At 38.5% G+C, this 72,089-nt stretch overlaps 3 protein-coding genes across 5 annotated transcripts; 1 reads left to right on the plus strand and 2 right to left on the minus strand.

Annotated features, from left to right (window-relative positions):
* The first annotated feature begins 5,416 nt into the window (after positions 1–5,416).
* Positions 5,417–10,744, plus strand: LOC114290659 (ninja-family protein AFP3). Its single transcript, XM_028234605.2, has 2 exons — positions 5,417–6,860; positions 10,219–10,744. The coding sequence occupies exons 1-2, from the start codon at positions 6,191–6,193 to the stop codon at positions 10,590–10,592; spliced, it is 1,044 nt and encodes a 347-aa protein (XP_028090406.2). The 5' UTR covers positions 5,417–6,190; the 3' UTR covers positions 10,593–10,744.
* Positions 10,745–13,019: 2,275 nt separating this feature from the next.
* Positions 13,020–16,912, minus strand: LOC114290661 (LRR receptor-like serine/threonine-protein kinase RPK2). Its single transcript, XM_028234606.2, has one exon. It carries the CDS (start codon positions 16,663–16,665, stop codon positions 13,264–13,266), a length of 3,402 nt encoding a protein of 1,133 aa, XP_028090407.2. The 5' UTR covers positions 16,666–16,912; the 3' UTR covers positions 13,020–13,263.
* Positions 16,913–25,873: 8,961 nt separating this feature from the next.
* On the minus strand, positions 25,874–29,427 carry LOC114290648 (uncharacterized). 3 transcript variants are annotated; one of them, XM_082898400.1, is made up of 6 exons: positions 29,258–29,380; positions 29,040–29,106; positions 28,301–28,381; positions 27,734–27,850; positions 26,917–27,604; positions 25,874–26,463 (listed from the first exon to the last, which is right to left on the minus strand). In XM_082898400.1, exons 4-6 carry the CDS (start codon positions 27,801–27,803, stop codon positions 26,304–26,306), a joined length of 918 nt encoding a protein of 305 aa, XP_082754526.1. In that variant the 5' UTR covers positions 27,804–27,850; positions 28,301–28,381; positions 29,040–29,106; positions 29,258–29,380; the 3' UTR covers positions 25,874–26,303. The 3 variants fall into 3 exon arrangements, with proteins under 3 accessions (XP_082754526.1, XP_028090390.2, XP_028090391.2); XM_028234589.2 differs by having other exon boundaries at positions 26,917–27,850; positions 29,258–29,427; XM_028234590.2 differs by having other exon boundaries at positions 26,917–27,850; positions 29,229–29,361.
* Between the last annotated feature and the right edge of the window lie 42,662 nt (positions 29,428–72,089).

Here is a 72,089-nt window from a genome sequence, read left to right on the forward strand (position 1 = left end):
CACGTGTTGTCATTCAAAAATTATGTCCCCACAGTGATGATGAAACAGATTGTAACATATTAAAAAAATTTGACAGATATGATTTGAATAGATCGAGGTTTAGTGTATTTCAATCACAAAAATTTAAATTTCAATTGATAAAATATATATATATATATAATGACTTTTCACAAATAAAAATATAAATTGATAGAAAAATTAGGGTTGTAAAATTCAACAAATGGGAGAAAATAAGTTTGAATTTCAACCCTTAAAAAAAATGAGAACAAAAATCTTTACAGATAAAGAAAGATAAGACAAAAATTTTAACACAAATAGAAATTTTAACAGGTAAGAAAAAATAAGACTAGAATTTCAATAGATAGACAAAATAAATTGAATAAATAGAACAAAAAATTGAACAAGTAGGTATAAATTTAAATAGATAATTAACAAAAAATCAACAGATAAAAAAAGTTAACAAATAAATTAAAAGGTAAAATTAAAAATAAAATATCTTCTAGAATCAAAGAAATGACTTTTTATCAAACTATTTTATAAATAAAGATTTTTTACTAATACAAAATATTCATTAAACTTAATGGCTTATAATTTTTTCAATAATTTTTTCAAAATTTTTATAAAAAAACATAAAAGAAAAATAAAAAAGTTCGGTACACGCGCTTGGCGCGAAGCTAGATTGGTGGCAAAACGCTGTAGATACGTATGACGCGATGGGGTTTCTCATTTATAGCCGGACACGTCGCCTTCGGCAAGTTGGTGCTTGCTTAGCTGTTGATCTGCAACCACGTTGAGACACGTGTATCCAACAACTACTTTAATACGCGTGGCAGTTACCCAGATGACCCGTACCCGTTTGAAAAAAAAAGTGCAAGTTGATCCTCTTGGGGTCCAGCCCTGATCTCAGATCCTTGATTTTTTTTGTTTTCTTATTACTTTGCTTTGTTGTTTGGGAGATTCCTCTTGGCCCAACTTGACATTAAAATAGTCTTAAAAAACATACCACTTTGTTTAATTAAACTATACAATACTGATTAATCTAACTTTGGTTAGGGTCAAAAGAAATCTAAATTATCTCATCTAGATACAAATATAAAATCCTTATACCTTAGAGCCAGTTGTGGTGGGGAAAATTTTAATGGGTGTATCTAGATTTTCTTGGGAGTTGGTTAAGAAAATGTAAAGTATGATTACTTTGTTTTAAACTTTAAAGAGTATATAGTCAATCTTAAACTTTTAATATTATATTAATTTTTTTAAAATTTTAATTTACATAATATTTTTATCATTTTTTATTAATAATATATAAATTATATAGATAAAAAATTAAGTGCGTGTTGATTTCCGATCACTTAACTAAACAGAGAACTTAGCTATAGAGCACGAGGCAAAATAAATTAAGTCAATCATTTGCCTACAAGAAGATGAAAATATCGCGGCAGTTCGTCCACTCAGGAGACAATCAAGTCAGTCAAACAATCTCTCAAACATATCACACAAGTACTCAATGCATAAGTCAAAGCATACATTAGACTCATAGTAAGGATGGCAATTTGAACCCGGCCCGACGGGGACCCGATCCCCCGACCCCGATGAGAATGGTTTTTTCCCGAAAAATACCCCCGTGGGGACGGGGATGGTATTCAAAATTAAAACCCCGATCAGTTTCGGGCCGGGGACGGTGATCAGTGTTCAAGCCCCGGCCCGGCCCCGGCCCCGGCCCCAAATTTTTCTCGAAGCAAAATTACCATTTTACCCTATATATATATATATATATATAAATCAACTTCTTCACACACACAGAAGCCTCACACTCACTCATACTCATCTGTCTGCCTCTCATCTGTCTCTCTCTCTCCCTCTCTTTAAAACCGTCGGCCGATCTCCATCTCCCACCGCCGATCTCCCTCCTCCCACCGCCGATCTCCACCCTCCCTACGACTCTCTCTCTTCTCCCTTACAAACCCACTTCTCTCTCTCTCTCTCTCTCTTCCCTCTACTATCTCTTCCGACGCCATTGTCCGACGTCGACTCGATCCTCCGATCTGAGACTGAGATCCGCCATCGTCCCTCGCTAGATCTTCGCCGTTGCAGATTAACTCCAGGGATTACAGATCAATCGAGCATGGTGCAGATTTACCAGATCTAGTTTCTCTCTCTCTCTCTCTCTCTCCTCCCCTCTGATCTGTGTCTTATGTTATCATTTTATTTTTGTTTTGTGTGTAGTTGATCTGTTAATGTTGAAATGGTTAATGATTTGTTGATCTGTTAAAGAAATCTGTGTTAATGATCTATGTTGTTGTTAAAGAGATCTGTGTAGTTGATTTGTTGATGGTTTTGTTCTTGTCTCAATAGGGATGATCTTTGTGGTTTATACAATAGATTGAAAATGATCTGCTTTGAAGAGATCTGTTTTGATCTATTTGATGATCTATGGTTTTGATCTATTTGATGATAGATCAATATCAGTTGATCTATACAATAGTTTGAAATTTTTAATGATGATGATGATGATAGATTACTGAATACAACCGATTGAAATTATTTTTTTTGTTTTTGTGTTAAAAAAAAATAAAAAATGAACAGGTCGGGGATTTTCGGGGTCGGGGAAACCCGATCCCCGAACGGGGGCTGGGACGGGGGGCTGATGGGGTCCCCGTCGGGGATCGGGACCGAGGACGGGGAATTTCTCACTATCGGGGATCGGGGATGGGGAGTGTGGTCCCCGGCCCCGCCCCGTCCCGTTGCCATTCCTAACTCATAGGATGCCTTATTTTATAATGATTAATGTACAACTTCTCTTAAAAGTCTTAATTCATGAGACTCTATCATTTATAAGGAAAACATCTATCACAATTCACACTATAAAAATTAAAATGAATTTCCTCGAGAATCTCATTTTTAACCAAATAAATAGTTTGATGTCATCTAAGACTCTTGAATATTTCAAATTTATATATGATCACATCATATCTTAGCGGCTTGGTCCATCACATGACACCTAAACTAACAACCTTAACCACATTGACAATCCAAAAAATATGTTTCCACAAATAATATTGTCAGTTAATAACATTCACACTCTACTATTGGTCTACGATTGGCCTCAAGTATTTTATTCGCGAAAGAATAAAAAACAAAAAGAGAAAAACGTGAAAGACTTATGCCGTGTTTGATTGGAAGATTTTGGGAGAGATTTGGAAAAGAAAAGAGAAAAGGTGTGTGAAACTATGTGAAATTTAGACATATTTTATTCTCATTTCATTTATTTTTCATTTCTCTTTCTAAATCTCTGTTCAAATCTTCTAATTAAACACAACATTAAAGTGTAACGTAAATATCACAATTCAATAAATAAATAAATAAAATGTTGGGTGGAAAAGGTTTGATTTTGGATTATTGGCTTTACAGTGGCAAAAGTTGGAGCGTAGAGGTGGAAAATGACTATGGTAGGAATAAGGGTGGCAAGGAAAATGGTTGGGGTTATTGAGGTCCCGTTTGGGGTTAACGTTTTTATTTTTATTTTAGTTAAAATAGTTAAAAAATTAAAATATCTAATCACATCATTTTTTTAAAAAATATTTACACTTTTTTTTTTAAATTAAAAAATTAAAATAATTAATTTTCAAACCAACCATGAAGGGCTATTTTGAGAAGATGGTTATAATCAATTTTTTTTTGTTAAAAACTATTATAACCTACTTCTCAAAAGACCCCGAATTGATGGCACGAGTGGAGTAGAAGTGGTTATAATAAAGGATTGTTTGGGATGTCCTAAATAAGTGTACTTTTTGACTTTTTGAATTAAAAAGCTGAGAAAAAAAATATGATTGTTTGAGTTAACTTTTTGATTTTTTATAAAAAAATGTGTATTAAAAAATTGTATAAATTAGTGTGTAGAAAAAAATTAGGATTGGGAGTTGTGCAGCCGTAATTTTTGACTTTTGATGAATAGCGATAATTTTTTAACTTTTTGAATAACTTTTTAATTTTTTTGACTTTTTTTAACTTGTCAAACTTTAGTCTAAAAGGATTGTGGCATTTTGAGGAAAGAAGAGAGGTGTTAAGAGAGGGGAGGGGAAATAGAGTCATGGGGTTAAATAATAAAGTGCGAAATAATGTGTGTAAAAAAATTCAATGAATTACCCTTGGGTTGTGTTTGGGGTCAAATTGATCCATGCCGCATGGCATTTTAAATTGGATTAATGTGGGAAATGGTAAATAATTTAGGGATAAAGAGGATAATCTACCTTTAAGGATTAAATTGAAAAAAAATTATAATTTAATAGGTGAAAGCATAATTTATCTTTAAAAAAAATAATATAAAAGATTTTAAAAATTCTACTAAAATTTTTATCATTTCTATCATGGGTGTGTGAAGCTCATTATGTGAATATCACGTGAATCTCACACTCATATAAAATATTTAATAATAATTTTAATATAATTTTTGTGATGTTTTATATTTTTGTTAAAAAAAACGCCCTCCAATCCCAAATGACATGCGGCTACATAATGCATGCGAGGATGCGGGATTTTGAAGTTATCATCGCACTTTAAACTACTAAGATGCCATTACTGGTGGGTGTCAATCTCTCCTAGCGAGTAGCGATACGAACCACACGCCATGAGAGCCTTTCGCGTAGCTGAATCTGAACGACAAAAAATTATTAAAGCCCCATGTGGGAACATGTTAATTTAGGTCAAGTTTCACCTATTGTAAACAAATTAAAAAGTTAAAAAATTATTTAAAAAGTTAATATTATTTATTAAAAGTCAACAACTACGACTGCATAATTTTTAATCTTAATTTTTTTTATAAATCAATTTTTATAATTTTTTATTACATATTTTTTTATAAAAAGTCAAAAAATTAATTTAAACATCCATGTTTTCTTCCTCAATTTTTTAGTCTAAAAAGACAAAAAGTACACTTATTTAGGACATTTCAAACAACCTTTTAGTAACTTTTTGTTTATTTTGTTAAAATATGAGTTAAAAAAAATTAATATATTTGAGATGACTTTTTGACAAAAAGATGTGCAAAAAGTAAAGAAAAAAGAGAATCTTTGACTTTTTGATATGAATTGTTGACTTTTTAACTAATTTTAATAACTTTTTGACTTTTTGATTAAAAAGTTCGGTTGCCAAACGAGGCTTAAGTGGTGTTTTAAAAAGCCGATAAAAAGTTAAATATTTTATTTTTTTAATTTATTTTACCTTTTTATAAATAAAAAATATGAAAAGTAATGTAATTTAAAATAGATAAAATTTTAAAAGTTGACTTTTTTTTTTTTTTTTTTTCTACTTCCCAAAAAGACCCCTAAATGATCTTGGAGCGTCGTATTTATACGTTTTATTAATCATTATACATTATATTTCTCAAATTTTCTAATTATTTAATATTGGATTTTATTTTTTTACCAATTACAATATTCTTTATTCACCACGTGGTCGTGTGAGAAACACCCAATAATTACTCATGACGAGACAGAGACGCGAACTATCGTATGGCGTGGCTCCACAGGCGAGCCTGTCAGCCACGTGTTGAAATTCAGTTCCACCACGGTCCTCTGTTCTGGAAGACAGCTAATGTAATTAGAACTTTTAGAGAGAGAAAGAGAAAAAGAGAGAGACAGAGAGATCGCGGCTTTACGATGCCGAGATTTTGTAGCCACTTGGCAGGTTAGTCCAGTTCCACGTACTACGATCGACACGTGTGATGTCGAAAACCCAAACATTTATTTGACACCTTTCGCAGAGGACGGAGACGCTTGTTTGGCGTCGCCTCAAAACCAGGTTATCATAACCACGTGGTCTGTGTGTGCTCTCTTTTTTTACTCGACGTGTCGTCTACATGCTCGTTTTCGTTTCCATTATGATGGGTATTTTCGTCATTTCAGTCTCATGGAAATTAAAATCTTCTCTCTTTCCACTTCCTTTTCCTCTTTCTCCTCTCTCCATCTCTCTTCTCTCTCTCTCCCGTTTTTCCTGTCATGGCCGCCGGCGATATTTTCCGGGAAAACAGCAGAAAAATCAGAGGTTGTGATTCGTGGAAACGATGTCAATTTCGTTAAATTCTGTAAATATCGTTAAACCCTTCAATTTTGCTGAGAAAATCTACTTGTTAATTGAAACAACCCATCTGGGTAATCTCTGATTTTAAACCATCGTTCATCGTTGTATTGAAATGGGTGAAGCTCAAAATAATCATATAACCCCGCAGAAGAACGGTCACCCGAGAGATCTAATGCAAAGATTTAGACCCGGGAATTATTTTCCGAGAAAATTAACAGCAGATGAGGAGGAAGAGGAGGAAGAGGAAGAGATAGAGCTGAGTCTTGGGCTTTCGTTGAATGGTCGATTTGGGATTGACCCAAAGAGGGCAAATACGATGCTGACTCGTTCATCTTCCATATCAGACTTCATGTTGACCACCACCACCGCCGCCGCCGCCGACCACAACAACACGAAGGCGGCGCGTGTGGCAGAAGGGATGGCGTATGCGCCGCTGATAAGGACGTGTTCGCTTCCTACGGAGACAGAAGAGGAGTGGAGGAAGAGGAAGGAGATTCAGTCGATGAGGCGTATGGAGGCGAAGAGGAAGCGATTGGAGAAGATGAAGAATGTGAGAACTACGGTGGTGAGAGATCAGGTGGGAATAATGATCAGTGGTGTGGAAGCCAATGGTGAAGAAGAGAACGTTGTTAGTCAAGGCCCAGTGGCCGTGAAGGGTTCAACAAGAGGCGGCGGAGCGGACGGGTTGCCACCACAGCCGTCGTCGCAGGGTTCAATTGGGTCCAGAGGGAGTGGGTCTTCTGGGATTTCAGAATCTGAGACTCAACCGACCCATCCGCAAGGTACTGCATTTTTAAATTTTTTTTTTCTTCTTTATCTTTCTTCGTATCACAACATATATGAACTAATTACCGGTTTTAAATACGAGGTAATTGCTGGATTTAAACCTTAGAATGAAGAAGAAATCAAATTTGTTTGTCCCTCAAAATCATGACTAGGATTTGACCGACTGAGACAAACCCAGTTGGTCGTGAGTTTATATTACAATGATTTTTTTTGTTTACTTGGGCCTCGGTTTAGTAATTTTTTAGTTTTTTAGTTAAAATATTTTAGTAATTTTTTAGTTTTTTAGTTAAAATATAAAGAACAAAATTAGTATATTTAGAATGATTTTTTAATTTTTTACGAAAATATGTAAAAAAAATAGAGTGAATTTTTTTTTTTTAATTTTTTGGTACAAGTTATAGGTTGTTTCATTTTTTTAAGCAGACTTGCATGCCAAACTACGCCTTAATAGTCAATAAAATAAAACAAAACACTCCTATTACATCATTCTCTCAATTTTTTTATGTATCTTTTTGTAAAAATCTATTCACAGACGGGGCCTTAAATGCACCTTATCACTTTATATGAGTTTAGATTATGGTGTGAAATGTGTAATTATTCAGTAATTCTAGAAGTAGTTCCGAAGTATCACATAATACTGCTCTCAACAGTCATCCATGTTAGGAGATAAGAGATAACTTGTCATTTGTGAGACTATCAAGTACTAAATTTTGATTTTCAGCTAACCGAGGTCCGACTATTCGATATGTTTCTTGCTGGAAGTACCCTGATCTCATTGATAATGAGTGGGCCATATAATTCAATCGGGTAGGTAGCTGAACCATACCATATAGTTCTAAAAGAATGAAAGTTGCAAGAAAGGCAGCAGCAATATACTAGAAAGAACTTCTTCAATATTGCCCATATGCAATCCTTTGTATAGATGTTGGGACATGTGGACGCTAAGATAGAATAGACTGCTAATAAGGATGATGAGAGGTTATTCCTCTCATAAGGAAAGGATTAAAACCTTGTATTCCCTATGTTAAAAAAGCCTAACTATAGAAGGGTGACCTTTGAGATAGACCCTAAGGAATCGAGGCCCGGAGGCTATATTTTTCTTGTTAGTTCACAAGGATCAAGCACATGTATTCCAAGACTATATAAGCATGTTACATGTACATGAGATGCACCATGTGCTACTTTAGACCTACTAATAATTTTCCTGGTGGAATATGGTACAATTGCTGCTTATTTACTCCTCATCTCTCTAGTTAAACTTTCTATCTAAATTGGTGTAACTTTATGTTTGTGGATCATATTCCTTCTTTCATTATTTTGTGAAATATGGTACAACTGGTTCTTATTTACATTGTTGCCCTTCCATCTTTGTTACTGTATTTTGTTCAGTTAAACCTACTATATTTACCATGTGAACACTGCCTAAGCACAAGATCCAGAGTTTTAATTTTAATTTTTATAGTTATTATTTTTTTTAATAAAAAAATGATGGGGTTTGCGGTAAAAGCTAATATATCAGCGGTAAAAGGAACTTATTCATTCGGAATGTGACCTCAAAGACGGAAAAGGATATGCTTTTGGCAATTAGATATATATGGTTTAGTCCTATGTTACATGGCTAGGATATGAGTATTGATTGTAGGCATCGAACCTCTTAAACCCAATCTTAAGATATATGGACATGTAATTGAAAATTCTGTACATAGACTTGGACACATCCTATACATTTGCATTAATTGCATATTGAATGGCTTATCAAAAAATAAACAAATAACTATGTTGTATATTGTATAATATTGAGACATGCTTTAAATTAAATGGGATCTAGGGGGTTAAAGGGCAATTCTATATCTCATCCATGTAAGACCCTATAATTTTCTTTTACTGTCTAATAAGAAATTCTTCTTCTGGCATCCTTTAGAGAGAGAGAGAGAGAGAGAGAGAGTTCTGATATTTAATTTGGATTTAAGTGTTCAAGTAATCCATATTCTTACCCTCGTTGTTGCTCTATAACCTTTACTACAGATTCTTACCCTCTTTGTTGCTCTATAACCTTTACTTCTTGTTCATTTTTTCCTTATTTTAAATGGTAAATGATTCTTTCAAAAGGTGCCAAAAGGGGCCCAACCTGTTCACATCATGAGTATACAATAGATGGATTTCAAAGAAACACCCATAGAACATCTACAAAAGATAAGTGCCCCATAAATTCAATAAAAGCAAAAGCAGAACTACAATATTTTGCTTCTAATAAAAAAAGAAGCAGTGTAAAAGTGCCATTTTGAGTTTATGAGTCCCCACATATACTTCCTCAAAAGTCCTCTGGTTACACTACTGCTTCCGTAAACTTCACATTAAGCATAAATGAGCAACCATTTTTTTTATATACTTCAAATTCCAGTGAAGGATGGTAGTTTAATTTTTTCCTCTCAATAAGGAACTGTTGAGAATGGGATTCAAAGCTAGGCAATTTCAGTGTAGTGCCTGCTATGAGTGAGCAAGTCTAAAAATTTGTGCAGCTAGATTTCAACAATTATGCCACCGTGCATTGGTACAGGTGGCACTGCTTGAAGATGAGCTTCGATACACAAGTAATAATGGATCCTTTTTTGTATACAAGAAATTGATACTGTTCTAGTGACATTAATTAGTTAGTTAGTTAGTTTATTTATTTATTCGCTTGTTACTCGTTTAAACCAAACTAAATTCTGAACTTAAGAGTAGAGTTGGCCTAGTGAGGTACTACCTTATCGGGTGTGATGTCTACATTAGAGTCTTATTGTTGAGTTATGCAACTTTCCTATCCCTATTCCCCTCCTGTATGTTGTTAAAATAAGAATGCAGGTGCATAATACTTCAGAGTAGTTTAGCCCCACAGTTTTCTTGTGGAGTTGACCATGGTGTGTATAAATAAGGTTTCAATAGGACTATGCTTCCAAAGATAATTTCTTTGGTAAGTAAAGTTTTTTAACATGACTATTAAAGGGGAAATCTAATTACTTGAACTTGAAAAGCATGTCATCAAATCTTGTTAAAACCAACAAATTCATAATATTTTGATTAAATGAAACCAAAGTATTAGGACTGTAGACAGAAAGTTTCTTTTAAGCGAGTAGATATCAACATAATTTCTTCTTGATTACCGTTAAGTTTGTTTGGGATTATATAAAATCGCTTAACAACTCATCTCAAAGAGCTCCATGCCAAATCTTTAACAGGGCAAGGTGTTTTCTCTTTTAGAAGCTCATTATAACACCCAATGAGCCAGTAAAAGATTATTATATGTAATTAATTTTTTTTTTACTTGTACACGACTGTTTGATTTCCTTATCATGTTTTTGTGTCACATCGCAGGGATGAACATATGCACAGAAGATAGAAGCCCCACCAATGACCAGTCTCTGCCAATGCAGAATGAGCAAAAACCAATAGTCACCGCCCCTGGAACAGCAACTGGGAAATCAGTAAAGCTTGTGACGGAGAATAGCAAAGCCATCACGAGGAATATGATGGCGGATATGCCTTGCGTATCGACACGTGGTGTGGGGCCCAACGGGAAAAGAATTGAAGGTTTTCTATACAGGTATAGGAAAGGAGAGGAGGTGAGAATCGTGTGCGTATGCCATGGCAGCTTTCTCACACCGGCCGAGTTTGTGAAGCATGCAGGTGGTGATGATGTGGATCACCCTCTCAAGCATATAGTTGTTAGCCCTTCTCCACTCTTGTAATGGCTAATAATGGCCATGCCAACTCTTTTTAAGAAAATGGTGAGGAACAAACAAGTAGCGCCTTTTGTAATCTTTTCTTCTTTATCTCTTCCAATGTTTGAAAAATTTTCTCATCTTTCAATGGATTGGGAAGCCTTAAGGCATTTACTGAAGCCTTAATGTTGGGAAGGATTAAAAATGGTTATATAGGATAGAAGATATCCTCAGGCATATATGCTAATATAGTATTCTAGTGTGCACCTGGCTTGTTGGGCAGGGAAAATTATTTGGTGGTTTTGAAGTTTTATTGGTTAATATAGTGGGACTTGGTATTTTTTGTCGAGATTATGAGAGACAATATAACAAATGTCATGTGTTGAATGGTGTAAATCAATGTTGGGTATTTGATAGTTTTGGACTGATGTTTTATACTATTCATCACATGATATCTATCATGTTGTCTTTTAAAAAGCATAAAAAAGTATTTTGAATTTTATTATTTTAATCAATAAAAATTAAGTTGGAACATTACATATACTTGTCCTAAGACTTTACCATATAATCATATACTTTTTCCTCGTTGGGGGGTTGTTAGACAGCGTTTGGTAAAAATTAATTGGGTTGTATGAGACTCGTTAGGGTCTATGATTTGCATCTGAGAAGTCATAGGATCAAATTTTGTAGAGCGAATTAATGGTTAAAATTTTCAGTCAATCTTTTCTTGAGGCCACCTTACAATTTAGGCATTCTACCAGGCTGAGAGACTACACCTGAAATTTTTTGGGAAAAGGAAAATGGCGAGAGAATGATCTCATTGAATAATTTATAAGTGAATTATAATTAATAGTGTTTAGATACAGTTTTATATTATAATTTATTTAAAATATACAACTTATTTAGTTCAAAAAAGTTTCTTTAGTTAGAATTCATAATTTTTTAATTTAATTGAAACTGAGATTTTTTGGGGGTCTTAATTATAATTTGAGGGCATTTTGAATATTTGTAAAAAAAATAATAATAATTATATGAATTTATCTAATTAAACAGGTTTAACTTTTCTCATAGACCATGAAAAGTTACATGAGAATTATTTTAATTCTTTTAAATTAATAATTTAAAAAAATTTCGAGTGTACCGTTGTGGATGAAGTTGTATAATGTTCCTTTGGAGCTTTTGACTGAAGAAGGTTTGGGTTGCATTGCTAGCATCATAGGAACTCATCTTTATTTGGATGAGCCTACGTTCAAGAGAAGTAGACTTACGTTGGCGAGAATATGTATTGAAGTGCCAGCCAATAAACAAATCCCTGAGTCTTTTAAAATAAATTTTGGTTATGATGACCCATATGAGATTCAAGTTAAGGTTCCATGGAAGCCTCAAAAGTGTGATGTTTGTAAGACTTTTGGTCATACCACTAATTTGTGCCCTCAGAAGCCAAAGACCTTGAACCCTCCATCTTCCAAACAAGAGTGGAGAGTCAAGGAGACTAACATACAAGTTCCAACTAAGTGGGAAGTGGTGAAAGAAAAAAACGAAGAGGTGGTGGACAAGGTTCAATGACAGTGATAAATAAAGAGGGAGAGACGCAGCGTTTCACCCCATCAACATCTAATGCTTTTGATGTCCTTGAATCATATAATATAGGAGAGTTGGGGAATGGAGAATTAAATCAAGAATAATTGTGTCAAACGAAGAACCTAAAAAGTAGAAGAAGTCCATCTCCAAGTGATCCCATTAATGGAGAGACTACAAAAGAGGATAACAAAAGAAAACTCAAATTGAAACTTCATTACTTGAAGAGTGCTAGAGGAAAATTTTGAACCCTTTGTTGTGTATGTTTTGTTTGTCGTCTATAGGCTTAGTTTGTTTCTTTTGAGGGAGTAATTTGTTTTTTGTTTATGTTTGTTCTCCATACAAAAAATATGTATTGAATTTCATTGTATATCTTTCCTTTTTTGTTATACTATGACTTACTTATCCAAAAAAAAATTTTAAAAATTATAATCATAAATTATCTTCAAAGAGATAAGGTCAAAATGTTTGGCTGATTGAGCTGAGCCAAACCTCTCTCAACAATACAAGTGTTCAATGAGAAACAAGGATGAGAAAAAGAACAATTCTATATGAAGCCACAAGCGATTGATTCTGAACAGTTCATAGGTTGAACTGTTCAGCAACTGTTGTCCCAAACTCCAGTAGTTACAGATACACGAGGTTAACTCAAACCACCCTTAACATTCTTCCATATCCGATCTCAGAAAAACATCATCAAAATTTTCGAACCAATATGCTTCATGCAACATATTTCACCTGTGGAGTATAACCAAGCTGATTCGAAAAAGCAATCAGCAGGATTCCTCAGAAACATTCACATTTTTCGGTTTTATTAAAAACAAGAAATCAAAGTGAGATACACGTGTACAACGTGCACCACAAATACCTGCAATCTTCTGCAGACCTTAACCAGGGGCATGACATTGAAAAATGGGGGAAAAAGTATAATACAATTTACATGTGGATTAACTACAATTCATAACTGAATCTAAGAGTATGATAGCCAGCGCATAGAAGAACCAAGAACACTTCTTTTTTCTTTTTTTTTCTTTCTCAGAGAGTGCAAAGCAGAACTTACAATTGGGCTTTTTACCTTCTACACAAACTATGTCAATCCATTGATGCCTCATCAAAGTACCTAACATGAAGGAGGTTGGAGTTGCTTCAGCCGCCGTACAACTTGCTTCATCGTAGGCCTGGTTGAGAGCGAGTCCACTGTACACACCACAGCCAAATGCAAAACTTCCACCAAATCATCATGTGGGCCTGCGTCCCATAAACCTGCAGTGAAGAACTCCTTGGCACGTCCCTGTCGCAAGAGCATGCACGCCCACGCAACAATATTAAAACCATTGCCAAATGATGAAAATGACGGGTCGAGGGCTTTCTTGTCTGAGATTAACTCAAGCAGCACCACTCCGTAGCTATAAACATCAGCCTTGTCTGAAACACGGCATGTCATTGCGTATTCTGGAGCAACATAGCCAAAAGTTCCGGCCACACCTGTAGTGGCATGTGTTTCTGAAGTACCCAGAAGCCTGGCCAATCCAAAGTCGGATAAATATGCATTGTAGTCATCATCCAATAAGATGTTACTAGGCTTGACATCTCGATGGAGGACACGTGGCACACACTGATCGTGAAGGTAGGCTAGTGCACGAGCTATGTCCAAAGCAATTTTGTGAAGTATCCTCCAATCCACAGCACGTGTGGACCTTTCGTGGATGAACTTTTCCAAATTACCACCAGGCAAATAATTATATATTAGGAACATCTCTGTTTCACTGGCATGGTAACCTATTAAGGTCACAAGATTTTGATGGCGAAGCCTCCCGAGGGTTTTGATTTCTGCATCAAATTGTTGAACCCCTTGGAACCGTCCAACTGCAAGCCGTTTTATTGCCACCAGAACTCCTGGAGAAATCTCAGCCTTGTAGGTCGCCCCGAAACCTCCACTCCCAATGCAGTTGCTTGCATTGAAACTCCCAGTGGCCCGCACAACATCCTCGAAAGTCAATGGAACTCCAATAATATCAGTGAAGATGGTAACTTCTTTTCTGACTGAAGACCCACCAACTCTGGACCTTGGGTTCCACTTTCGAGTGTAAAAGAAGAGGACAAGAAGAGCAAGAAGGACTGACAAAATGGCTGATGCTGAGGTTATGGAAGCAATCTCAATTGAATTGAAACTATTATTTTTCTGGGGTGGGCTTGAAGATGGAGCAGCAGCATAATTTTGTGAATAACCCTGTGGATCTGAAGATGGGGCCGTTGAGGAGTACGGATGGCAAGATCCCAGATAAGGGTTTCCAAGAACACTACTGCATTTCATCAAGTTGCTATTAAATGGCAGTGGCCCAGATAAGTTATTGAAGGACACATTGAACATTGAGAGTGTAGTCACATTTGCCAAACTTGAGGGAATCCGCCCCGAGAGCTTATTGTTGTTGAGTAGAAGAACAGTCAGGTTCTTCAAATTCACAAGATCTTTTGGAATCCCACCAGAGAGAGAATTTAATGAAAGTTCAAGCACTTGTAGAGAATTCAACTGGCCCAAGCTTGTAGGGATGGATCCGGTGAGGTTATTACCAGCCAAAGAAAGAAACTTGAGACCACTTATCTGGCCCAGGCTGCTTGGAATTGGACCTTCCAACATGTTCCAACTCAAATTAAGGGCAACTAGAGACGCCAAATCCCCAAAACTGGGAGGAATAGTCCCAGTAATTTGATTCCCAGAGGCATCCAAAAGTTTGAGAGATTTGCAAATTGAACCATTCTGAGCTGGAATTTTACCAGAAATTTTGTTGTTGCTGACATTAATAATCACTGAATTCAATACATTGCACTTCTCAAATAGATCTCCAGGAAATGGCCCTGTTAGATTGTTTTCACCAGCAAGAAATGCATAAACAATCAGATCCGCTAATCCGTCAAGTCCAATTGGCATTGACTGCAAAGCACCAGTGAACTTGTTACCACCAAAGTTATGATACACTGCAAGACCACCATCTCCAATAAATGGAAAAACAATTCCAGCCTGTGTTTTATTGGCAAAAAATGACAGGTATGCAGATGGTAAGTCATATGGCTCAAAAGGATATCCACTCAAGGAAGGAATATGGGGGCAAGCACTGTACTTGAATCTAGGAATTGATCCTGACAAGAGATTTCCACTGACATCAAAAACAGTCATACAAGGTACCGGAAGTTTCTCAGTGAGCTCCCCAGTTAGCTTATTCAAGCTCAAATCAAGAATATGCAGATTCTTGCAGCGGCTGAAGTCCTCAGAGATTCCCCCAGTGAAAAGATTCTGGCCAAAGTTCACCATCTCTAAGTTATCGCAAGCACCCCAGTTGCTGGGCAAACTTCCCTCCAAAAGTAACCTTGGTGCCCATATAATCTTGAGCTTTGGAAGTCTCACAATTTCATCCGGAATTCCATCTTCGAAGAAATTAAATTCATCTTTAGGACTAGATTGCCCTAACAACAAATCAGCTTCTGAATAATTAGCCTCTGGAAGAGGATCAAACAAACTTGAGAGTACAAGAACAGATAATTCAGCACAATTTCCAAGGTCACGAGGTATTGGACCACTTAGGCTGTTCCTCGACACATCCAACACTTCAAGCTTAGTCAGCTGACCAAGTTCAACAGGAATAACCTCTTGCAAGAGGTTCGAATACAAGACAAGCGACCGCAACGCCCTACAATTTCCCAAACTACTTGTGATCGCACCAACCAGGAAATTACCAGCAAGCTCCAAATGCTCAAGTGTCGCACAATTGTCCGCAATCTCATTTGGAATTGATCCACTAAGTTGATTAAAAGACAAGTAAAGCCCCCTCAAATCTCTAAAAGCACCAACAAACCCCGGGATCGTCCCATTCACTCGATTCCCAGCTAAATTCAAGACTTGCAGATTCCTACAACTTGACAGTGAATGTGGTATCTCCCCTACAATGTTATTAAACCCCAAATTGAGAACCCTCAAACTACTCGAAGCCCCAAAATGAGATGGCAACGACCCAGTTATCGAATTCCCTTCGAGATCAAGAACTTCCAATTTCTCCATACCCCAAATCAAACCAGGAATTCCACCACTCAATTCATTGAAAGGAAGTGATAAAACCCTAAGTTCAGAAAGGTTCCCAATCACCGGAGAAAGCAAACCCACTAATTTTACATTACTATCAAAACAAGTCCTCCTAATACCAAACCCATAAAGTGGAAATTGAGCAAATTTAGGGCAAGAGGAAGAGCTCGAAATACCTCCACCAGTGATGTTGAGAGCCACAACCCGAGAATTCGAATCGCAAGCCACACCGAACCACGAACAGTGATCAGAACCACTTGAATTCCAGCTCGCGAGCACTCCAGAAGGGTCTGAGACTGAGGCCTTGAGCTGCAAGAGCGCCGATTTGTCGGAATCGGCGCCGGAAACAACGTTGCAGTGAGCTTGAACCAAGACCCAGAAGAGAAGGAACAATTTCAAGGGTTTGTGAAGATGGTACCATTTGATCACAGACCAACCACGACCCATCACTCAAAACCCTAAAAGCGTCAAAGAATAACCCTAGAAAACCCCTCAACCCCTGTCACTCTCTCTCAAATTGTTTAGCGGACAAAAAATGAGGGCTTTTTGGTTCAAAACCCTAACCCTAACCCTAAGTTGGGAGCTCTGTGGGCAGAGGAGAGAGACAGATAGAGAGAGAGAGAGAGAGAGAGAGACTCAACAGTGGGTTCTTTGAGAAAACGCGTTGTTCTTGTATTCATTTCATTCTTTTTTACTAGCCACTTTTTGTTTTTGTTTTTGTTGTAGGGGTGGTGAGCTTCAAAATCTTTTTATTTTTTATTTTTTTTAAAGATTTAAACTTTTGTGTTTAGAGTATGAGTTTAATGTAAAATATAAATCAAATGTAATCATATTTTATTTATTTTTTATTTTTTCTTTCAAAATTTTTATTAAAATTTCTATTTATAAATTGTAATTAAGTTATCATGAAGAGACGCCAGATCGTGATTTTGAAACAATACTCTATATTATTTATTATTTAGCTCTTATCAAGTTGTCTCTAAAAAATTCAACAATAAATATTAAATTTTATTGTTTTAATTAATAAATATCAAGTTAAAATATTTTTAATCTATTGACTATTATAATTAGTCTCATTCTATTTCATTTAGTCTAATGAATTAATTATTACAGTAACTGTTCTAACGAAAAAATCTTCCAATCTGGCTACATTTAGAATCTTGAGAAATCTTTTAAACAAATTGTGTGAATAAGGCCAAGTTTGGGAAGACTAAATAAGTGCACTTTTTGTCTTTTTGGACTAAAAAATTGAGATTGAAAATATGGATGTTTGGGTTAACTTTTTGACTTTTTATGAAAAAATGTGTAATAAAAAATTGTAAAAATTGATTTGTAGAGGAAAATTTGAATTGGGAGTTGTGCAGCCGTAATTATTGACTTTTGGTGAATAGTGTTAACTTTTTAACTTTTTGAGTAACTTTTTGGCTTTTTGGCTTATTTGGGACTTCCCAAACTTAGCCTAAATAAATATAATAAAGAGAAACGTTGAAATATATAAATACAAAAATATAGTCAATAAATAATGAAAAGTAACATTGAAATTATTCTTAGGTCTCGTTTGGGAACCCTCCATTTTAGTCAAAAATCAAAAAGTTAAATTAGTCAAAAAGTCAATAACTTATACCAAAAAGTCAAAAATTCTTTTTTCTCTCTATTTTTTGCACATCTTTTCATAAAAAGTCAAAAAATCATCCCAAACATACTAATTTTTTTTAATTCATATTTTAGCCAGATAACTAAAAAATTATTAAATTAATCTGCTCCCAAACGAGACCTTACAACACTATATAGACATCCCAAGATTAGTAAATAATTTTTCCATGAAAGACTACACTTGTAGGAATCAAAAGTAAGAATGTTAAACACCTTAAATATTTTACCAAAAATTTTATTAAATTTGGAGTGTGGGTTGTGTTATGTTAAAAATTTGATAAAGTATTTTGTATCCTAATTTTGCTGAATCGAAAATCTACGTGGACAGACATCGATGCGACCCACGTGTCAGACATAGAAATTTTTTTCTAGTTAAAAAAAAAAAAACTTTTACCCGTAAAACCCAACCGGTTTGGCCGGTAAGTCTCCTTGGTCTGGGCCTTTGACTGGCTGATGCATTTATAGACCGGAATGGGCCCCACCGTCAGTATATCCCCAAACAAAAAGACAACCCAACAAAAATATATATATACTCCCTCCGTCCCAAAATATTGGTCACTTTTAAGGAATATAACTTTTTTTGGTAATACACTTATTGTATTTGAAAAAAGTTAGTTTTCTAAAATTATCCTTTTGATAGTATATTTTTTGAAAATATCAATGTCATAATTGTACATTTTAAATTGTTTATTAATTTAAAAGAAGGGCAAAATAAAAAATTTACATTATTTTTGTACTTGATTTATAAAGAGAGACTAATATTTTGGAACAATGAAAAATAGAATAAAGGACTAATATTTTGAAACGGAGGGAGTAATTTTTTTATCACATGCTATTAATGTTAGATTAATATAATTTTTTTAAATATAAATTACTTAACAAATCTTGTAAAATAAATTATTCAAATCAAAAAAATAAATCAGTAATGAACCTCCATCGAGCACAATAGTTCTGCTCTTGGCACAATAATAACACTATATTCACATTAATCTCATATATTACTAATTTTCTTGCAATTAATCTTATTAATCAAACAAAACTTTTGAGTAAATTACACTGATTTTCTCTTAAATTTATTAAAAAATATAATAAATCTTACAATTGTAATATAATTATATTGATTCTATTTTAATAATAAACAAATTAAAACAAATGTAATTGATGGAAAGAATTAAACATATATATATTTCAATATAAATATGATTAATAAATTATTGATAAAAATAAAATTAAATATTATGAAAATTAATATTTTAAGAAAATTAAATATAATAATTATTATGTTAAAAATTATGAAATTTATTATATGAAAAATGCTTTAGACCTCTAAATTGTGAGCTCTAACCTGTGGGCCTCACTATACGATTTGATATTTTAACCTTTGTTTTGTTTGTTTATATTTTTTTTTTATGTTGCCACGTCACTAATACTCTTATTAAAGTTTTATTATTAAAGCTCTTAATCACCACGCTTATTATTTATATATATATTTGGTGGGGTTGTGTTTTTGTTTGGGGTGTGCTTATGGTGGGGCCCATTGCCGGTCAATAAATGCAGCAGCCCGTCAAGGGCCCAGCCCAAGGAGACTCTCACCGGCAAAACCGGTTGCTTTTTACTGGCTAAAAGTTATTTGTTTTTATGTCTGACGCGTGTGCCGAGAAGTCCACGATGTGGTCTTTATAGAAAAATTATTAGGCCATTGTCCTAATTTTATATTTATTAATTAAAATAGTGAAATTTAATATATTTTTTTGTTAAGTTTTTAAGAAATAATTTGATGAAAACTTAATAAGTATTGAGTGATAAATGATATAGATTATATAAAATTTTATCAAGTGTCTTATATGGGTATGATTTAAATGATCTAAATAAATATATTTTTTAATTTTTTATGAAAAGATGTGTAAAATATTAGAGATATAATGTGACTTAAAAAAAATTTAAATTTTTATAAGAGATGTCAAATAGTATCTAAGCGTGGATCCACACATTATAGTGGTAAAAAATTTGGGACCACTAATATTTTTCAAAGAGTATTGCTTGAAAATCACCGACTAATCTCTTTGTCTGTGATAAGAGAGATTATTCGATAATTTTGAAGTAATATCCCTCACCATTCATAAAATGACACTTGTTATCTCTCAAAAAATCAACAAAAGAAAATATTAAATCCCTACTCAACGAATCAAATTATATTAAAATTATGTCAAGGCACTACATATATTATTATTTTGAAGGACTTATATGTAGGTCTTAATATGTAAGCTTATTATCTAATAGATCATGTGAGAACTAATGGTATTTTTCATCAAACATTATTAAAAAGTGTAACTAAATGTTAATTTTCAATGATAGTTTAAAAATTCTTATAAAAAGTCACTAATTATAAATTATAGCGACAGTTTAAAAAAATCGTCATAAAAAAAAGTCACTAATTTTTAACTTTCAGTGACAGTTTGAAAAATTCGTCACAGAAAAATATCATTAATTGTAAATTTTAGCAACAATTTATAAAAATCGTAACAAAAGTCAATAATTTTTAATAACATATAAAAAAATATTTCAAAAAAAATATTTTTAACGATAATTTTGCTATAATTTATTTTTAAAAAATTTTGATAAAAATTAAATTAAATTAAATTATTAGCACATTAATAATTTACCCTATTCCGCCATCAAATAATTTTTAAGTGGGCCTACTCTTTAACAGTCCAAATTCTTTCGTAAAAGGTCTGTTTGAGTATATGGTACGTTACATCATTTTCCGTGGACATTCTTCATTTCCAAAGATATATAGAACCCAAATTTGAATATTTATAACAAACTTGTTACATATCTTTGTTGAATTACTAAAACCTTTTCACTTGATTGTGGTCCACACACGTCTGTAGGTGCATACTCATGTGGGAAGGCGCAGTATTAATTTAGACCCTCACAAAATATCACCCTCACAACCCTCACTCATTGGTCCACGTAAGACAAAAAAAAAAAAAAAAAAAAATACAAGCACATTATTGGTCCACATCACTTTGGGGGTGATGGGGATCTCCTCAAAAGAGGGTCCTAAACATTATTGATTTTCAAGTCACATTTTTATAGCTTTATTAAATATTTTTTTAAATTAATTTTATACGTATGTACATATAAACACACATATAAATATTTTAATTAAAATTTTTAAAATATTATTTTTGAAAAAATATTATTTTGTATTGTGCATCGTACGGCTCAACTACTAAATATGTAAGAAAGTTTAATAACATATAACTAGTAGTTGACTTGTGTGATGCACAAGACAATAATTTTTTGTCAAAAATAATTTTTCAAAAGTTTTAATTGAATTATTTATATGTATAATGTATGTTTAAATGTATTAAAGCTCTACATAAATGTCGAGCCTACACCCATATGTATAGTTAATCAAAGCAATTAATAAATTTAATAAAAATATTAAAATTTTGAATAACAACAAATAAAGATGTTTACTGGTCAATTCAAATTGAGTTTACCATCAAGGCGCTAACCAAATTGATCGTATCACATTAGAAAAAAGGCCACTCACTACAAATCAAGAGTATATTTGAATTGATTGTGACCCACCATTCGGATTGGTGCTCAATTCGATTAGCAAGGCACATACGCAACTCAATCTATTTCTCACTTTTTTTCTTATATTTTGATCGAAACAAATCTCAAATTCAAACATGTATAAATGAAGCGAAAGAGATAGATCTGAGAGATTCGAACAATTTTTTGAACATGCAAACAAATTTAAAAAAGAATAGAGAGACTTAAGAGAAGAAAATGCATACAGAGACAGAAAGACTTACAATCACTTAGGTCTAAGCGCCATCATCACAGTCGTCACAAATATGAGAGACTTAAGAGTGGAGCAATAAAAAGAGAGGCATACTATCGCTTAGATCTGAGCACTATCATCGCAATCGTCACAGATCTGCTTAGATCTAAGCACCATCATCACAATTGTCACAAATCTAAGAGACTCAATAGTGGAATGGTAAAGAAAAAGGCTTGTCGTCACTTAGATCTAAGCACCATCATCACAATTGTCACAAATTTGAGAAATTTAAGAGTGGAGTGGTAAAAAGAAAAGCTTACCGTCACTTAGATCCAAGCATCATCATTACATTCATCACAAATCTGAAAAGACTTAATAGTGGAGTGGTAAAGAGAGAGACAGATCTAAGCAACCATCATCACAATCGTCACAAATCTAAGCATCATCGTCATCGTCTCACAGATCTTAGCATCATTATCATTTAGCACCATTTCTATTGGACACAAGAAATTTATAGAAGAAAAAGGGTTTCGAGTAAGAGATTGTGTCATTGTGAGAGAGAGAGAGACAAGAGGGTTAAAGCATGAGAAAGCACCATTGCTAGCAAGAGAGAGAGATTGAGAGGACGGTGTTTTTGGGAAGGACAAGAGAGTGAGAGAGATGAATTGAAGAGGCGAGAGGAGATAAATCTTAGTCTTGAAAATATAAACCTAATTCAATAAGCCAGTCAAGTCCACACGTGGCCAATGTAGCAACATCTATAAATATCTCATTTTGGTTCGGTTTCGTGAGACTATCTTAAACTACACCCGACCGAATTTAATTCGAAACCGTTCGTAGCATGCTTGAATTGGTCAAATTTGAGTAATTTATTTAGATGATTCAGTTATTTGAACACTTCTAACAAGGAGCATGTATATTTCAAAATATGTAGTCAAAGATTTTTTTTAGCAAGAGAGGAGCATATGCTTATATGGAAAATTACAAAAAAAAAAAAAAAAAAAAAAGGGGAAAAAGAAAGAATAAAGAATAATTTCAAATCGGTGGTATGTTCCTTATAATTGCAACATAAATGGAAGGACATGAAATCATTAGTTGAAAAGACCAAAATAACCATTTCATTCTCTTGTCTCCTTGTCAACCTTTATCCACTTACCCTATGCACCTTTGGTGGATGCCACCGGCCACTACGTCAAACTGTCCCTCTGCCATCCCCCACTTTACCATTCATTGGTGCTCAAATAAACCCCCTATCACACTCCTAGAACCACCATCACTTGCCACCATACTATCACCAACTACTACTGAAACCCTCACCCATTATTTCTTCTTCACAATACAACATATAAGAGTTTTAGAAATCAAATATTTTAATCTCTAAAATTGAAAATTTTGTTGCAAAAAATATTTACGGATCAATTTCTATCATCATGAAAATAATCGCTAAAAGATCATCTTGAAAAATCAAAATAAGACTTTTAGCAACAAAATTTTAAAAATGTCACTAATAAATAGACTTTTAAGGACAAAATAATTTACTCTAAAAATGATTTATTTTTTGAGACAAAATTTGATCATAAAAAGATAATAATTCATCACTAATGTACAATTTTTGTTACTAAAAATATAAAGATGACACTTTTTGTAACAAAATTATTTGATTTCTAAAAAATAATTTTGTTCCCAAATTTTGATATCTAAAACTTTAATTTTTTATAATGTCAACTAATAAGTTCACCATCAAAACCCTAGCTCACAACCCAAACCAACCCTTCAACCTACATTACCACAAAACTCCACCACCCACCATCATCTCAGAAATCCCAAGTGCCATTAGACACCACAACCTTAAACAAAATCCTAATGATGTGTTTGGTTTGTGAATTTGGAAAGGAATTTCAAAAGAAAAATAGAAAATGTGTGTAAAATTAAGTAAAATTTATTCATATTTCATCTACTTTTTGCATTTTTCTTTTTAAATCATTTTTCAAATCTCCCAACCAAACACAGGCTTCCTCAAACCTCTCAACTAAATACAGTCTTCCAACCAAACATATAGCATAAAAGAGAGAGAGAAATCCCAAATCTTAGATTTGGATTAGATCTCAAATCTCAAAACCCTAAAATAGATTTAAAAGAAAAAGAGAAAGAAACACGGTTGCTAAGGTTTCGCGATGGTCGTAATTTGGTCGTGATGGTTGCAGAATTGGAATGGTCACAATGGTGGTTGGGATTTCAAAGAGAGTGAAGAAAGCAAAAGAAAGAGGATAGGAGAGGAGAGGCTCTGGCGATGGCAGGCGAAATTGGGAAATGAGAGGAGAGAAGGAAATCAAGAGAACCACTTTTGATAATTTTACATATTTTTGTCATACCGTTAGAAACTTCCATGTATGTTGTAATTTATTTAATTCTCCCATTACATATCAATAATCTATTCCTGTTTCCCTTTTACTGCAAATTTTCCCTGCTTAATCTGGTGCATATCACTTTATCACATTTCTATAAGATATGGTAACTAAAGTATGAAACCAAAAAAGAGAGTTATTATTGGCCTAATCAGGTTAGCTTAGGTGTTTATTATTATTTTATATTAAATTTTTTTAATTCAATTATGACTAGCAGATACATTAGATTTTGTTAAGGTTCCATACCTAATAACAAACTAATACTCCTTATGATAAATAAAAAATATATATATATATATATATACATTTAAAAAAAAAACTAATAATTTAATATTATTTTTCAAAAAAATTGAATTATTTACTGTCCAATTACAATGCACCAACAACAGTTTTGGTGTATCGTTCCTTGAAAAATATAATAAATAATAAATAGATCGTATTGGGTGACAAATAAAATTATCAATTCCAATAAGAAGTAAATATTATTTTTTTATCACATTATATATAGCAAGTAAAAATTACTTCATTTTTCTTCTAGTTTTACACATTACTAATAAATTTTCTTCTCATCCAAATTTAACTGTTAATATTGATTAGTGTATAATATATCAAATAACCACTGGTGCACCGTGAAAAATGGGACCAAGTAGGGTAGAAAAATGATATTATTTCGGATCCAATGTCACTGCTATGCGTGAAGCACAACAGTAACTATTGTGCAATCCGTGAAACTCATTTTAGGTCTTATTTTGATGATTTGAATTGTTCAAATTTTAAAAATATCGAGAACAATATACCTATAAAAAAATCAAATTGATCAGATATTAATAACATCTTTATCAAATAACATTTATATTTAGTTTGATACATATATATTCATTTTTTTATATAAAGCTATGATTTGATAAACAAGTTATTGATATCTGATTAACTTGATTTTTTACAAATATATTGTTCTCGATATTTCCTAAATTTAAACGATTCGGATCATCAAAATAAGATCCGAAACGAGTCCCACATAGGTTACACAACAATCACTGCTGTGCCTTACACACTACACTGGATCCCATTATTTCATGATTAGAAAGAAATTAAAAAAATCAAAAAAAAAAATTGCCAAATCATCGACAACAATCATGTAATGAGGAGCAAATGTTTAAGTTGTTCCATGTGAAGGCAGAATTGCCAAATCACCATCCAAATATTCAATTCAATTTTTGGCTATTCATGGCAAAGGCTAATTCCAAGAACTTGTACATCAAACAGGCTGTTTAGGTCCTTTAAATAAACATATTAATGGCTTATTAATCATATTCTAAAACTTCGACATCAAACAGCCTATATGATCCAACAACATGAGAAAAATTAGCAAAATTTTTGACAGGTTGTGTTAAATAAAAGTATTCCTATATAGATTATTGAAGAAATAATCTTCTTTTATACCAAACATGCCTCTCATATGATTGCATTTTGCACATAGACATGCTTCAAATTGTACAACAAAATCAAAAAGGAAAGAAAAATAATTCTTGCATCTAATTATCCAACTAACATAGATGAGGAGTATATAAGATTCTTTCTATTTTTGGTTTTTTTGGGAGGGTGAAAAGGAATTTTCTCGAAGGAAATGTAAACAGGAAAAAAAAAGAAAAGAAAAATCTATAACATTCATAAGACCTAATCCTACTTTCATTTCCGAAGAACATAAGTAAAACAAATTAAGAAATTAAGCATATTTAGGGTTCTTATATCCAAGAAGAAAAAAGTAAAAAAGGATAAAGGACTGTAGACCATATTATTTGACTGATTAAAAACTCCATCAGAACCATGAATTGCAGATTAAAATGGACAGACGACTAATAAAAATAGCTAGACTAGGCCTGTCAACGGATCGGATTTAGAGCAGATCTAGAAGAATCCAATCCGAATTTAACAGATCCGATAATGGACAATCCGAATCCAAATCCGCCTCATACAGATTCATATAGTCTAGCTACAAACTAAAACCCAACTGCTCAACATCAGATGCACAAACATGCAAAGGAAACTGTATGACCCAACAAATATACAGAAACGGTTAATAATTAGCTTCAAACTCCGAAACTTCTCATTTTTTATTGGACTCATTATGCTTAAAAAAGTGCAATAAACTTGTAGTCATAGGCCCAATTTCAGATCTCCAAATCAGGAGAACAAGTTAGGAGGCATTCACCGTCTCAACAGCCAAGCTAGCAACAAGGGAAGCAAGAGAACCATTTCGTCTCAGCAGGTTTTGGGGGGTTTGCCACCGGGGCTTGTGGCTGCGATTCTGGTTTCTCAGGGGGGTTCGACTGTAAATTTTCAGGAGCAACCTTCACTGAGGGAATTTTTCCAGCTTCACCGGTCAATCTGAAATGAAGACAGAAAGAAAGTATAATGCTTCAGGTAACACCAAGGAACTATACTTCACATAATATTCAGAACCAAGATAATTTTAGATAATAAAAAACAGTTAGATTATGTACTTCAACTTCAAGTGCACAAAAGGTATGAATTCCCTACTAGAGAAAAAGAAAAAAAATTGAAAGACAGAAAGAATGTTTCCACAAGTCTATGGCAAAGGAGACAAGGTACAGAGACATTGTGTTGAGAAAGTGAAAATAAAGTTCATGGGTAGATGAAAACAAACACGTTAGTTTGGCCAAATTCAAATCGTTAGACAATGCTCAAACGAACGGAAGATTAGGAATGTATGACAAAAAGTGCTTAGGAGACATTCATGCAACCATAGTCATTCATGCAACTGTAGGAAATTCACACACAACTGTTTCCACCCAGATGTGTAAGAACGAAACAACTTACACTGGGAATGCAAAAGAACTGCTACTGTTACCACTCTCATCAGAAAGGCGAGGGGTGCTAGCAGAAGTATGTACACCATCAGCAGGAGGCGTTTCTTTACCATCAGACACATTCGAATCGCTTGTTGAAATATGGATCCCCTCAGAAGGAGGCCTGCTTCCCTTACTCTGAGTTTCCTTTGGCATTTCATCTGCTGATGCTTTTACATGAGAGTCCTCCGCATTACTAGCACTCCCGTGATTGTCGGATGCTACTTCATTTACAGTGGGCAGGCTAGATGGTGCATTGTTCAACTCATTGGACTTAGCTTCAGTAACAGGTCGTTGGTTGGATTTAAAGTTGTTAATATCATCAGGCTTGGTTAGTTCTCCAGACTTGTACAACATAATAGCATAATCTCTAGAGAAACTGTTATTCCCCATGTGAATGCTAAACAATGACTCATTTGAAGCAACGCTCCATTCCATAGGTGTGGAAGGTTTGCTAGCGAAAACGGATGACGGAATTCTATTTGGGTCATACTCAGAACCAGCTCGCCCCATCATTTGTGTAGGAGGGGATTGCTTTGGAGATGCACTTAGCGTTCTCCACTCTGGAATCTGAAGGGAATGTTCTGGTGATGATAAGGGTCCTGGTCCAGCCCTTGGCGATGAACTTACCATGCTCCAATCGGGTGTCTGAGACAAACCTTCAGGCAATAAATTAGAATTATCAAGAACTTCCTTTTTGCCATTGTCAGATTCAGTTAAAAGATCAAAAGATGAATCAGATGACGAAGAAGAGGAACGTGACAGTTTTCCTTTAACAACTGGATCACCATTAGCATGAGAAGACTCAGTAGGCACCGTAGAATGCTTAATATTTCCACTCCCAGGTTCTGACTCCATTGCTTGTGTAGTTTAGGACCTATGCCATCTCAACAATAGCAACCGTGCTGCACAGTGGAGGGGAAAAGGCACAAAATTAAATTTACAAGAACACAAAAGAGTCCATAGAAATGGACAAAACAAGGCTGATCACGAGCATTTAAATTAAACATTTAGGATAAATGAAGGACATAAATACTACAAAATAATGTATCTTGAACCTTGCACCAAACTGAGGAAATTGTGAAGTAATTTTACTTTCATAAAATTCCATCAAATGTTTTCAAGTGCTGATGTTTATACAGCTCCTATGGCTATGAGCTCTGAACTCTCTTCTCTAAGACCAGGTTAGATCAAATTTAAAACTTAGCCTAAAAATGTCAAAACGAAAATCCAGGTTGTGAAAGTTATTAAAGAAAATAAATAAACAAATAAACAACGGGAAAAAACAGTTTTTCCTTTGTTTGGGTATTGGCAAGAATGTGACAAGATAACAGAAACAGGTTTAAGAAACTTACTGTACAAATTTGACCTCTTTAAGCATTCCTTTTCAGTTCCATCAATTCTTCTGAAAGCCAAATTGAGCCTTAGGGTACAGCCTGGAAGAGGTTTAAGAAAAAGTTAAAAGGGAGAACTGCTTGCCTAAATGTGAGAGAGAGACGTATTTCAATTTTCTAACAAATTTAACGATGCCCTGAATTAATCAGGCTAAAGTCCTGATGTTGTGCTGGCAGCAAATTCACAATTGCAATAAAAATAATTAGCAAACTATAGCAAGAAATTCCAAGAAATTAATCAGGCTCAATTTTCTTCTCGAGATTGTTGAATTGAAATGGGTTTTGTTGTTGTGTTGTTGTGCAAAAGTTTTGGAAGTAAATGGAATTGTGAAATAAGAAATAATAATCGGTATGTTTTGAGTTCATAGGAGGTGGGATAAAATAAAAACATAAACTTCCATAAAATTCAAAAATTCTAACTTGGTTAAGGGCTTTGCATTTGTAGATGTTCAATGAACCCATTAACCACAATCAATTTAACATGAAATGAAAGCTCTTTTGCTGTTTCTCAGAGCAATTAACCCAAAATTTGCAGCTTTGTATTGGGTTTTTGGGGGTACTATTGAATTTGGATTACGACATGTTCGATTGGGCAACTGGGTTTTCTACAAAGGTTTTTGCACGATTCATGATTATAAATACAGACATTGTAAATTAAAATAAACAAATAAATAAAAAGAGTCGAAGAAATTGAACTTACTTGATTGAATACAAGAAAACCCTAAAGGCCCCAAGGGATTGTTGATGATCAGCAGTTTCTCCTTTGCCTGTATGTCAACCCAAATATAGACTAGAAGAATATGTAAATGTAGAATGATAACAACAAAAACAGAAATTTATAAATAAATAAATAAATAAATAAAATTGTAAAATCCAGATGATAACACACAGGATTAGAGCAAAAGAACGGGACTTTACAGCAATGGACAGGGCAAAGCAGCCGAGGAGGTATTAGGGTTTGATCTGATAATATGTGCTGTGAAAGAGAGGGTCGACCGCCCATTTCGCTGATCACAAAACCCTTTTTTTTTTCCATTGTTTTTTCGTATATATAGTAGTGGCCGTTCGCGCCAGTTAACTACTCCCCCGTTTCAAAATATTTTTTTTTAATTTTTTTTTCAACAACTTGAATTTTTTTCTTTTTTTTTTTTGCTCGAACAGATCAAATGTAAAATGACATCGTTTGGACATATTCAAGTTACACAAATTTGAGTCATCAAGTATTTTTTTTCTTTTTTTATTGTTTCAAAATATGTTCCTTCTTAAAAATTAACAAGAGATTTTTATTGATAAATCCATTTTAGAATTGTTATAACCATTAGGTCCACAAAGGAATATTATAACCTAATTAGTCCCATATATTTTTCTTTTTATTCCATAAGGTCCATTTTACTAATTTTATATTTTTACCTGGACTATTATGCCCTTATATATATATATATACACACACACACTGTGTTAATACATAACACGTTTCCTATTTTTTCGTTGATTCAGTTTTGGAGTTTTGGTGTTTTTGTGTGCTTTGATACGTTACGTACTTGTTGGAGATCAGCCATTGATCGGAGGTGGAGAACGATTACAGAATTTCTTTCTCAAGGATAGTATCATTTTGTTTATGAATGCATGTTCATTTATGTGAAGGATTGCATGCTCTGTTTTTTATTCATGTGCATTTTCTAGAATACATGGGTAATACAAGTGCATGTTTGATGAATGAGGTTCTGATTTTTTTACTAGTAATGCATGTATATTTTTGTTGTTTGAGTTTCGGATATGTAACAGAGATGCATATACAGTTGTTTGAACAAATTGATTGTGGTGGATCATTAGTGAAAATTTGCATATACAGTTATTTTGATTTTTTTTGTTAACCTCATTATTAATCAGTGCTAATATTCACATTATCTATAATGGAAATTTGTCATTTGTTTTATCAATCAGTGTGAATATTCACACATCCATATAATATTGGATAGTGTATATATTTTCACTGTATTCATTGCCACTATGCAAAATGTTAAAGTTCACATCAGACCGTTGTATTCAATCATATAATCACAAGCCACAATGTTTATTTAGATACAAAAATGATGTGAATATTCACTTCTTTGTTTTGTTTCATCTCTGTTTGGTTAGATAATTCAGAATATGTGAACAATGTAAATGTTCACATATCATTGGCTATAATGTGTTTATTCATTTCCTTATTTTTGTATTTTTGCAGCAGATGGATACATTTATGTTGGTGGTGTGCTCATATGGGTGTAGTACTATTGTAATAAATGTGGTGCAAGCCCTGTCTTGTTCACTTTTCGTGGAGTGTGTGTGTGAAAAATGGAGCGCGTTATCTACTGATTGTGTTTCATTGTTCTATCGACTACTTGGGATTAATAGGTGTTGTTTTGGACAGTGATGATGATCTTCAAAGTATGTTCTTACTTGCCAAATCAATAAGAGTTCAACACGCAGAGGTTGTTGTTGGATTGATGTAATGTTGGAATTACATGGTAGTGATAATGATGAAAATGAGAATGTGGGTGATGGTTTTTTTGTTTTTGGAGAGTTTGAGATTTTATGGGTTTTTTTGTTTATGGATTTTTGGTTTTTTGTACTAGAATTTTGTCATATGTATTGCCAATTAATGTTAATATTTACACTTTTATATAATATTAAATGGTGTATATGTTTTTGTTGTGTTCATTACCATTATGCAATATTGATGATATGAATATTCAAGGACCATTTTGTTTTGGACACAAACATGATGTGAATATTCACAATGTAATAAATAAATGTGAAGATTCATATTAATTATGATATGTTTGTTCATGGGTCGTACACCTAATTAATGTATAGTGTGAATATTAGCATTTGTAGTCAACCACAGTTTGATGTGAATATTCACAATGCAATAAATAGACATGAAGATTCACGTTTATTCTAATATGATCATACATATAATTAATGTACAATGTGAATATTAACATCTGTAGTTAACCACAATAAACATAAGACATAATTTGAACATTCACATTTATTGAACATACATTAAGATGTAAACATTCACATAAACTTCAACATAAGAAAACAGATATGAATGTTCACAGTCTATATTGTTTAGCACACGCAACACATCAACACCAAATATACCATCAAAAAACATAGGCATGTGAGAAGTATATCATTGATTTATATATATGCTGTCAAGTGTTTTCAACAGCAAGTTATCAAAGTTACAAAAAAAAAAAAAAAAAAAAAAAAAAAAAAAAAAAAAAACTAGCACTGTATTCTGGTATAGCTAGTGAATAGTGGACAACCCCAACTATCGAACAACGAAGTTTGCCTCAAGTAGTCCAGCTGAAAATCCGAGAACTTGTTGCTTCTCATCGGTTTTACTTAGCCTATAATGTTTGATCAATAATTGACATGTCGAATGTCGATGTGGGTTTTGCTCTCTAGAGGCATACTCTCTTCTTTGACATAATAATCCTCTCTCTTCCTTTTTGTGCAAAATTTAGATGCAACATCTGTTACATGGGCATACACAAATAGTGAGTGTTTGTATGAACATTAAATTTGATTTCAATAGAATTTGTAGGGTAGGCATGTACATTGACATCAGCACATCATTAATCAATGTGGATGTTCACATTCAACGATATTCATATAAGCAAAAGCAACAAAGTGCTATTTAAGTGACAAACATAGCAATGTGAACATTCACATCATTGTAGATGTGAATATTCACATTACTACTAGGGTACAAATAGTAGTGGTCACACCAAATGTTAATATTTAAACATCCATATAATATTAGGTATGTCTATGTGTATAGAAGAGAATGTTAAAGTTCACATCAACATTTGGTTACAACAATTCACAGTATGACAATGATTATATGTACACATTTATAAGCAAATAGCACCAATGTAAATATTCATAGTGGCTATAAACAACCAAACAACATGACAGCATCACCATTCATTACCCACAAACCACATATTTTCAATGTACAGAACTATGATGTGAATAATAAGTGGATAAATATGAATAACATTAACGCTCACAATGTCAAGGTTCACGTCAAAATTGAATTACAAGTAGAAGAAACGTTTTTATTTGGAGATTTGCTTGACACAATGTTCACAATCATGTAACAAATTTATTCAGGACATGTCCTCATGTGAATGTTGGCATTATGCCAACAACAACAATATCCGAAACAACGACAATTTTCTGTTTTCTAGGAAAGCAACAAATTTGGGAGTTTACATAATTTCAATAATACCAACAATAACAAAAAGAGGGAAAATAACAACAAAATCATGAACAATAAGGACCAAAAATAATAATTGTAACATGTGAGAAAGTTTGCATTAGGATCAAAAAAATGTAATTTGATTACACAAAAAAGGAAAAAAAGGTGCTTACATTTAGTCTCCATGTTGAGTTGATACACTCTGATAAATAGAAATCTTCATAGTGTTGTTTATTCTTCGTTGGAGTATGGTTCCAATAGCCGACAACGCTTCGATAACGGTGGAATGGTTGGAGAACGGAAAGACACAAACGGTGGGTCGACCTGCCGCATGTCAACATTGTTGCTAGTGTTTGCATGTGGGCTTTCTTCTTAGACATGATACTTATCTCTTTTTCGCTTTGAGGTTTTGCTTCTGTGCAATATTTGCAAAATAAAGCATAAAAAAAATTAAGGCAAGGCTTATGTGATTAAAATAGTGGCACAAATATAAACATTCACAACATTGGCATAGATGTGAATGTTCACAGTTGTGTGCATGGGTGTGAATGTCTACAGTTATGTGCATGGATGCGAATATCCACATCTGTCCATAGATGTGGATGTTCACTCTGTCAACAAAAACACAATGTGCATTGTGTGTGTGTGTGTAAAAATCAATGTGTGTTTATAGATTGATGAACAACATTCAAGAACATATGGATGTTAACCCAAATAGATTAAAGGATGTTGTAAACATTCACAGTACTAATTTGGCTAACAATACACAGACTTATTACAATCATGTTATGCCAATTTTATAGTACAACCTCAAAATTGAAATATGGTTTCAAACATGAGATAACAAAAGTGATATATTTCTTCTAAATATAGTAGTGAATGTTCACAAAGTGTCTAATTAATTTACACATGTTGTGAATGTTCACAACATAATTATATATCACAATAACATCTGATACAAGGAAATTGGACCATGATTCTTTGTTTTCATGTGAATGTTCACTACGGTTAACAACAACAATTTGATTGGCCAAACATTTTCAATCTATATGAATGTTCACATTTTTCAACAACAACAACAATAACATCTGAAATAATTTGATTGGCCCAACATTTTTTAATTCATGTGAATGTTCACATCTTTCAACAATAGCAACAACAACAACTGAAATAATTTGTGTGTCCAACAATTTTCAATTTCATGTGAATGTTTACATCTTTCAACAACAACAACAATAACATTTAAAATAATCTGATTGGCCCAACATTTCATATGAATGTTCACATCTTTCAACAACAACAACTAAAACAATTTGCTTGCCCAACAATTTTCAATTCCATGTGAATGTTTACATATTTCAACAATAACAACAATAACATCTGAAATAATTTGATTGGCCCAACATCTTTCAATCCATTTGAATGTTCACAGATTTAAACATAATATAATGGTAACTGTAATGTTTTTGGGTGAAAAAACCCATATAATTGGGTATAGGGATTGAGGGTTTAAATTAACGATTAGGGCATGAACAATAACAATTTGAAATTTCATATATTGTATGAATAGAAACAGGGGATATTGGTGAAAGTTCACAATGTTGTTTGTTGATGAAGAGATTTAGGGTTTGCATACAAGAATGATTACATTACTTACATTTTTTGCCCATTTCGGTGATTGCATTGTCACAAATGGTCGTCGATTGTGATTTTGACGAAGATAAAACTTACAGACGTTCAACAATGGTGATTTCTATGATTTCAGCGACTGGCGGTGTAGGGATGACGAAGAAGACAATGCGATGATGCGATAAGGAAAGTCTTCTAGGTGTTGAGACGATATGAAATTCAGTTTTGAATTTTTGGAATAGTGGAGATATTGTACATGATTTTCTGCAAAAAGAGAGGGGAAGAGAGAGATGACTATTTGATTCAAAGATAGGCGCGTGTTTGTTTGGGGCTCTTTCAGTCTTTTAGTATGAAATAGGACCTGATGGAATATTACAAAACACTATGGGTCTAATAGAATAGGACTCTTAGAGAATGAATTTACTAAAAAAGCTCCCATAAAATAATAGTAAATTTTTTATTTCAACTTTTTTTTTAAATTCATTAATTATGTCAATTAATATTCTTAAAAAAGGTCAAAGAGTAATTTTGAAAATTTATATTTTTAAAATATAATACTTGTACTATTAAAAAAAATTAAAATTTTCAAAATGAACTAATATTTTGAGATGGAAGGAGTATGTGGGGCCTTCTTTCCTTTTTTTTTTTTTTCTTTTTTCTCTAATATGTTTTTTAGAATATTTTGGGGAAAAGTATTGCATATCTAAAAAAAATCAGTGTGTTTGGTTTCAATTTTTTAAATTCAGTTTTTTTTTTTTAAATTGAATTTTTTGTTTTTTATATTTTTTTGTTTTTAGTAAATATTTTTAAAATTTTAAATTTTTTTTTTTACTTTTTCAGATGCACTTTACTTAGATGTATCTAAATAGTAACATATTTGTAAAAAAATATTTTTAAAAACTAATAAATACACAAAAATATGAAAAATATACTGAATTTTTATATTTTTTGATATTTAGTGTATTTTTTAAAGATTTTTTTCACAAATATTATATTTTTTAAATGTATTTATGTTAGGTGTGTCTAAAATTTTTTTAAAAATGCTTAAAATATTAAAAAATTTATTGAAAACATTAAAATACGGAAAATAAAAAAATAAATTTTTTTGAAAAATATTTTCTGAAAACCACAACCAAATGCATTTTTTTTACAAAAATTAAAATAAAAAAAAATGAAAAGTACTATAATATTTTCAAATTAATTGGGAACTTTTTGTATTGCAATAGAAATTAAATTACAAATGGTTAAATTTAGAGTTATTTACACCAATACCCAATTAATTATTAATGAATATTAATTTACATTCTGAACTTGCACATTTTGATCCTCTTCAATTATAAAAATCTTACAAATATCCAATTTTAAAGGTGGTCTAGAGGGGGTTTGCGGGGGGTGAAAATTATCTATTTTTATAATTGAATGATTAATATATATGAATTCATTGATGAGAAATGTTAATTAATAGTTAAAGATGTCTTAATATAATTAATCCTTAAATTTACCCATTTGTGCGGGGAGCAAATATTCAGGCAAGCCCGCACTCCTTTCTTCCAAGCTCCGTTTCTGTCCGATCACTTGCGTGCACAACAACAGTGAGCTACCCGGCGGTGTGTGGCCGGAAAACCCCTCTGACGATCAAGTCAGACACACACACAGGGAGAGAGAGAGAGAGAGAGAGAGAGAGAGAGAGAGGATTGAGTTGAGTGTAAGTATTTTTTTACCAAATGTTCGTGTTTTCAGCATGGGGGGCACAGACTTGCTTATATACCTTATGTGCCCCAAATCTACTCCCAGTGATCTCTCGACACGTGGTTCTGCTATCCCATCTGTCAGCACAAATCTTGCTGAACATCACTAACCCGACTACCAGCCCACTCTACTGGGAGCTCGGCAGCCGGGCTGAATCTTCTCGGTTGTCAACGGCCATGCTATGTTCCATGCCCAATTGCTCCAAGAACTGAGATCCTTTCCAGCCATGCTCGGCAGCATTCCGGCGGAGCCGACCTTCAGACTGGTCGTACCGGTCAACCAAAGGCCATCCAGTCGGGCTTCCGGCACAACCTTCTCGACCGGGCTAACGGTGCACGCCTTTGACCAAGCAATGCAAGTTGCGTTATCACCTGCGCAGATCCAAGTGGCTCGGTCCATCTCTGAGCAGCCCCAACTCCGGGCAAATCCAAAGTTATCGCGGCCCAACACACTGTAGACGCGTCCCGCGAGGGGGGCCTTCGCTACTACAGTTCGGACTCTCGATTTTTGTTTGCGGTTCTGAATCTGAACCAAAGAGTCCAAATCTGGCAAATCGTTTTGAGAAAACAGATTTTTGAAAAAGTAGTGCCAAACATGGACTGCTTTGCCAGATACAGAGTCGCCACCTAAATATTTTAAAATGGGAGAATTTAGGAAACCCTGACTCGGTGCCGAAGGCCACATGTCCGTCATCACCGAAGTTGTCTCGGCTCGGGAGCTTGGGTACGATCGGGGAAGGTCAGCTATGAGCACCCCTTTTCGCCCGGTCCGAAGACCGGCCTCTACTAACCGTGATATCTGATTTTGAAAACTTTATGTGTTCTTAAACCAATTGTTAGCCTAGAATTACTATGTTATGTGCACAACAAACAAGTATAGACTAGATTGCCTAATTTAGAAATAAGCATTGCATATCCGTTTGTTTTGGAAAATGTTTCGAATTTTGCTACTCGCAAGTAGGCTAAAGCACGGATTTCAACGAGTTTTTCTAACTCAAGCAACCCAACCTTCACCCACAGGCATTAAAACAGTTTAACACATAAGCATTTAGCCGCATGGCAAGCATACTTTAACATTCACACACATGCGAGGTGCTAAAGCATAAATACTTACATCGTACCCCGTGCCAAAACGATAAACTAGTTAGCAAACATGCGTGATCCTAGCTCATGTTAAAAATGACTAATGCAACACATACAGGATGCAATCGAAGTAGGCTCGGCTAACCTAAGCATAGCATATGAAATGCGATCAATTTGATGCACGTATTCAATTTGGAATTGAAATACAAATGCAGTTAGCATGATGTACCGAGCCCGGTGCATGCAGGACAAATGAATGAATGCACGCATGCATAGCATAAGGTATGCTAATTTGAACATGTCCTATTACTAACCATCAAAGCGGGTAAGTAAAAGGGAAGAAAGAAGTGGGGATTGGAAGACATACACACCACCCACACACGCTTATTACAGATTTGCCCTCACTCGGAGGGACCGAATAAATATTACAAATTAATTAACTACGCAAGCTAATTAAATATTACAAATTGCCTAATCAACTAAGCAAATTAATTAATCTAGGAAAAGCAGTAAACCGCCTCGGGAGGAGAGCTCGATGCAATGCATGCTCGGTCCTGCTCGGAAACGCACCGCCATGCATAGGCTGCTTCTGTTTTCCTTCCTTTACTCCTCTGGAGGTTGTCAAAACCTCAGGACTGCTTCTCTGGACATTGAGGAGTGCCACCGGCTGAATAGAATTGCCACCGGCAGTGTGGTGTAGTCATCGGCACAAGATGAATCCATCGGCTGCTCGTTTACTGCCGGTCGGCAATATATACTGCCGGTCGGCAAGGAATGCCTGCAGAACCTGCAATTGACAGCAACAGAGGGCAAGGCGAAGCATGGCAGCACAATTCAAGGCATATATGCACTAATCATGTCCCTTATCATGGTAATGACTCAAAGGGGCATGTGTCTCGATTCTCGGACCACCAATCACGCATTTCCATGCATGATGGCCCAAGGGATCAAGTATGCAACTTTCATGTCAAATGAAATGCAAACCATACAAACAAACCAAGGCCCAATTCCCATCACCAACTCAAGGAACAAGGCATGCATGCAAGATGCAATGCAACCTAGGCATACAAGCTAAGGATGCAACATGGCATGGCAAGGCACTTATGCAAGCATACAAGCAAACATGTGGCAATGCAAATGGATGAAAAGATGGACTTATACAAGATTTGGGCAGCTCTAATAAGGCCCAAAACAGTGGCCAAAGTGTTATGATGAGAGACCAAATACACATGCACACATACACATGTTGAAAGGCCAACACTTAGGCACAAATTGGACAACTCTCAAACACATTTGAAAGAAGGTAATCATGGACAATTAGCATGCAACATAAGCATTGAAAATCATGTTAAAACATGGAGCCAAACCAAGCAACAAGTCAAGCTAAGCATGCAACAAATGGCCTAAATGCTCAAAGCAAACCAATGGAGTATTGAACTACACTTAGCAAGACCAAACATGGCATGAACTAAATGATTAAAAACAAAGTTTTAGCACCTTAAGACAAGGCCTAAGGATCACTTAGATGGCATCTAAGTGGCTCGAAATCAAAGGCATATGCAATGGCCAAAACATGGAGCATGCAAGACAAGCTTTCAAAGCATTAAAGAGACAACTAAAGCAAGCATACAAGCATACTATAAGGTCTGAAATGACATGGTGGATGGTCCCAAATCACCAAATCAATGCAAAAATGTCATGTTATACACTCACACACTTAAGGCCAACAAGTCAAAATGCAAAGGGGCTATATGATGCATGCCAAATCCGACCCAAACAACCATGGACAGACCTAAAATATGGCAAAATATGCACAAAAGCTTCACAAGACCAAGCCTAAAACATGCTCTAACAAGGGCTAACAACCTAAGGCACATTGAGGCAATAACATGGCATTACATGGTAGGTATGCTAAGCATGCATGGTGTACCAAAGCCAACAAAAATCAGAGGCATAATATGACATATTAAGCACAAAAAAACAGCCAAGGTATGGTTAACATGAAGCCTAGCTAGGTGCTCTCTCAAGAGGCCAAAAATGGTCCATTTTAAGGACAACAAGGAGAGGGGGTGGCCCTCTCCTTTTGGAGACTTCAAGGCACCATCTCCACCACTGAAATCCCTCAAGATTTCAGTGGTGAAGAGGCCCAAACACCAAAGTCTCGAAACTTGCACAAAATAGCACAAAATGAGGCCTTTCAAGGCCTAAGAGGGGTCAAACACCCTCAAACCACAAAACACCCTTAATAAACAATCAAGAGGGTCTAAAAACAGAACTTTTTTGTATTATACACCAAGCTCAAAAACGAATTTAAGACAGGTAAAAATACAATGCAAGATTGGGGTAAAAAGGGGTAAGATTCTCACCCTTGAAGACCTCTTCAACAATGGTGCTCCAATGACCCTCTTTGGCTTGAATCCAATACCAAAACACTAAAACCAGTCCTTTAGAACCTCAGTAGCTATAGGAAGATGAAACACTATGTGTTTGTGTGCAATAGTAAGACACAAACACACTTTAACACACACAAGAGGGAAAAAGAGAGAGATAATGTGTATCAAACCCTAACCCTAGAACTCAAACCCTAAAAATGGCTGTCTAAGCTCTCTAAAATATCTCAAGTGTCTAACCCTTGCAACAAGAGAGAGCCCCTCTCTTTATAGAACTTCTTGTCTTGTAAAGCTTATAAGACAAGCTTCTAAAGAGGGTGATCCCTCCATACACGTGGAGGGGAGCAAAAAGCAAGACAACTGTCTTAAAATATCTGCAAAAGCAGATGCACAGTAGTCGGCCGGCCAAAAATGCCATTTTGGCAAAAAAGAGTGCCGACCGGCACTAAATAGTGCTGACCGGCAACAAATAGTGCCGGCCGGCCATATACATTGCCGGTGGCAGCAAAAACCAGCCGGTGGCCTCTAGCCACTGCCGGTGGTGTGTGGGGATGCCTCACAAGGCATTCCCTGCCCCTCCAAGGCAAAATGCAAGTGTTTGGTGCAAAACCAGACACTAAACGGTTGAGTTCGGAGATCTTGAGGCAAGGCGCGCGAGCCGAGACCTCCGGGAACTCCAAACGAACACAAACATGGATAATCACCGAGTGTTCAAACGGTGACGTCCAAGTCTTGAGGACGGTCAAAAATGGGGTGTCTACACACACCATTGGGCCTCCAATTTGCTCGGCCTCTAACTCGGTCCATACCCAGCTCAGAATTCTCCCTCTCAATTGCCCCTTAATTCCGTCCGCACAAGCGTGACCGGGATTACCATTCTGACCGGGGTAACACTTCCTCGGTCCTCGGTTTGCAATACGGTGACCGGGCTACTTGACATGCCTGTCTTCAAAACTTGCCCGGTCGATGCCTCGATTCAGCATCCTGTCTCTTCAGTACTGACACCGCCGTCAATAGGGACGCGTGTCGTGGGTTGATTGGCCTCGAGCAGCCAAACATCACGTCTGTTCAGATTCAAATTTTTGGCGGTCTTATTCATCTCTATAAACATATTGAACCTTCTTTTATTTCAACCTTACCGACTCTCTCTCCTCCTTGTTGATCCAGAGCTTCTGCCTTCGCTTGCTTGCCATTGCTGAGTTCGTCTTCAAAGAAGAAGACTTTGCCCTCTCCTGGTAAGTTCTCCGAGCCCTTGTTATTACTGTTTTCGTTTCATATTTTTCTTCTTTATAGCACCAAATCCGTAGGTTTAGGGCCTCCCCCACCCAAAACCTTCAATGCCCCTTAGTTTCTTCACTGTTCTTCAATTTCCCTGATGAACAATGAAGATCTGGGGTGGACCGGGCTCCAGATATTCATTAAATCCAAAAAATCACTCAGACCGAGCAAATCTTTAGTTTGTCCCAACCTTAGGAGAAACCGGGGTAGCAAAAAGGGCTTGGCCGCTCGACCAGGCTAATCTCTGGTTCGCTCGGGCGACCGAGCTCCTTGGCTAACATTTACGACCAAGGTGGTTTGGCACAATCTACGGCCGAGCTCAACTCTAGCTCGTTTAGCGCGACCGCGCTCCCACTTACAATTACCCTCCGTTTTCCTGCAGAGTCCAAGGGGACCAAAGACCAATCCTGAGGCTCTCAAGGACCGAGCAACCATTAATTCCCAGCCTGTACCAAACCACCTCAGTCGAGCTAGATTAGTCAGTCAAACATGGGGAAATTCCGCTTCCTTGTGGACACACCTGCTGCCTTGGCTGCCTTCAGGGAAGAATACGGTATCCCGGCAGACGTCCACATAGAGCTCGCCGAGATGGAAACAACCCCTTGGGGCAGGCTTGACCAATGCCCCTTCACCGTGCTGTCAGTAATTGAAGGAGGCCTCCGCTTCCCGGTCAACCCTCTGATGACCGAATTTCTGCGCCGCACCGGGCTAACACCCACCCAGGTTTCGACCAACACCTATCGAATAATCAATGGCGTGCATGAGCTAAACAACCGGCTAGGAACAAACTTAGGTTTAGCCGAGATACTACGACAATACACCCTTGGGCACACCGACGACGGCCTGGCCGATTATTTAAAAATAAGACCGGGCAAAGAGAAGATAGTAACCGGCACCCCGGACAAGGATTTACATGATGACGACTTCTTCTGGGTGTCTGGCAATTATGAAACAGCCAACGTACCGGGCTGGTTCATCAGCAAGAACTTTGGTTCCACATGTAAGCCGCGCTAATTTGCTCGGTTAAGTCCCTGCCTTCAACATTCTGTACTTACTATTTTTCCTATTTCTTTTGCAGCAATTCAAGCCTTGCAATCCAACTACCAATATCCCAACGTTGAAGCCATCCGAACCGTGTTCCATTACAGCCACCGGGATTGTAACGAGTTGCTCGGCTACACTCCAACCTACATATACTTAGCTCCACGCCGGAGCAAAGTTACAGACTTTCTCCGTGCTCCAACACCTCTTCCGGACCTAACTCTACCGGACATGCCACTAATCCGGTTGATCGAAGAACAAAAGATGGCAAAACGAAACCGTATCAAGAAACTCCTAACAGCCACCTCAGCCGAGATACCGAGCATCACCACCCACTCTCCTGCAGCCGGTCAATCCAGCGGCCCTGTGGTTGCCTTGGCGTCTCCAGCCGCCGGACAGGCCAAACAAGAGACTCGCCGGGCTGAAAAAAGACCTCGGGCAGATCCAACTACCGAGCAGGTTGCCGAGCTAACCACCGAGCAACCCACCGATACCGTCGACCCAACACCTCCGTAGCGACCGCAGCTGAAGCACCGGGGTAAAGACATCTCGGCTAATGCTTCAGTCAAGGGCGACAAGGAGCACTTGCTCGCCTTCGACCTTTCAAAAGCCCTTCTGCTGCCGAGCGATGTGGTGGGCAGCGACCACGTCCCTGACACCCGGTTGGTGAAATTAATCGTGAAGTCTATGACCAGGGTAAGAATCTCAATCTTCTACTGAAATTTTACAAGTGTTTGCGCGGTTTCTTGTCTGATCAAACTTTCTTCTTGCAGGCCATCCAGAAGCAACACTTGGTCATGGAGCGAATCCATCGACTTCGGCAGAAGGCGAATGATACTGCCGGCCAAGTGCAAAGCCTTCAAACCGAGTTGGGCCGAGCAAAACCTTCTCTACAAATTGGCAACGCTGACAACAATAGGTTGCTCGGCCAGCTTGATGAAGCCGAGAAGAATAGGGATAAGCTCCAGGCTGAGCTGGATGCGCTCAAGAAGTCAAGGGAGAAGGAGTGCGAGGATGCCAACAACGCCGGCTTCAAGGAAGCCGAGGACAACTATAAGAAGCAGGTTTTCGCTACTCAAGACATTTATTTCAAAGCGGGTTGGAAGTCAGCCTGCGAACATCTCGGTTAAGGTCCTGACACTGATATGTTTGCTGCTCCCCCGGCTGCCTTCCTACTGGTCTACCTCGTGCCCTATGCCAACGACGTCTTCAGGGCGTTGCAAGCTGAGGCCGAGGAAGAGCTTGCCAAAGAAACCGAGGTCAATGCCGAGGAGGAAAGCGGCCAGAAGCAGCCCGGAGAAACTGAGACCGGTGTCCAAGAGCGAACAACGGTCGACCTGGAAGCAGCTGATAACGAATTCTTCAATCTTTCCCCCCTTATGTAGTTTTTTTCTTTTTTGCTTTGCACATGTAACCGGGCTCTCTGCCCCTCCTTTTGTACTTCTTTTTTGCTTTTCATTAATTAACTCATATAACCGGAATAAATCATCTCGGTAGAGTCGAGCAAAACTTCAAGTCTTTCAACCGGAGTGAACATCTCGGTTGAGAATACCCAAGTTGAACAAAACATCAACTTTTCAATCGGACTAATCATCTCGGTTGAGAGTACCTAAGTTGAACAAAACATCAACTTTGCAACCGGACTAATCATCTCGGTTGAGAGTACCTAAGTTGAATAAAACATCAACTCTTTCAACCGGAGTAACATCTCGGTCGAGAATACCTAAGTTGAACAAAACATCAACTCCTTCAACCGGAATGAACATCTCAGTTGAGAATACCTAAGTTGAACAAAACATCAACTCCTTCAACCGGAGTAACATCTCGGTCGAGAATACCTAAGTTGAACAAAACATCAACTCCTTCAACCGGAGTAACATCTCGGTCGAGAATACCTAAGTTGAACAAAACATCAACTCCTTTAACCGGAATGAACATCTCGGTTGAGAATACCTAAGTTGAACAAAACATCAACTCCTTCAACCGGAGTGATCATCTCGGCCGAGAGTACCTAAGTTGAACAAAACATCAACTCCTTCAACCGGAGTGAACATCTCGGTTGAGAATACCTAAGTTGAACAAAATATCAACTCTTTCAACCGGATTAAACATCTCGGTTGAGAATACGCAAAACTCAAAGCAACCAATAAATGCCAAGGCAAAAATGAGTCACTTCTATATATTGACAAAAATGAATATTACATGAAGTGTAAGGCAAAAAAATTTCTTTGCACAAAAAAGAGGGCAAAAGCTAGAAATAATACAACTTAAGATTGGCTGCATTTCATGGCCGGGGTATTCCTCTACCATCCAAGTCTTCCAAGTGATATGCCCCCTTGCCCGCCAGACCAGTTATCTTGTAGGGTCCTTCCCAATTTGCCCCTAGTTTGCCTTCGCCTGGTATCAGGGTATTGCCCATGACCTTCCGCAAGACCCAATCACCCACTTTGAATGGTCTGGGGTGCACGGATTTGTTGTATTTCCTTGAAAACTCTTGTTGGTAGGCGGCCACATGGATAAGAGCCTTTTCCTGGCGTTCTTCCACTAGGTCCAATTCCAAGGCCATGGCTTCAGCGTTCAGCTCGGGCTCAAAACTTTCACTTCTGAGGGTGGGCATACCAACTTCCAAAAAGATGACCGCCTCCATGCCATATGCCAAAGCAAAATGAGTTTCCCCGGTAGATCGCTGCGAGGTTGTTCGGTATGCCCAAAGGACACTGGGGAGTTCCTCAGCCCACTTTCCTTTGGCTTTCTCAAGCCTCTTCTTCAGTCCATCAAGAATGGTCTTGTTCGAAGCCTCGGCTTGACCGTTGGACCGCGGGTAAGCCGGAGTAGAGTTGTAGAATTCGATCTTCAAATCTTCACAAAACCCTCTGAATAGGCGACCGTCAAACTGGGTGTCGTTATCAGAGATCAGAATTTTGGGGATGCCAAACCGCGTGACCACGTTCTGCCAGACAAACCGCTTCACGTCATTCTCCTTGATTGTTGCCAAAGGCTCTGCTTCAACCCATTTGGTGAAGTAGTCTGTGGCCACGATGAAGAACTTCTGGTTGCCTAGTGCTGTTGGGAGCGTCCCCACTATATCTAGCCCCCACATCGCGAAAGGCCAAGGGCTAGTGAGGGGAAGGAGTGCCCTGGCTGGCTGGTGGATTTGGTGGGCAAATTTCTGGCATTTCTCACACTTGCGAATATATTTCTGGGCGTCGGCTTGCAAGCACGGCCACCAGTAGCCTTGCGAAATAGCTCGGTAGGCCAAGGACCTGCCCCCTATATGACTGCCACAAATGCCATCGTGTATCTCGCAAAGGAAGGCTTCCATGCTACTAGGGTGCACACACTTCAGGTAGGGGCCGGTGAAAGACTTCTTGTATAAAGTTCCTGATGGAGAGAGCCAAAACCGGTCAGACTTCACCCGCACTTTATGCGCTTCTTTCTTGTCGGCTGGAAGGGTCCGTTCTCTGAGAAAGAGGATTATGGGGTCCATCCAAGAAGGACCTAGCTCGGCACAGAGTACTTCTGTCTGCCCGGTTTCCTCAATGCTGGGCCTCGGAAGGAATTCAATCAAAAGAGGGTTGGGAGATATGCTGTCCACCATAGAAGCAAGCCTGGCCAACTCATCTGCTTGGCCGTTTTCTTCTCGGCCAATCTGTTGGACCCTGATCGCCTGAAATCGCTTGATGTGGTCTCGGACCAGAGCTTGGTACTTCATCATTCTGTTATCCTTTGCCTCGTAAACCCCAGAAACTTGGTTAACCACAAGCTGAGAATCACTGTAAACCATTAGTTCGGATGCTTGCATCTAAAGCGCGCTCTTGAGACCGGCCAATAGCGCCTCGTACTCGGCTTCATTGTTGGATGCTGGGAAGCCAAGGGTGATAGAATGTTCAATAGTCAGTCCGTTTGGTGAAATCAGGACTATACCCAGCCCGGCACCGTGACGATTCGAGGCTCCATCAACAAAAATTTTCCACATTTCGCTGACAAAGAGCTTCCAACACTCTATGGGTCCTGACAAGCTTGAAGGTTTATGGGATCACGGTTGCTCGGCTGTTCGGCTTCCGGTCCCGGGATGAGTGGTTCCACTTCAGCCCCCCTTGGTGATTCGGCACCGGACTCAGCAAGTTGATCCACAATGCTTAAGTCCGTAGGCGAATCGCCAGGTTGAGGTATTATGCCGGCCGCAGGCTCTAGGCTGAGCGGTTCCATTTCTTCCCTCCGTGGAGATGTGGTATCGGACAAAGCGGGTTGGTCAGTGACAGCCAACTCCGCCATCGCATCACCGGGTTGTAGTACCGTATTAACTGAAGGGGCTTCGGCGGGGCGCGCAAGCTCCGCGTCGCCAATGCCGCCAAGCTGTGGTATTTCGGTCGAGCTTGCATTCATTTCTTCATCTGCCACGACAATATCGACCGGGCATGCCAGATGAGTTCCATGTGAGAATTCAGCAACGAAATCGGCCAGAGTCTAGGCTTTTATGGCTGTGCGCGGCTGGAATTTCACATCAAACTGTCCCAATTCGACCGCCCACTTTAGAATCCGATCGGAGAAGTCTGCCCGTTCGAACAAAGCTTTGAGAGGGAACTCGGTCAAAACGATGATGGTATGGGCATGGAAATAGTGTGCCAACTTCCTTGAAGCCATCATCAATGCTAACGCAAGTTTTTCCAGCGACAAGTACCTCGACTCTGCCGGTAGCAAGGTTTTACTGACGTAGAAGATGGGTAGATGTTTGATTCCTTCCGACCGGACAAGCACTGCACTGACTGCATGCTGCGATACGGCCAAATAAAGGTAAAGTTCTTCTCTGGGTTTCGGTGTGACCAACAACGACGCGGAAGACAAATACTCCTTGAGCTCGGCCAAAGCCCGGTCACACTCTTCATCCCATGAGAACTTTGATTTCAAGGCTTGAAAAAAAGGGCGACAGCGATCTGATGACCGGCTTATAAATCGGTTAAGCACGGCGGCCATTCCGGCCAGATGCTGCACATCCTTAGCCGAGCTAGGCTATTTTAGCTCTTGCACAGCTCAGATTTGTGTAGGGTCTGCTTCGATACCTCGGTTCGTGACTAGGAAACCCAAAAAATTTTCGGATCCCACGCCGAAGGCACACTTAAACGCATTCAGGCGTAGCTTGTGCTTTTTGAGAATGGCGAATACTTCGGCCAAATCGGACAAATGGTCTGCTTGATGCCGGCTCTTAACCACCATATCGTTAATATAAGCCTTCATTGTCCGGCCTAGTAGAGGAGCGAACATCTTGGTCACCATTCTTTGAAAAGTTACCCTGGCGTTCTTCAAACCAAAAGGCATGACTCGGTAACAGAACAGTCCCCTTGGTGTAGTAAACGAGGTGGTCTCTCGGTTGGGCCCATGCATGGCAATTTGATGGTAGCCGCGGTAGGCGTCCAAGAAACTGAGCCTGTTATGTCCAGCCGTTAAGTCCACAAACTGGTCTATTCTAGGCAGAGGGAAACTGTCTTTCGGACAAGCTCGGTTGACGGTCTTGTAGTCAACGCAAACTCGCCACTTCCCATTCTTTTTAGGCACCACAACCCTGTTTGAAATCCACCGAGGGTATTGCACTTCCTGAATTGCCCGCGCCTCAAGCAAGTTCTTCACTTCCTCCGCAACTACCTCGGCGTGATGCAGCGCCGATCTCCTTGTGCGCTGAATGACCGGCTTTGCTCCGGGAAAGACATTGAGATGATGGCATATAAAACTTGGATCGAGATCGGGCATGTCGTAAGGTGACCATACGAAGATTTCGATATTGGCCATCAAAAATTCAACCATGTCGGTCCTTTCTTGGGTTGTAAGGCTTGAGCCGAGCAAGAAGAACTTGTCCGGATGCTCTGTATTGATGCGCACTTCCACCAATTCCTCGACAGCTTTGTCCTCGGCCTTAGTGCCCACATTGTCAAGGACTTCCCGGTCTTCCGGTCCCTCAATCATTTGAACGAAGCCTTTGGCAGCTCGGCTCCCGTTGACCGCCACGAAGCATTGCTTCGACATGACTTGATCGCCCCAAATCTCCTCGATTGCCCCCATAACCGAGGGGAATCTCATCACCTGGTGATAGGTCGACGTTACGGCTTGCATAGCGTGAAGCCATCCCCTTCCAAGGATCAAATTATAAGTGGATGGCACTTGCAACACCCAAAACTCCACTTGTTTGACAACGGATCCCGCTTTGACCGGCAGGATAATCTTTTCCAAAGGCCACTCCGGTTGTGAGTTGAAACCAACTAGTGGCGAAGTTGCCGGGGCCAAATTTGTATCCCGAAGCTTGAGCTGTTTGAAAACGTCGTAGTACATGATCTCGACCGAGCTTCCCTGATCGATCAAGATCCGTTTGACATCGAATTCTTTGACGTAGAGTGTTACCACTAGGGCATCATTGTGCGGCGTCTGAATGCGCTCTAGGTCTCTTGAGGAGAAACTGATCACGTCTTTCTCTTCGGTCTTCCCCCTTTTGATTGTAGGCTGAACTGACAGAACTTCCCTCATGTGTTCTGCCTTCTTGATCATTCCTCGGAGCTCGCATACACGTAACGGTTCCACTATGCCGTGGATGACATTAATAACCCCTTGGGGAGGTGCATCTCGGTTATCCGGTCCCCGCGGATCAACCGGAGCTTGATTGGCCTTCACGCCGCCATCAATGTAAAGGTCCAAGTGTCCGGCTGCGACTAGCTCTTCCAAGTATTGCCTCAAAGGCAAACAATCCTCTGTCCGATGGCCTCGCTCCCGGAGAAACATGCAACGGTACTGCGGATTGAAGCCCTTCTGTCCGTCGCCTAACTTAGCAGGAAACCGGACACACTCCTCGTCACGAATTTCACTAAGTATGCGATAGATTGGAATCTTAAAGACCGTAGTAATGGCTGTCCTTGCTTTCAACCTTCTGTTAGCATCGGCTACGTCATCCCAGGGATAGTCATCCCGGTCATTTCGACGTCCCCTACTGCAGTTAGTGTGATTAGTGCCACGGTCCGATTCCTCAGCGCGGTCGTTGGATCGACCGGACTCCTGCCCGACCGCGTGCACTTTGCCTACTGATCGCTTGTCAGTTGCAACCAGAGTTGCCCTTATGGTAGATGCTAACGCATCATCCTCCACTCGGATGTGCTCATTGATGCGCTGCATTAGTTGGCCCATGGATGTCGGCTGGTGCATGGTAAGCGAGTCCCGCAGTCTATGTCCGACCGGGAGACCTCGCTTGTATTGTGTGATTGCAAGGTTGGTCGGACAATCCAAAATCTCGTTGAAGGTCTCCCAATATCTGGAGTTGTATGCCTTCAATGTGTCGCTCGGTTCCATCTTGACACTCAGGAGGTGATCAACTTCCTTTGGTGTTTTGGTGTTGGTTTTGAAGCGCGTCACAAAGGCTTCGCCCAACTGCTGTCACCTTTCAATGCTCCCCTTCGGCAGTCTCTCGCACCATTTCAAACCCAGCTCGCCCAAACTCGACGGGAAGATCAAGCACATAAGAGCGTCATTCCGCCTATGTCCGGCCATGACCTGTCAGAAATGACTTACATGCATATACGGGTCAGTTTTTCCGTCATAGAGCGTGAACTTTGGCTAGTGGAAGCCCGCCGGAAGCGGTGCGGTCTCAATATCCACGGAGAATGGAGTGGCACTCAGCCTTGCCAAGTCTGTATCTACAAGGAGAGGCGCAGTTGGGCAGGGTAGAGGCATTCCGACCTCCTCGCTGGCGTGAACCCCATAGGATAGCCGCTGGAACGCCGGCAAGCCTCCCGTCGGCGAGCCGTTCCTTCAAAACTGCCCGCAAATCCTCTGAATGAGCAGAGTAAGAATACCTCGACGTCGTCGCCGGACGTGAGGGTTGGTAGGTACTATCTTGCGCGCTGGATTTCTCTTCGTGCGCGTCGGAATCTCCAACCTTGTAACTTCTAGTGATTGAGATGGACGTTGTACGCCGCTGGCTCTGACTGCTTGAACGGTGTGGTTGGGTGTGCTCACTGTGGTTGCCCACTCCAGCTACACCCTTCCCTTTAACATGACGTTTCAGCTCCTCTATCTCCGCCGCAATTCGCCGGATGACGGCGTCCTGGTCCTTTAACTTGTGTTCCAGACGTCGGGCATGTGATTCTCTCCGCCGTCGATGACCGTCTGGGCTCCGTGAATGACCATAACTTCTTTCGCGCTTATCCCGTGCATCTCTTGAATGTCCTCCTGGAGAAGTCTCCAGGTCCGCCATTGGAGGAACGATGGTGGGATGCCCTTCTCTCCGTCTGCCCAACTCCGGGGTAACTCCGTCAACGGCGGACAGCGGAATCTCTTCGTTGTTCGCCATGGACGATGATCAAACGAACCTGGAAGACAAGGTTTTGTCTGCAAGCTTCCCACAGATGGCGCCAATTGTGCAGGGAGCAAATATTCAGGCAAGCTCCAAGTAGAGTGGGCTGGCAGTTGGGTTAGGTGATGTTCAGTAAGATTTGTGCTAACAGATGGGATAGCAGAACCACGTGTCGAGAGATCACTGGGAGTAGATTTGGGGCACAGAAGGTATGTAAGCAAGTCTGTGCCCCCCATGCTGAAAACACGAACATTTGGTAAAAAAATACTTACACCCAACTCAGTCCCCTCTCTCTCTCTCTATCCCTGTGTGTGTGTCTGACTTGATTGTCGGAGGAGTTTTCCGGCTACACACCGCCGAGTAGGTCACTGCTGTTATGTACGCAGGTGATCGGACAGAAACGGAGCTTGGAAGAAAGGAGTGCGGGCTTGCCTGAATATTTGCTCCCCGCACACCATTGAATTGACCAAATTGTCTCTTATCTTCCATATCTGCCTATCTGTTGCTTTTCTTCTTGTAACTCCGACAGTCGACCACTAACTCGGCAGCCACCACAATTTGGACAAAAAATCGTTTTTATTTGTGTTTGAAAATAATAATCTAGCTCAATTTAAGATTTTTTTTTTCCAGATTCAAGCTTAATTTATTTATATAATCGAGCTTGGTTCAAGTTTTTCAATAATTGACAAGCCAAGCTTACTATTAATTTCAATTCAGTTCAAAGTCAAATCCAAACTCGGCTAATTTGAAATCAAATTGAGTTTGAAGATCAAGAAACTTAACTCATTTATATAGCCTTATAGCCTTACAAAAGTTGCAATATAACCATTAGATGGAAGGCCAGTCAAACTAAGGTGGCAACTGCACTGCAACTCATTAACTTAGCATGAATTACTAAAACATTTTGAAAAAAAACAAAATCACCCCTTTTTCCATTTTCTTAAGCAAAACAGAGGACCACCATGACTACCATAAGAGATCTTGTTTCCACATGTATTGAGAGCCTCAATACATGTGGAAACTAGGGTTGTCAATGGATCAGATCTAATCCGACTCTAACTTGAATCCGACTCAAAAATCCGAATTCGTTTACAAAAATTTCGATCTGATAATCCGAATCCGCTTAATCCGTTTATTACACGAACTGAATATGTAAAAATCCAATCCAATAATACGATCCGATTATTCTCAATTTAAATGAAGAAAACAAAAAACGAAAAAAAATAAATCAAATTACATAAAATTGTAGCTCAATAAATATATATAAATAGATCGGATTGGATTATCGGATCAAATATCCAAAATCATCAGATTTGGATTCGGATATCTATAACCAGATATAGACTAAACGTATTCGAATCGGATTCCGGTTTGCCTTAATCGGATCGGATTTGGATTTTGACAAATCCTATTCGAATCCAATCCATTTATAGGCCTAATTGAGAGCATTGACTATTTTTTTTTCTCTCTTTCTCTCTCTTCAGCACTGCTACAACTAGGAGTAAGAGCGGTTGCCTTGTGAGGTCGTCCCTCTTCGACTTCAGCACTTCCAACTACTCACTGGTTGCTTCTACCACTATATGCCACAACCATTAATACAGATAATTATTTTTTTTTTAAAATAACATGTGATAATATTTACTTGATGGTCTAAATCCGTAGTGCGAAATCTAACAAGTGAAAATAGTGACTTGCCATTGTTAGTGTGTGTGTCAATTTTCGACTACACTGTCAATCAAACACTCAGTTGGAAAACATTGGCAGAATAGATTAAGTCTGAACGACCTGTCACAAAAAGAAGAGATTCCAGCGGTGGTTCGTCCAGCCGGGGGCACTCCGACGATCAAGTTAGTTATCTCTCAAAGATAGCAAAAGTGCTTAACTCGCTATTCAGAACATAAAAAACATACATTAGACCCATGAGGGTGCTTCTCTTTTATAGCCAACACAAACCTAATCTCAATAAAAACCTTGTTTCAATGGACTTAGGATTACTGCTAATCTTGGACTCCCAGTAGGTTTGGGATAAACTCTCTAAGAGTCTTATTTTTACCCAAACTGAAGTCCTTTCTCATTCTAGGACTCTTGTCCCTTATCCGCTTATCCCGGATTCCGGTATCTTCGTAGATAACCTCGAACTAGCCGAGACGATCTCGGTGTCATGACCAGGACACATGGTACCTCGGCTGGCACTTCGGTGACACCTCGGCCACGTGTTGTCATTCAAAAATTATGTCCCCACAACTGCTCCCTAAGTTCTATTACCTCGGCATCTTGAGGTGATGGAACCTATATCATTCATTCCTTTAATCATGACCCCGGTTTAATTTCAGCTTGTAAATTTTTTTTAAAATTTCAATAAGTGTTAAACATGACATCGGTTTAACTTCAACTTGTAAATTTTCCTTAAAATTTCAACAAGTGTTAAACATGACCTCGATTTAACTTCAACTTGTAAATTTTCCTTAAAATTTCAACAAGTGTTAAACATGATCTCGATTTAACTTCAACTTGTAAATTTTTTAAAATTTCAACAAGTGTTAAACTAATCTTAGCTTGTAAATTCCAACTCCCAAGCATCATTCTCCAGCCCTCTTTGATTCTCCATGCTCGACCTCCCGTGAAGGCCGGTGAGAATACCCCTTTGCCCTGTCATGCTGAGGGACTGCAGGAACTGTGTTCTGCCTTTCTTTCTAGGCATCTTTCTATCTGTCGTTGGCCATCTATTCTCCTTTCTTTTCCACAGACGGCGCCAAATTGTGTGTGTCAATTTCCGACTACACTGCCAATCAAGCACTCAGCTGGAGAACACTGGTAGAATAGATTAAGCCCGAACGACCTGTCACAAAAAGAAGAGATTCCGACGGTGGTTCGTCCACCCGAGGGCACTCCGACGATCAAGTCAGTTATCTTTCAAAGATAGCAAAAGTGCTTAATTCACTATTCAGAGCATAAAAACATACCTTAGACCCATGAGGGTGCCTCTCTTTTATAGCCAACACAAACCTAGTCCCAATAGAAGCCTAGCTTCAATGGACTTAGGATTACTGCTAATCTTGGACTTCCAGTAGGATTGGGATAAACTCTCTAAGAGTCTTATCTTTATCCAAACTGAAATCTTCTCCCATTCTAGGACTCTTGTCCCTTATCCGCTTATTCCGAATTCCGGTTTCTTCGCAGATAATCTCGGCCTAGCCGAGATCATCTCGGCGTCATGACCAGGACATGTGACACCTCGCTGGCACTTCAGTGACACCTCGGTCACGTGTCATCATTCAAAAATTATGTCTCCATAGCTAGATATTTGAGAGATCAGAAATGACTCACTTAGTGTGAGTTAAGATTTTTCATTTTTCGAAAGCATCACGTAACTAACACCGGATGGTACTCCGAGACTATTTAATAATTTTTCATAAATACCTTATTCAGTTATGCTACTCTATGCCTCAATAACCCAAATAGTTTATTTTTTGGTATCTGTCAAGTAGATTACATGTGTGAAAAATCAAGTTTTATTCATTATGTTTATATTTTTAAGACAAATGTGATTTAATTTTATAGTTATCAACACCCAATCAACTTAATTACTTACTAGCATATCACTCGTGCTATGCACGAGATTAAATTAAAAAAAAAAAAACCATTCATAGTTATGTCAAACATATTTTTAAATTGTTAGCATAAAATATATATAATTTTAAAAGAAAATATTGATATTGCATAATTAAAGTAATAAAAATAAGAATTTATTATATTTGTTCAAAATTCACTGAATAAATAAAACAAAAAATAACTAAAATCTAAATTGTTGTTGGCCTTCTATCAGCATTCCTGTATTGTCAACATGATGGTTAGTATTATAATTAATGAACAACACATATATTATGTATTTATAAAGTGTTATAAAGTAAAAATGTTATACTTACATATTCTTTTCTTTACTTTCTGAAAGGTATAGACAAAAGGAGATAACTTCAATCATATTAAAAAATCAAATTATAAAGAAAATGAGATAACTTCAATAATATAAATCACAATTTTTTTAATGCTATCTAACTACAATCATATTTTTTTCATAATAAAAATAAATAAATTTTAAAAAAGAACCATTAAAATAGTAAATAAAAAGATTATTTAGAATCATTGAACAAACTACAATCACATTTTTCTTTTTGTGAGTTAACTTCAATCATATTAAAAAATCAAATTATAAACAAAAAGAGATAACTTTAATCATACAAATCACAATTTTTTTAATGCTATCTAACTACAATCATATTTTTCTCATAATAAAAAATAATAATTGAAAAAAAGAACCATTAAAATAGTAAATGAAAATATTATTTAGAGCCGTTGAACAAATTACAATCACAATTTTCTTTTTGTGAGTTAACTTCAATCATATTAAAAATTCAAATTATAAACAAAATTAGATAACTTTAATCATACAAATCACAATTTTTTTAATGCTATCTAATTACAATAATATTTTTCTCATAATAAAAAAAAATAATTAAAAAAATAACCGTTAAAATAGTACATAAAAAAGATTATTTAGAACCATTGAACAAACTACAATCACATTTTTCTTTTTGTGAGTGTTTATGTTTATATAACTTCAGTCATATTAAAAAATAAAATTATAAACAAAAGAAGATAATTTCAATCATACAAACCACAATTTTTTTAATGCTATCTAATCATCATCAATAATTAAAAAAATCAAACACAAATTAAGTCAATTGATAATTAAAAAACACAATAATTTATTTTTCAAAAAACATAGTGAGTTAAAAAGATCAATTACAATTTTTTTTTGGGTCAAAATACAATCTAATAATCATCAATAATTGGTATATTATGTGACCTTAATGAGTACAATCTATTTTGTTTTTCAAAAACACAGTGAGTTAAAAATCAAATCATAAATTAAGTGAATTGGTAGTTAAAAAAACACAATAATTTTTTTCAAAAAACACAGTGAGTTAAAAAAATCAATTACAATTTTTTTTTCAAAATACAATCTGATCATTATCAATAATTGGTACTTTAAAAATCAAATCAGAAAAAAATCAAATCAAATCACAAATATTTTTATATTATCTAACTACAATCATATTTTTTTCATAAATAATTGTAAATAAAAACCATTAAAAAAGTAAATAAAAGATTAAATCACATTAAAAAAAACCATTGAACAAACTACAATCACATCACATTTTTTCCATAATAAAAAAATAAATAAATGAAAAAAAGAACCATTGACTAACTACAATCACATTTTTTTCTTTGTGAGTGTTTATATTTATCTAACTTCAATCATATTAAAAATAAAATTAAAATAGTAAATAAAAATATTAAATAATATTAAAAAAAACCATTGAACTAACTACAACAATCATATTAAAAAAAGAGCCATTGAACAAATTACAATTACATCACATTTTTCCCATAATAAAATAAATAAATGAAAAAAAAGAACTATTAAACTAACTACAATCACATTAAAAAAAAAGAATCTTTCAACTAATTATAATCACATTTTTTTCTTTATGGGGGTTTATATTTATCTAACTTCAATAATATTAAAAAATCAAATTATAATTTTTTATTCGCTAGACAAATCACAAATATTTTTATGTGCTATCTAACTACAATATTAAAACAATAAACAAAAGGAAAAGTCAAGAAGGAAAAAACAAAAAGAAGACTTACTGTTTGCATACGTGGTTACTGAAGTTGAAAATGTAGAAGTGAGAAGTTAAGAATGAGAAAAAAAAAAGGAGACTCACTGTTTGCAATAGGTATGTGAAAAGTTAAAAAGAGTGCGTGTATTGGAGAAGTTAAAAAGACTTGGAATAATTTAATAAGTGCTAATTTTTTAAAAAAAAAATCATAAAAAATTAAAAAATTAAGGTTCAGATATTGGAACTCCCACAAAACTTGTGGGTTAGAGATAGATATAAATAAATAGATAGATATAGATATAGATATTTATATTTGTTTTAAATTTTTTTTAATATACAAATTATTTGTTTTGGAAAAAGTACTGCAGTAATTATGAGAGAAGTCAAAAAGTCTTGTGGGTTGAGAAAAATTAATAAATGCTGAGGTTAAATTTTTTTTTTTATGTGAAAAGTTAAAAAGAGTGTGTGTATTGGAGAAGTTAAAAAGACTTAGAAGAATTTCATAAGTGCTAAGTTTTTTTTAAAAAAAAAAATCAAAAAAAATTAAGAAATTACGGTTCAGATATTGAAACTCCCATAAAACTTGTGGGTTAGAGATAGATATTTATATTTGTTTTAAATTTTTTTTAATATGTAAATTATTTGTTTTGGAAAAAGTACTGTAGCAATTATGAGAGAAGTCAAAAAGTCTTGTAGGTTGAGAGAAGTTAATAAATGCTGAGGTTAATTTCTTTTTTAAAAAAAATAAAAAATTAAGAAATTAGGATTGACATATTAAAATTCCCATAAATCTTAGGATTTAAAAACTCTCTTTTTACTTAATATATAGTATAGATAAGAATAGTTAAACTTATCGATGTAGGTCAACAACCTATCAACCAGGAAAAGTTGATCCCTCAAGTAAACTGCATCAAGAAATTATTTTAGTTTTATTTTTAATTATTAATTTGTAAAAATTACACTTAAGAAAAAAAAAACCAAGGTAACAGTGAAGTAATAAAAAGATAAAATGTCAAATTTATTTTTGTGCAAGCAAATTACAAGTACAGAAATGCAAGAAGAAAAAGAATGAGAGATTAAGTGATAAAAATTTGAGAATAAGATTTAAGATTTTTAATTTGAGTCACTCCAATGGAACCGTTAGAGTTGTGTTTGAAATATGAATTTGAAAAGAAAAAAAAAATGTAAAATGTAATTAAATTTCATTCATAATTTACTGATATTTTTTTAATTCTTAAATTCATACTTTAAACACAATTTTAAAATTTACCCCATCATTAACTTTAAAATTTCAAAATTTGCCGGGATGCACATAAACTGATCCGATCATCAAATTATACATATATATATAAAATAAAATAAAATAAAAAAAGAGAAAAGAAAAAAGAAGAAGGATGATGGTATGGATTATGGAACAACACTAGGGCTAAATTTAAGGGTGGTTTGGGATGATCTAAATAAATATACTTTTTGACTTTTTATGAAATATGGATTGGGTATGAGTTGGGTTTTAAGTGATATGTTAGAGAGGTAATATGACTTAAATAAGATGATATAACTTAAATAAGATAGTAATTTTTTGACTTTTCAAAATTATGTCAAACAAGTCCTTAGGGATTGTTTGGAATGACCTAAATAAATATATTTTTTGTCTTTTTACGAAAAGATGTGTAAAAAAATAAAGAGATGATGTGATAAAAATAAAATAAAAAAATAAGAAGATGAATTATTTTTTGATTATAAAACTTGACTTTAGCGAAGAATAATGAAAGTGGGGGTTGAAGCTGGTGACATTTCCACACCCTCTTATGGAAGGGCTTTTTGACATTTCCACTTTCACGAGCCATCATTACCATCATCTCCACACAGCTAAACCCTCTCCACTCCATCATGTTCTGTGAAGCCAACCAATGACTCCCTCCTCGCGTGCACACAAGTACAGTGACAGAAAGACTCCTTTTTATTTCAAGGAAAAACAAAAGGTTCATTATTTTAATGGTTTCAACTGTAGTTGAAGCAAAAATAAAATAATTATTTAATGGAACATAAATATAATTTTTTTTTTTTGAATTGAACATCAATATAAGATAAAACATAAATTAATATTACATTTGTATTTCACGGCCATAAGAGATTGAAGTTACAATTAAGCCCCATTTGAAGAGCGGTTAAAATAATTAAAAAGTTATTTTTTCTTTTATATATAAAGTCAATTTCTTTAAAGAAGTCAATTTTCAAACACTCTCTGATATTTTTTAATTGTGATAATCAATTTTTTTTTTTTTTTTTTGGTATGAATTCACCCATCTAGAGAAATTAACGCAACACTTATATTATGAATTCGCAAAGGGTTAGAGAATTAGAAAAAAAAAATTAACTTATATTTTATTCACACTTATTTGTCTTCTTTTTCCTTTTAAAATTTATGATTCAAAGACAATTGTCAAAGAAAAAAAAAATTTGTTGTGCATTTGTTATTTTTAGATTTTGAAATAATAGTCGTTTTGATTATTTTGAAAACAGAAAAATGATTTTTACTTGAATACTCTCAACTTATATAAGAAATATATTAGACTACTACAATAATTAAATAAAAAATCAAATAAGGAATCTATTTAAGTATTGTATTTCTATATATATACTCTACTTTCAAGATTGTTGCATGATTGGAGACAAAAATCTTATGCAGGAAATTTAGGATAATCTTATCAAAAATGTTATAGATCTCAAATTTTCTACCAAATAACTCTACACCCATATGAAATATTTAGTCATTTATTTGATAGAAAATTTGGTATTCCTAGTATTATCCTTAAACTAAAATTATTGTGAATATAATGGAGATGAATAAGATTTATTTCTAGTTTTTTAGTATGTCCATTTTTGAAGATACAACGTGTTCCAGATGGAACGGGTCGGACTGATTCACGCTTTCCAAACCAGTATCCGAATGACCAAGCCCACAGAGGAACCTGCACAAGAGTTCAACGGGGAACGGCGAGTCCCCCAGTGAACCCTCCGACGAGCAAGTTAGAAAGAGAGGTGGAGTATAGAAATAGATTAGAGATAGAAAACTTAACCTTCTTCTTATCTTCGACATCTGCTTATATCATCTGGTAATCATTTCGTTGTCTCTTCCGACCTGGTATCTTGACCGAAAGTCTATACTCTAACTTGCCTTGTTTATGGTGAGGCCATTCTATCTCGACGAGGAGGGGGTATTGCAATAAATGTTGTAAGGGCCTTCATTAATGACTAATGTGCAGTGCAATAACTTTGCAAGACCTTTGTCTGCTTATGTGGCTTGTCCTTCACTTGCCACGTGTCTAGGTTTCATTGGTTCTTGATGCCATGTTGAGCTCCAGCAACGCTGGGCTTTAGTATTTGAATTATGCATTGGGCCCTAAGTGGTGGGCTATGCCCTTTATGGGCTTACTTATGTCAGTAGTCCCCCATTCCCAAGTGCAGCTTTAGTCCAAGGAAGGGAATAATGAAGAAGACGATGGTTGTGAAAGACTGAGGGGGCGAAGACCGACCGATAGATGGGCTGACGGCGATGGGTGGTCGAACGGAGGGGCGATCGCGAAGGGTGACCGAGTGGGGGGTCCGACCATAAGTAGGGCCGACCACGAAAGGTGACCGAGTAGAGGGTCCGACCATAAGGAGGGCCGAGCGCAAAGGGTGACCGAGTGAAGGAACCGACCATGTGGAGGGCCGAGTGCGAAGGGTAACCGGGTAGAGGGTCCGACCATGAGGAGGGCCGATCGCGAAAGGTGACCGAGTGGAGGGGCAAGTGGCGGTGCGCAGAGCTCGAGGAATGGCAGGGCACGTGGTGATTTGAAGTGGAAAAGACAGGGCAGGGGAAGGAGGTAGTGGATCGTGGTCGTACACGTGGCGAAATCATGCAATAGGGAAGGTTAGGCGTTGAGCAAGAAATAAAGCAATAATTTAATATAGGGTGTTGAAAAGACAGTTTTGACGGATTTTTAAAAATTTTCAAACTGGCGAAATTTAATTGTAACCCTTGGAATATAGGCAAGCCTTGGGCTTTTGGTATTTTTCGTTTTACCTATCTCTTTGCGAAAAACCAAAACATTCCAGAAGTAAATTCTTTTGTGTCGAGTGATACACCTTTGTAACATTTTGTGAACTTTCTGGTGCCCATGTCCGAAGCCATTCGTAGACACACAAAAGAAATAACCCAAGAGGGAGCAGCAACCGCAAGGGTCGATCCGTTAGGCGACGACGATGCAGTGGATTTGGCGGAGCAATATCGTACGGAGCAAAGGGAGGGGGATGTAGTGGGTCAGGCGGTGTGGGCTGGCCCAAGGAGTATGATTGCAGTGGCAAAACCCATTAGTCAAGTGGAGCTGGACCACTGGTACACCAAGCCGAACAGATCCATACTTACGGCAGAGGAGTTGGAGGGAATAAGGAGGAAGTACCAAATTCCCTCAGAGATAGGGTTAAGGTTGCCCACATCCAAGGAAAGGGCGTCGGATTTGCGGTCGGATGAATTCAGCTTGTACAAGGAAGCGTTACGAGGGGGTTTAAGGCTACCTCTCCCCCAAATAGTGGTGGATGTGCTAAACAAATTAGAAGCGGCGCCAAGGCAGCTGATGCCGAACGCTTGGAAGATAGTAGTGGCCTACACGAGTGCCTGGCAGCAGGCGACCGGAGGGACGGCAATGGCAGCAAAGGAGTTCTTCTCCTACTACAAGGCCTCTGGTCAGCAGAAGACTCAGGCGACTCTGCAAGCAGTGGCGGGGCGAGGTCTGGTGACGGGTCTTCCATCTTCAGTAAAGGGATGATGGCCGAGATGGTTCTTTGTGACGGCGAACGGTGGGGCAGGAGTTCGCACAATGTGGAAGGTCCCCACCAAATCCGTCGAGCCCAAGTTGGACAGGGTGGCCGAGGACCGAGTGAAGAGGGTGAGGGAATGGAGGGAAGAGAAGGGAGTGAGGTAGGACGAGATGGTCCTTCCTTTAACGTTGTTTGCCCTCAACTTAGGACCGCAACCGTTGGAGGAGGATCCGGCAAGGGAGGAGGAGGAGGTGCAGAGGAAGGCGAAGGAGGAGGAGGAGAGGAGATTGTTTGCCAGAGCAGACAAGTATAAAGAGGCAAAGTTGGGGCCTGCTCCGAAACCGATCGCAAGGGAGCGAATCCGACCGCGCCCCAAGCCGCTGGGGGAGAAAGATCTGAGCGATTTTGAGCCACGACCACCTCTAGTGGATCCTCTGAAGGAGAAGAATAAAAATAAGATGGAGGTTGTGTTGAAGAAGAAGAAAAGAGTAAGGGAGAGGGAGGAGGGGCCAGCCTTGAAGAAAACGAAGGAGGTGATGGCGCAGAAGATCCCCAAAGTGGGACTGGAGGAGGCGACGAAGAAGATGGAGAGTAGGGGGACTGTCCCTAAAAAGCGAGTGGAGGGTGGGGCGACTGGCCCTTTGGAGGGAACAGAGCAGTAGCCCAAGGGGGGTCCTGCGCCCCAAGGAGAAGAAGAGGGGCCCAAGTTGAAGACCGCCTTTTACCACACCCCAGCAGTGTCCGGGCGATTGGAAGGAGAAGGAAGAGAAGCCAAGATTGCTACAGACCGCCTCTTGGGAGTAGTGGAAGACGCAGTTGTACGCTCGATGACTAGTTTTACTGAGGCTGAGCTGCTAAGGGGGTTGTGCTCTGCCCAAATGGAGGTGACCGCCTTAGTAGGAGCCCTACTGAACAAGGCGGCGGCTGCAAAGGGCGAAGTGAGGCCACTGAAGGCAAAGTTAGAGGGGGTGGAGGCCCAACTTGAAAGTTTGAGGAGGGAGAGCGCAGGCTGGAGGAAGACCGCGCGGAGTGTGTGTGTCAGGGGGCTTGAAGAGGCCCAGAAGGCCAAAAAGATGGAGGTGTTGGCGGTGGTGCATGGCAATTCAGCCGATCGTGCCTATGCTGAGCTGCTCGCGACCAAGTTGAAGCTAGAGATGGAACGCCGCAAGGTGGTGTCGCTCGAGTTCCAGCTGGTTGGCGAGCAAAAGAAGCTGGAATAGGCCCAGAAAGCCTGCACCATCGCCAACGAACGGTGGGATGAGGCCATGACCTGCAACGAAGATCTGCGTGCCCAGTCGATCAAAGAAAAAGAAGAAGTAGATCTGAAGATCGCTGGGTTGGAGAGGAAGCTGACAGACGAGCGCGCCAAGTCAGCGGCAGAGAAGGCGGGCCTGGAGAAGGCCTTGGAGGAAGAACAGGCTAAGCTGGCATCTGAGAGGGCGGCGCACCCCGACCTATGTATTGCAGCGGTTGAGCAGTTCAAGGGTGTAATAACCCTCATCACTGCTTACCGATAAACATTGATTATCGTCAAACTGAACTGATTACGACTGATAATTGAACTGATTAAAGTACTGAACTGACTGACTGAAAACTGAAACTGAATTGACTGAGTATGTGTGTTAATCTGTATTCTATCTGTTTGATTGTTTACTTGATCTGTTCACGTTTTATATTTAAACTGCTAATTGAAGGCCTTATCGGCGGCCAAACCGGGAATTGATTGGTGTTTTATGATCCTCAAAATTAATGTGATTTTATGGTGTATTCATCTGAAAACTGAGTAGGTAAGATTAAACTAGATTAAATTGAGCGAAATTGAAAGAGTTTGACTTATTTACAACCTTGCCCTTGAGTGGGCCACTACCTATACACCTTTGAGTTCATTTCAATTGACACAAACATTTCGTCAGTCCATATCTCTTGTTCTTGCCGACCTTGAGGGAGAGAATAGAGTTGTCCTTGAGGGATTGGCTTAGTCAACTTGAAGAATTGCTTGGTGATTGAAGTATAGATCGCATATTTTAGCTCCCCAAACCTTGAATACAAGACTTAGGTAAGGATTTCATCTTCTCATTCTTGTGTTTGAGCTAATTCGTGCATGGTCCATGTTAAATTGTAGAGCTAAGCCATGTTTTAGTTCATACATGTTGATATACAGCATAATTCACGCATGCATGTTCGAATTGTTGTGAGTTGATTTCATGATAAAATGGTACATGCATGTCCATAATTTTGTAATGGTCCATGTTTTCATCTTGTTTTTGGATCAATTGGCGCATTAGAGCATGTTTTGAAGCTTGAAAGTTGTTTGAAGATCATGCATGTCATGCTTGAGGATTGTTCTTGAAAAATGGTTTGAAATTGAGTTTGAATTACACACCATTGGGCTTTGATTTCTCAAATTGAGCTTTGAACCATGCTATTCCATGTGTATATAAATGTTTTCCAGAAAATAGGCCCAAGAGGATTGGTTTTGATGCATTTGATTGTGAGTTGAGCTTGGTGGTGCAATCTGGGTTTTTCCAGATTTTGCACTCCCGCTCGAGCGTGGAAAGTGGCGCTCGAGCGTGGAATCCGAGCATCTAGTATTTTCTCTGCACTGTTTTACAGTTCGCTCAAGCAGAGGATTGGGCGCTCGAGCGGAGGCATATGTCTCATGATCGAGCGGGCGTTGAACGTCCGTTGAGCGGAGATTTCACCCATCCAGTACTTTTACAGTACGCTCGAGCGGGAAAGTTGACGCTCGAGCGTGTACCTTATTGCATGTCCGCTCGAGCGGGTAAAACCGCGCTCGAGCGGGACTCTGTTTTTCTGAAACTTCTAAAACTGCTTTTAAACGTGCATCTTTGCATCCTAATCCCATTCTAGGCATTCTTAGGCCTAGTTTAAGGCATCTTGTTGAGGATATAGATGTAGAACACACCGAGGCATTAGGGGTTAAGTTACTATCTTTCCCAGCTGCGTAGCTTAGTGTGTTCATCTGTTAACTGTGTAGGGTTGGCGACTGGGGAGGCACGCTCTAGCATACTGTAGCCCAGAACTCTGTGAGTAACGATTGTGTAAAGATGTGTTCACAAATGATTATCTTCTGAACAACTGAACTGTACTGTTTTCTGAACTGATTACTGTTAATTGAATGAATGTATGTCCTATATTCTGAACTGTATTGTGGCGTCCTTAGCACCTACTGTTTACTGTTACTGTGATAGGATTCTCTGTCGGTTCCCTTGTTGGAACCACCACTGTTTACTGACCGATGGCCATCATTATTGTTCGGTCTTTTAAGACCTACTGTTTACTGTACTGTTATGCTAATGGGTGTACCACATATGACTGTACTGACTGATCGACTGAAATACTGATTTAATGAACTGTTTTCATTACTGTAAGGACATTCATTCTTAACCCCTTTACGCATTATGTTATTCACTGGGCTTTAGCTCACTGCTCTTATATATATATAGGTGTTCAGGCACCAGACCGCGGCTAGGAGCGTCAGGGTTACTCCAGTTTTGTCAAGCCAGCCTATGTGCCTCACTGCGAGGTTCCGAGCCTATCGTGTTAAGGCTTAGGGGTGTTTTACAATTCCCCCTTCTGTACTGTCTTACTGTTTTGTATAGACCGAATGCTTACTGTACTGTGATGTAAAGGGTTGAGTCCCTAGTCTGAATGATTGTGCATTTTGTGCATACTGTTCCGTACTGATTATGTATATATGTATGAAAGTCTTTTTGCATACAGACTGTCACAGCTCATTGGACATTGTTTATTTACTATTTTGGCTTTCGCCAGGCCCTGTACTCTGTTTTACTGTTCTTCTGTTCTGCAGGCCTTCGGTAATCTCGGATTACTGGCCGGTTACGGTGCTAAACCCATAGGGCCGGGTTTAGGTCGTGACAAAAGGGTCCGCCGACTTTCAGATGGCCATTGATGTTGCGATCGCCAGCAGCTTGGCGAGAGAGGGGGGTAGGGGGCTGGTCCGTCGGGAGCGACCGCTGGGAGCCGGAGCGAAGATGAAGTGATCTAGAGCTTCCAGCGGTCGGACTTTTACAAGCATGAAATGGCTGAGTTCTGGGACAGCGGCTGGAAAACTTTCAAGCGTAAAGTAGAAGACCTGTTCTCAGACTTGGACTTCGGCAATGTGAGGATAGATGAAGACGACGTGGCCCAGACCCCCCTAGACAAGGGTGTTGAAAAAGAAGACCTTGCGTCAAGCGATGATGAATGATTGGTTTGAATAAAATTTGTAAAGAAAATTTTGGTTGTTGCTGTTTTGTTTTGTTGTTGTTGTTTTTTGTTTGTAATTTCTGTAGTGAAATATGTGTAAGTTTGTGTGAATAAATAAAATTATGAGTTGTGTTTTTCATACTATTGTCTTTATGTTTTGTGCATCTGAAAAGAATGAGAATGGTCATTTACATAAGGCTTATGTAAAAATCATGGTAAAGGTTGAGAAGTAGGGAGCCGATCTAACTTGTAAGAAAACCACAATGCAAAATGAAGTGTAAAATGTGAGAATGTTAAAAACGTGAAGTTTCGAATCACGACCCAGTAGGGAGCCAGTCTAACTTGGAAAACGTTGAACTGCAAAGGTCCTAAAATGTGAAGTTTTAAATCATGTTGCAAGAGTGTTGATAACTGAAAGGTTGGGTGGGAAATGAAAGTTAAAAAATGTAAAGAGTGTTAAGAGGCGTAAAAACATGGACCTGGAATTTGACTAAGTATAGCAACTATGCCATAATCATGAAGTTACAAGAACGACCTTGGCCGAGCTCTTCATTCGTGCTCAGTTTGGGTTGGGCCATGATTAACTCGGTCTGGCTGAGTCTTCAAGTAACTCAGTCTGGCTGAGCTCCTCATGCTCAGTCTGACTGAGGCTTTAAGTAACTCAGTCTGGCTGAGCTTTTCATGCTCAGTCTGACTGAGGCTTTTCATGCTCAGTCTGGCTGAGGCTTTTCATGCTTAGTCTGACTAAGGCTTTAAGTAACTCAGTTTGGCTGAGCTCTTTATGCTCAGTCTGGCTGAGGCTTTAAGTAACTCAGTCTGGCTGAGCTTTTCATGCTCAGTCTGGCTAAGGCTTTGAGTAACTCTGCTTGGCTGAGTGCTACAATCAGGACGTTATTGAAATACCACACAGATAATTGAGATATAAAATTATTGTCATCTAAAGTGTAGCCCATTTGATCAGAAATTTACATCATGCGAGAGAAGAACAAGAACATTCAAGTGTGTAGATTGTCAAAAACAAAATACAGCAACTGATCAATACGAAAATAGGACTTTATTGGAAATAACGCTTCAAGTGCTCGGCGTTCCACGGATGGGGGAGATCTCGACCTTCTATGTCCTGAAGTCGGTAAGTGCCGGGACGAGGTTTGGCCTTAACAACGTAAGGTCCCTCCCACTTGGCTGATAGCTTGCCCTTAGCTGGATTTTTGGTGGCAAGAGTTGCTTCACGCAAAACAAGATCCCCCACGGCGAACTCCCTTGGTCGGACTTTGCGGTTGTAGTGTGTTCTCATTTTTTGTTAGTATGAGGCCCTCCTGACAGCAGTGGCCTCTCGGAGCTCTTCAATTAGGTCTAGGTCTGCCCGGCGTAGCTCTTTAGTTAGTTCCGGATTCGGGTGCAGAACCCTTGGGGTGGGTAGATCGATTTCCACTGGGATGACCGCCTCAGCACCACATGTTAAGCGGAATGGGGTCTCCCTAGTGGGGGCTCGGGCGGTAGTGCGGTAGGCCCAAAGTACGTTTGGTAGTTCCTCAGCCTAGAGTCCCATAGCAGCTTCCAGCTTAGTTTTGATGATCTTCAGAAGAGAACGGTTGGTAACCTCAACTTGGCCATTGGCTTGGGAATGACCTGGGGAAGAGAAACATGGTTGGATTTGAAGTTCTGCAGAAAATTTCCTGAACTTGGCATTGTCGAATTGTTTGCCGTTGTCGGAGATGATGGCTTGAGGGATGCCAAAATGGCACACGATCGACTGCCAGATGAATCTGGTTATGTTTCGCTCGGTAATTGTGGCAAGGGGTTCTGTCTCCACCCATTTAGTGAAGTAGTCAATGGCAACGATTGCGAATTTGGTTTGGCCCCAGCCAGTGGGCAAGGGGCCAACTAAGTCGATCCCTTATTTAGCGAATGGGTAAGGGCTGAAGAGTGTGATCAGTTCAGAAGAGGGAGCATGAGGAATGTTGACAAAGCGTTGGCACTTATCACATTTAAGCACGAATTCAGTGGCATCTTGATTGAGAGTAGGCTAGAAGTACCCAGTGTAAAGTATTTTGTGGGCTAGTGACCTGGCACCTGAGTGATTACCACATACACCCTCATGGACTTCCCTCATCACGTAGGTCGCTTGAGTAGGATTGAGACATTTGAGGTATGGACGTGAAAAGCCACGTTTGTAAAAAAGAACGCTAATAAGGATGTAGTTGGACGGCCGAGCCCTGACCTTGGCGGCCTGGTGTTTGTCGGCGGGCAATTCCCCATTTTCCAAAAATAGCAGGATATCTGCCGCCCATGGAATAGATTCATTCTGGAGGAAGTGAACTTACTGCTGTTGTGGGGAAATGGCCGGGTGGGCCAGGTATTCAAGGCGAACGCCATGACTGAGGTTTGACTGGTCGGCAGAAGCTAACTGGGTCATTTCATCTGCCTTGGAATTTTCTATTCGAGGGATGTGCTTGATGTGAAAATTATTGAAAATGCGAGCAAGGGGGAGTGCAATATCCCTGTAAGCCTGCATTGTGTCTTCCTTGGCATCGAATTCCCCTGTGATTTGTCCGACGATGAGTTGAGAATCGCTGAACACTTGGATGTGGCTGACACCAATGTCTCTAGCGAAGCGAAGACCTGCGATCAATGCCTCATATTCAGTGTCATTATTGCTTGCGTCGAACAAGAAGCGGAGAGCACACTTAAAATAACCACCCTCGGGAGCGGTAAGGATGAGGCCAGCCCCACTGACTTCTTTACGGGATGATCCGTCGACGTTGAGGGTCCAAGAGTGGGGGTCTTCTGCCTCAGTGTGGGATTGCGAGGGCGGAGGAGCCGTGGTTGGAGTGGGATTAGTGAATTCTAGGATAAAATCGACAACAGGCTGCCCTTTGATCGCCATTCGAGATCGGTAGGAGATATCAAATTGGCTGAGCTCGACTGACCATTGTATAAGTCTGTCGGACAGCTCTGGTTGTTGCATTATCTTCTTCAAACGTTGATCAGTGATGACCACTATGGAGTGGGCTTGGAAGTAAGGACGAAATTGTCTTGAAGCGGTGACCAAGGCCAAGGACATTTTTTCTAACAATGGATAATTCTGTTCAGCGCCTCTGAGAGCCTGGCTGATATAATAAACTGGGCGTTGAAAGGGATCGTGCTCCCTGATGAGGGTCGCACTGACTGCGGTGCTTGATACGGTTAAATAGAGAAAAAGGGGCTCACTCGTGAGCCCTTGGGAAAGTAAGGGAGGGTTGGCCATGCACTATTTCAGTTGTTGGAAAGCCTCTTCAAACTCGGTCATCCACTCAAAAGTTTGCCGAAGAACTTTGAAGAAGGGAAGGCACTTGTCCGTTGCGCGGGAAATGAAGCGGTTGAGGGCGGCGACTCTGCCAGTAAGCCTCTGAACCTTCTTAATCGTTCTGGGTGACTGCATTTCTATCAAGGTCTTGATCTTTTCAGGGTTAGCTTCGATGCCTTGCTGACTGACCATGAAACCTTAGAACTTCCCAGATCTTACGCTGAAAGCGCATTTCTCCGGATTGAGCTTCATTTGATACTTTTGTAGGGTGCCGAAGGTCTCTTGCAGGTCGGCCAGATGATCAGTAGAGAGTTTGCTCTTGACTAGCATGTCATTGACATATACTTCTATGATTCGGCCTATCTGATGATGAAAGACAGCGTTGACCAACTGTTGGTAAGTGGCCCCAGCATTTTTCAACCCAAATGGCATGACACAGTAATGGTAGGTTCCTCGGTCGGTGATGAAGGAGGTGTGCTCCCGGTCAGACTGGTGCATTAGAATTTGGTTGTACCCAGAGAAAGCATCCATGAAGCTGAGAATTTGATGGCCGGCCGTGGCGTCAACAAGCAGATCTATGCGAGGAAAGAGATAACTGTCTTTGGGGCAAGCTCGGTTAAGGTTGGAGTAGTCGACACAAAGTCGCCATTTATCGTTATTTTTACGGACCAGGACCACATTTGACAGCCACCTGGGGTAGTCCACATTTTTGATAAACTGTGCTTCAATGAGCTTATCTACTTCAAAAGTGATTAGAGTATTGTGCTCCAGGTGAAAGATGCGCTGCTTCTGGCAGAAAGTTCGGAAATGGGGCTCAATGCTGAGACGATGGTTGATGAATGAGGGGTCAATACTCGGCATGTCGAAGTGGGTCCAGGCAAATACGTCGTTGTGCTCAATCAGGAGGACAGTAAGGTCGACCTTGGCTTGAGAGGATAGTTGGCTGCCTATCTTGGCGGTTTTTGTCGGGTTGATGGGATCAATGGGGACCTCGACAAGCTTTTCCGCTAGCTCTCCTCTGACCAGCTCATCCTTGTCCCTGACGTCGAGCCCTTCAATGATCATAGCCTCCTTTAGCTTGACCTCTTTAAGTGAAGCAACGTAATATTCCCTGGCCATGATCTGCTCGCCCCTCACTGTGCCGACCCCAAGGTCGGTGGGGAATTTGACGACAAGATGGAAAATGGATGTGATGGCTTGGAAAGCATTTAGGACGGTGCGCCCGAGGATGATGTTGTAAGCAGAGAGACAGTCGACGACGAGGAAGGTGAGCAGTTTTGTGGTCTGCCGTGGGTATTCTCCAATTGTTATGGGCAGATTGATGGAGCCGATGGAGGTCACCTAATCTCCAGTAAAACCGACCAATGGGGTTTGGAGAGGAGACAGACTTTGTTCCCCAATCTTGAGCTGGTGGAAGGCATTTACAAAGATGATGTCTAAAGAACTGCCGTTGTCGACGAGAACCCGTCAGACATTGTAATTGGAGAGGAGGGCAGAGATGACAAGAGGGTCGTCATGGGGGTAACAGATGCCTATGCAGTCAGCGTCTGTAAAGGTGATAGGCTCCGTCCACTGCTTGGGTTGTTTAGAGGGTTGATCTAATGTGGCAACTTCTTTATCTGAGCCCTGCCTTATTTTTCTGAGTTCTGCTCACTAAGCCGAGCGAGATGGTCCTCCACAAGCAAGCCCACCAGCAATAACTCTGATCTCTCCAACAGGGGGGGCGGGGTTACCTTGTGCTCGGGATTGTTGTGGAGGGCGATCATGACCTTGGTTAGGTTGTGCTGGTTGCCAGGGAGGTGCGCCGGCAGTTGTTTCTGATGGGTTCAGTCCTTTGCTTCTGCTGAGGGCGGGCTTCCTTGAAGCGACTGAGACGTCCCTGACGTATCAAGCCCTCGACCTGGTCTTTAAGGTTGACACACTCCTCGGTATTATGGCCGTGGTCTTGGTGAAAACGACAATATTTGGACTGGTCTCTCCGGTTGGAAGGAGACCACAACAGTTGGGGCAATTTTAGGGGATAATCTCGTTGAATCTGGTTCAAGACTTGTTCCATAGGGGAGTTGAGGAGGGTGTATCATTCGAACTGGCCGGGTGGTCGGGTTGATGTCGGTCGGTCGACTCGGGGTGGTCGGTCTATATACTGAGGTGTTTGGTGAGTGTACTGGGTGTTTCTGGTTTCTGAGTCCTTCCTCTTCTCTCTGGGGGTTGGGTTTTTGGCTATAGGATCTTGTCGGGCGGCTAGGGGATCTTCAACGTCCATATATTTCTGGGCTTTAGAAAGTAAGGTTGCCATAAAGGTCGGGAGGTTTTTGGAGAGGGAAAAAAGGAAATCAAATGATTGTAGACCAGCCATAAAAGCCGTGAGGATGACCTTGTCATCATTTTCTACCACCTGCAAGGCCTCAGTGTTGAAACGGGTGACGAAGCTGCGTAGTGACTCTCCCTCCGTCTGACGGATGTTGAGGAGTTGAGTTGTCGGACGCCGTTGGCATTGGGCACCAATGAAATGGCTGAGGAAGGAGTCACTCAGGTACTGAAAAGTAGAGACAGAGTCCGTTGGGAGTTGACTAAACCACAGTCGGGCCGACCCCTTAAGTGTTACAGGGAAAGCCCGACACATGATTTCATCAGGAAAGACATGGAGGATCATGAGGGTCCTGTAGGTCTCCAAGTGATCGACTGGGTCCGTTGTACCGTCGAAATAATCAATCGAGGGCATTTTAAACTTAGGAGGTAGAGGTTTGTCCCTGATGGAGGCAACGAAAGGGGAGTTGTGTGACGCCCCAAATTTTTTTAAAATCTCAAGGGAAATTATATAAACAAAATGACTTAATAAACCAAAAAGTTGACATCTTAATAGGGTAATCCAACTCTCGTACATAACCAAATGTCCAAATAACAATAGATAAAAACTTAAAATTATCCAAATACAACATCAAATGCAATTATAAAGTCCTTAATAGCTATTATATAAAATAATATAATTTATTCGACTCTACTCAGGGTTTCAGGTCAGCCAAGGCTCTACGTTAGCGTCGACTCCATTTCAGCTTCAATTATTTCTCGCCAAGACCTGGCATAAAACGCCAGGGCAACAAAAATATATGCCATGAGTTTTGCAACACAGTAAGAAAACATAACCAACCTACCATTCTTTTTAAGAGAAAAATAATGAGATTATAAACACGAGATAATAATATAATTGTAAACATGAATTACAAGCATTAAAATAATTTCAATAATTTTAATAAATTAGGTGACACTCGAAATCTCACCAAAGAAATTGAACTTACCAACCACTAAGCATGGCAACGGTTAATTTGAAACCCTCCCTTGGTCAAATATTTTAGTGTTACCAACCGTAACTACTAGGGATGCCCACGTCCGGAGTTATATACCCAAGTAGTAGCATCCGTGGTCTGCCCCAAGGAAACGGTCTGCTAGGGGTACGTAACCTCCTTGTGTGCCACCGACACATCCACCCTTATTCCAAAACCAAATACCGAAAAGGGTTCAAATAAGTCACGTGCCATCTTAGAGTTTCGCAACACAATTTACATGAGAATTCTCAAAACCAGGGCTCACCCTGAACAACCGGTATTAACCGTCAATCCCTTGATTTCATACACTCTTTAAAACCAAGACTCACTCTGAAAACTGGTGAGAGGGTGATTTATGATCCGGTGTTGGGCCGAGGTATAGACCGAGCAAGTTGAGGGCCCAGCAGAGCATTGGGCCGAGATGATCGACTGTTCACCCGGAGATGGGCTACCAGAACTTGGGCCGGGCAGAGTTTGGACTGAGTGTGTGCTGCCCCGGACCGTGCAGAAGCTGCTCGGCCAGGAAGTGACCGGTCAGACCAGGATGCTCGGTCCGAGGATGGTCGAAACCAGACAGACCGAGAGACTGGCGCTCGGAAAGGCGCGGTCAGCCGAGGTAGTTGATTGACCGGCGAGAAGGCCGACCAAAGGAGGAGCCCGGG

This window comes from Camellia sinensis, chromosome 1, assembly GCF_055761805.1.
Source record: "Camellia sinensis isolate YWXY chromosome 1, ASM5576180v1, whole genome shotgun sequence".
NCBI classification, from domain to species: Eukaryota; Viridiplantae; Streptophyta; class Magnoliopsida; order Ericales; family Theaceae; genus Camellia; species Camellia sinensis.

Bases quoted from the DNA above. Each gene is read 5' to 3' on its own strand.
- LOC114290659 (XM_028234605.2), top strand. From the start codon at position 6,191: ATGGGTGAAGCTCAAAATAATCATATAACCCCGCAGAAGAACGGTCAC. The intron at 6,861-10,218 runs GTACTGCATTTT...GTCACATCGCAG, and splicing joins TCAACCGACCCATCCGCAAG to GGATGAACATATGCACAGAA.
- LOC114290661 (XM_028234606.2), bottom strand. From the start codon at position 16,665: ATGGGTCGTGGTTGGTCTGTGATCAAATGGTACCATCTTCACAAACCC.
- LOC114290648 (XM_028234589.2), bottom strand. From the start codon at position 27,803: ATGGAGTCAGAACCTGGGAGTGGAAATATTAAGCATTCTACGGTGCCT. The intron at 26,464-26,916 runs GTAAGTTGTTTC...TCTTCATTTCAG, and splicing joins AGTTCTTTTGCATTCCCAGT to ATTGACCGGTGAAGCTGGAA.